This window comes from Chenopodium quinoa, unplaced genomic scaffold (assembly GCF_001683475.1).
Source record: "Chenopodium quinoa cultivar QQ74 unplaced genomic scaffold, ASM168347v1, whole genome shotgun sequence".
In the NCBI taxonomy this organism is placed as follows: domain Eukaryota; kingdom Viridiplantae; phylum Streptophyta; class Magnoliopsida; order Caryophyllales; family Amaranthaceae; genus Chenopodium; species Chenopodium quinoa.
Genome location: NW_018745024.1, coordinates 9,684,284 through 9,756,372, shown reverse-complemented (window position 1 = coordinate 9,756,372; position 72,089 = coordinate 9,684,284). Strand labels below are relative to the sequence as shown.

The 72,089-nt window shown below is 37.1% G+C and overlaps 4 protein-coding genes across 4 annotated transcripts; 2 read left to right on the top strand and 2 right to left on the bottom strand.

Annotated features, from left to right (window-relative positions):
- The first annotated feature begins 15,996 nt into the window (after positions 1-15,996).
- LOC110708921 lies at positions 15,997-21,131 on the top strand. Its single transcript, XM_021887147.1, has 5 exons — positions 15,997-16,092; positions 19,975-20,133; positions 20,333-20,386; positions 20,489-20,588; positions 20,854-21,131. Exons 1-5 carry the CDS (start codon positions 15,997-15,999, stop codon positions 21,129-21,131), a joined length of 687 nt encoding a protein of 228 aa, XP_021742839.1.
- A 13,597-nt stretch (positions 21,132-34,728) lies between these two features.
- LOC110708920 lies at positions 34,729-36,159 on the bottom strand. The gene has a single exon (XM_021887146.1). It carries the CDS (start codon positions 36,157-36,159, stop codon positions 34,729-34,731), a length of 1,431 nt encoding a protein of 476 aa, XP_021742838.1.
- Positions 36,160-56,506: 20,347 nt separating this feature from the next.
- On the top strand, positions 56,507-57,022 carry LOC110708919. Its single transcript, XM_021887145.1, has one exon. It carries the CDS (start codon positions 56,507-56,509, stop codon positions 57,020-57,022), a length of 516 nt encoding a protein of 171 aa, XP_021742837.1.
- A 1,025-nt stretch (positions 57,023-58,047) lies between these two features.
- Positions 58,048-59,618, bottom strand: LOC110708573 (E3 ubiquitin-protein ligase ATL15-like). Its single transcript, XM_021886741.1, has one exon. The coding sequence runs from the start codon at positions 59,290-59,292 to the stop codon at positions 58,576-58,578; it is 717 nt and encodes a 238-aa protein (XP_021742433.1). The 5' UTR covers positions 59,293-59,618; the 3' UTR covers positions 58,048-58,575.
- Between the last annotated feature and the right edge of the window lie 12,471 nt (positions 59,619-72,089).

Sequence of the window (72,089 nt, the reverse complement as noted above, 5' to 3'; positions counted from 1 at the left end):
ATATTATCCTAAATATAATATCTATCACACCCCCGCAGTCGTAGCGGGAGGAGGTCGTACGCTAAGACTGGATCGAAATTCCAGAAATAATTCTCGCGGTAGGCCTTTAGTGAAAATGTCTGCGAACTGATACCTAGTAGGAACATGGAGAACCTGAACCTGTCCCAATGCAACCTTTTCTCGAACAAAATGAATATCCATCTCCACATGTTTGGTGCGTTGGATATGTACTGGGTTTCTAGAAAGGTAGATAGCACTGACATTATCACAATAAACGATAGTAGCCTGCCGTAGAGGACAATGTAGCTCTAGTAAAAGGTTACGGAGCCAACACGCCTCAGAGACAACATTTGCGACGCCTCGATATTCTGCTTCTGCACTCGACTTAGATAATGTATGTTGATGCTTAGATGACCAAGATACGAGGTTGTCCCCAAGAAAACAACAGTAGCCCGATGTGGAACGTCGGGTGTCTGGACAACCTCCCCAGTCAGCGTCAGTGTAAGTAATCAGTCGATGTGAAACAGTAGGATATAAATGTAAACCGTGATCAATGGTACCCTGAACATAACGCTTAATGCGTTTCAATGCCTCATAATGAGGTTCCCGAGGATCATGCATAAATAGACACACCTGCTGCACCCACTACAGCAAATCACCACTTGTGCCACGTATTATGCCACGGGAATTCCAAATTCGTGGCATAATTTCATCTAGTAACGGGAAAAATGAACTACGATACAAACCTAAATAAGAAGAATTATTTTTTGCCACGGGTACTTATTTTCCCGTGGCAAATATCACACTTGTGCCACGAATAGCGCTTTTTCCGTGGCGAACTTTACTTTTGTGCAACGAGTAGCTCTTTTCCCGTGACAAACTTTACAATTTTGTCACGATTAGTTTTTTTCCGTGGTAAATTTAGACAACTATCCTAAGTAATAATTTTCTCGTTTTTTTAGAACAAATTTTCTCGTTATCTCATGAAAATATTTTCCGCTCAAATTCTAATTTTTTGTTTTGAAACAAAATGTTAATTAATTCTAAATAGGTAATAGCTACTCGTATTGTTTAGGTAATTAATTTAAAATAGGTATTATTTTGGTAATTTATGTTGATATTAGGTCAATTTAAGTGAATTTAATTTTAAATAGGCATATTTGAGGTCAATTTAAGTGAATTTATGACTATTTAAAAAAAAAGTGAATTTATGAACATTTTGAACTTAAAAAAAAATATGAAAACAAATTTATAAAAATTGAAAGTTAAATAACGTAACCGTGAAACCCGTGAACCCCCAATTTCTTATTAAACTCGTAAAACCTCCAAATTCTCAATCAAGTAGGCATCTCAATCAACCAAAACTCAAAACCCCCAATTGTCACCCAAAATTCGTATAATTCCGCCCTAAAATCTCCATCATCTTCCATTATCATGGAGAAATCAGAGAAGAGGAGAGAAAGACTAAGAGCAATGCGATTAGATGCAACAATTGATGTTGTTTTCGCCGACGGAGACAGGGCTGGGTGAGGCTAAGTTTTCGCCGACGGAGGCAGAGGTGGGGGGTTAGGGCTGGATGGGTTGGGTTCGCAACGGCGTGGGTGGGTCCGGGGCTCGGGATTCCGACGCTTCCGCAGCAAATGCTTCTCCGCCGCTGCGATTTGATTATCACACTGATCCTACGGCCGCTTACTCCACTAATAAACGGCGGTCTTTCACCCTTATACCTCAAGTTTCACCTTTTCCTCAGGGTACAATTTTTATCATTTTTATTATTTTTTTATTAATTTTTCAAAGTGGGTTTACTTGGGTTTTGATGAAATTGGGCATTAGGGATGTAGAAAAGGTCACAAATTGTATTAAATTTAGTATTATTTCTGGGTTTTATATTAAATTGGTGTATATTTGTTTGCAAGTTTGCTATTTTTTTTAGTGTTACTGAAATTTATATGTTGTTGATGAAATTTGGAATTTGGGTGGGCATGAATTATGAGCTTACTAGTTATTATTATTGGGTTGTTATATTTTTGTATTGATGTTTTTTACTTGCAAAAAAAAAGGTTTAAATTTCTATTGCTAAATCACAGTAATGGTTTAAGTTATTTGGTTTATCATCTGTTGCAGCTCGCTTTTATTCGATTGTTTTTTACATTCTTGTTGACTTAGGGTCCTCCTGTAATAGTTATGCATTGTGAATATGCAATTCAAAGGTTGGACTTTGTTGAATTTGTCCACTGTCGTATACTCATAGGCCTGAATTGCTTTGAGGTTGACTTGTTTTTCTAGAATATGTGATGGTTTGCATACACTTTCTTTGAATGTTTCCTCCTAAGTTGCAAATCTTGCAATCAAAGTGATTGTTTTCTGCTTTTTTTGTTTAAGACAGTAAAAAATTATTGGTATGTAGGGGGTAATAACGTTTATCAGGTAAGCTTATCATGGGGTAATTTGTTGTATAAGAAAGGATGTTCTTTCTGGAAAGGAATGGACAGTGATATCCTTATGGAAAGGTTGTATGATTTTAAATCTTTACAGGTTGACTGAAAAAAGAAAGGCATTGTTCTAACTCAGTTTGTTTCATTTCATACTGCTTGTTATGATGTATAAAAACTTAATTATTGTGCTACCATCTGAATAACTGTCATTGCAGTATTGCATGCATCCCCTGTATATAAAAATAATTCTAAGGACCTGGAATGAGATTAAGAAATCTGTGAAAGTTGAAGGACAACTTGCTTTATAAATTTTTTTTTTCTTGTGCTTCAGTCTTGTGATGTTGTTTGGCTTTATGATTATGCCCCATTGTCTTATAGATTGTCTTCTGAGCTTTGTTGTTGCTGGGTATATTTTGCTGATACATTTATTTATATTGGTTTGTATATATTATTGTTAATTTTGACGAACATTTGCTACAAAATATGGGAGAGTTTTTGTCCTATGATTAGTAAATTTAAGTTTCACTTGGAGTCTTGGACTGTAATCTAATTCTTTTTCATTTTCTTTTTTCCCCTACTAGCTGCTATTGCCTTTCCACCTCCCTTGCCTACTGCTCTACTATTTTTCTTCCCCTTACTAGCTGCTGCTGCCTTTGTCCTTTCGCTACTTGCTACCCTGCAGTCTTCTCCTCTTGCTGCTTCTTGAGTCAAACTTATAATAGTGATTTTATTTATTCTCACTTTATAACAGAATCAATCATTGCGAATGCATAACATTGTCACTGCTAATCCAACCAAGCTAGCCACTGCAGTTATTGTTGCTGATGTAGTCGATGCTGATGCTGCATCTTTTACTGTCGGCCTTTCACTATAAAGGCGGCTATCTTTGTTATAAATCCCTTGCATAGTCGTTGGTTGCTTTAAGAGCTACAGTTGATATTTCAAATGGGCTAACACTTTTTTTTGTTTGATGTTATAGGACTTCAATGACGAGTCAGAAGGGCTCAGTGTCATCCTGCAGCACATTATAATTCATTAAAATGCTCACATATGTGAGATCCCCTAGACTGGTTGGACACTCCACACAGCAGCAACGAATTGATGCGTTCTTGCCTTATCAATATCAGCACAACAGATTATGTTAAGTTAAAGAGTTCACGAACATAGTTGTAGATTGTAATAATCTAATTTTTAGTGTGTTACAAACACAAATTACATATTTTTGTAACTTTTGTGTATATGTATGTGTTATTGTGTTTCTGCACTAAGTTAAATTAATACAAATTCAATTGTTTTTTAAAAAATTATTTTAAGCCTTATTGGCCACAATAATATATATGGCAACAAAGTTCACTACCCACAGTAAAATTTGAGAAAAGAATCTTATTAGCTACAATAATATTTGTCAAAACAAAGTTTTTTAGCCACGGTAGAATGTGTGGCAAATAATTTGTTAGCCGCATTAGTGTTTGTGGCTAGAGAATTTCTTTGCCACGGGAATACTCGTGGCATAAATATCAAAATTTGCCACGACATCCATTTTCCCGTAGCAAATTACTAGCCACGGCCTCTTGTGCTACGGGGGTAAATTTTAAAATTCCCGTGGCTAAATTGCATAGCCACGGAAATTTTAAACTTGTGCCACGATTTTACCCGTGGCACAAAGGCCAATTTGTTGTAGTGACCACATAGGAAATATCTGGCCTGGTGAAAGTGAGGTACTGAAGAGCACCTGCTAAACTGCGATACAAAGTAGGATCCCGAAAAGGTGGCCCTGCATCTGCACTAAGTTTGGATTTAGTGTCAACTGGAGTGGCGGCAGGTTTACAAGAGGCCATCCCTGCACACTATAAAATCTCCTGTGCATACGTTTCCTGAGAAAGTAGCATATAAGAAGGTTTTCGGGTTACTGCAATACCCAAAAAAATAGCTAAGAGGCCCCAAGTCAGACATGGGAAACTCAGTTTGCAACTGAGAGATGATCCATGTACGCAACCTGTCAGGTGAGGTAGCTAAAATAATATCATCAACATATAGAAGCAAATATGCCATATCATCTCCCTGCCGAAACGTAAAAAGAGAGTTGTCACTCTTGGCAATGACAAACCCCAATGTGATGAGAAAATTCGCAAAGCGTTGGTACCAAGCTCTGGGAGCTTGTTTCAAACCATAGAGAGCCTTGCGGAGCCGACAAACATGAGAGGGAGCCCTCCGATCAACAAAACCCGGAGGTTGATGTATATATACAGTTTCCTGCAAGTCACCATGTAAAAAGGCATTTTTGACATCTAGTTGATGAATCGACCACTTTTTAGCCATAGCTAGGCTAAGAATAGTACGAATAGTGGCCGGTTTTACTATCAGACTAAAAGTCTCATCACAATCCACACCAACTTCCTGCGACCTGCCATCACAAACAAGACGAGCTTTATGCCTTTCAAGGTCACCATTAGACTTGTATTTGTGTTTAAATAACCACATACAATTAACAATGTTCACCCCCGTAGACCTAGGTACCAAATCCCAAGTCCCTGTTTTAATAAGAGCATTATATTCATCTTGCATCGCCGCGTTCAAGTTAGGGTCACTAAGAGCATTTTTATATGTCTTTGGGAGCGGTGATTTATGTGAAGTGATGGTCATATTAGCAGAGTGATATTTGGGGTTTGGTTTGAAAATTCCTCGTTGACTACGAGTGATAGGCGGGGAGGGTGGAGGTGGCCTTGTGGGTCGAATGGGGTCAAGGCTACGCATAGGAGGGGGTGTATACGTGTGTCTAATAGGTGATAAAGGTGGAAGTGATGGGGGGGAAGTTGGAGCATTGTGTGAGGTTGAAGGCCCAAGCCCAGAAGAAAGAGTGAAGGAAGGAGGTGAAGTGGGCAGGCTGCTCCGCGGGTGGGCCGCGGGTGAAGGGGTTGGGCCGCAGCCTGCCTGCGGTCCTTCCTGATCCATAAGAAAAGGAGAAATAAGGTGGGGAGCTGAGTGGGCCGTGATAGGGTGAGTTTGGGTGGGGCGCAGATGGGCCTGTTGGAGTGGGCTGATGAGATTTAGCTTGAGCATGATGCTGCCAAAGAGGATTAAGAAGTGGAATAGGATCCGTATGATCAAGGAAAGAGTAATCAGACTCCTGAAAATTGCTCAAGTTACTAGACGGGAAAGTGGACTCACCAAAAATGACATGACGGGAAATAATTAGTTTGTTTGTAGCGAGGTCTAGACACTTGTATCCTCTATGGTTTGTGGGATAGCCTAGAAAGACACATGGTGTGGATCTAGGGGCTAATTTATGAGGGGCCGTAGCTGACAAGTTAGGAAAACATAGGCAACCAAAGACCCGGATATGGTCATATGATGGTATTTTACGAAACAAAGCATGGGACGGAGTGTCATTGGCTATAGCTTTGGTTGGTAAAATGTTGAGAAGGTAAGTTGCCGTTTCTAAAGAGTCTACCCAATAGGAAGGTGGGATAGATGCATGAAAAAGTAGAGTACGAGAAATATTATTTAATGTGCGAATCATGCGTTCGGCCTTCCCATTTTGAGAAGATGAGTGTGGACATGAGAAGCGAAAAACTATTCCATTCGTGACACAAAACAATTTGAAGGGATCGTTATCAAATTCTCTACCCGTGATCACTCTGAAAAGATTTTATGGGTCGTTCAAATTGAGTCATGACATATGCCCTAGAATTCAAGAAGGATTGAAAAGTTTGTGATTTAAATTTTAAGGGAATAGTCCACATAAAATGGGTAAAATCATCTATTAGTACCAAATAATATTTGTGACCATTATTACTACGAATGGGTGATGTCCACAAATCAGCATGAATAATCTCAAAAGCAGTAGAAGTAGTACTATTAGATGAATGAAACGACAACCGAACATGTTTTCCTAATTGACATGAAACACAAAAGATAGAGTCATGCTCTTTATTACAGGAAATTAAATTTCTAGACTTAAGCAAACTTAAAACAGATTTTCCCGCATGTCCAAGGCGATCATGCCAAGTAGGTGATGAGGTAGCAGTAAGAGTCGTGGCAAAACAAGTAGATGGATTTGTAGGTGTAGTGATAGGATATAAGTCCCCCGAACTATTGCATCTCGTTATTACTTTCCCCGTACGAAGGTCCTTCACAGAAAAACCAAAAGGATCAAATTCAATTGACACAGAATTATCAGAAGTAAATTTACGAACGGAGATAAGATTTTTAACAATTTGAGGAGCTAATAAAACATCACGAAGGACGAGGGGGGGTTTTGGGTAAGGCAAGGTGGTATGACCATATCCTAAAACTGGAATGCGATGACCATTACCAACTAAAATATGATTATTTGTGCTCAAATTAAATAAGGGCATGAGAGTACCTGAATTGTTGGTCATATGAGATGTCGCACCCGAGTCCACGTACCAAGAGTTGTCTTGCGGAAGGCTCATAGTAGCGAAAGAATTTCCCAACTCGGTAGGATTCATGGGTGGCCCATAAGCCGGAGCTAGGTAACCCGAGTATTGAGCTTGATAAGCTTGTTGCGGATACTGGGCTGGATATGCGGGCCTAGGGGGTGCAGGACTACCCCTTTGTTGATATTGGGCCGATTGTTGAGGAAAGGGGTATGGAGCAGCTGGAGCCCAATAGTGTTGTTGTTGTTGGGGTTGGGCCCAATTTGGGGCAGGGGCTCATTGAGGTGCTTGAGTGGAATTAGATTGTTGCTGCGAAGATTGTGAGTGCTGGTTGGAGTCTCGGCCACGACCCCGACCTTTTCCCCCTTTACCGGAACCACCCCGACCTCGTCCACGACCGGTGCTCCTGCCGAAAGTCCCACCGCCTTGACGCTGTTGTGTTTGCGAGTGTTGCTGAAGTTGCTGGGCGGTGTTTGACACGGTGGCTGGCACGGTTTGTTGAGCTACAAAAGCCGCACCGCTGCTGCCTTGGTCATTGGACCGTCTAGACTCCTTAAGAAGAAGACGGAATCGAGCGGACTCGAAGGATGGAAGTGGATCAGTTTGCTGGATTATGGTGGCGACGGTGTCGTAATCCGTGTTAACAAGCCCAGAAACGAGACGAATTACAAGCTTTTGCTCTGACACCGGCTGATCGACCGCGGCCAATTGGTCTTTCAAGTTCTTTAATTGCTGGCAATAAGAAGAGACGTCCGAGAAATTCGACAAGTGAAGGGCATTAAACTGATTTTCGAGGTACACGGCTCTTGTGTTCTTGTTGTCTTGAAATAAGTCCTTCAACTTGTTCCATATTTGCTGGGCAGAATCTCCTCTACAGAGTACGGTTTCTAAGAGATTGACGGAGATGGTGCCATAAATCCATTGCTTGACAATGGAGTCAAGACGTATCCACAACGAAGAAGAAATATCAGTTGGACGTGCGATGGTCGAATCAATGTGATCAAGGACGTTAAAAGTATGACAATGGACTTCAAACAATTCCACCCAATTGGAGTATTGAACTTTTTCCCGATCAAGAATTAGAGGAATGGCGTTCTTGATGTTATTGACGGAGAGGGCTGGATGAAATTCTGTAGAAGGTGGAGGAGGTGGTGGTGGTGGTGGAGTGTCGGTGTCCTTAGTCATGGCTGGAGGTAATTCTTGCGCACTTAATTAAATATATGACAAGTAGTAAAGCACTACTGCAGTAATTGGTACAATTACAAAGAAAGTACGCACTGTTGATGTAAATCAATTACTATTGGAGCAATTGCTAATAAATGGTGAGCAAGAATTAAAATCTGTAAAAGAAAGTTTGGTGGAAAAAAAAAAAATTGCAAAAGCTAGATCAAAACCTGAAGCTGTGATACCATTGGTCAAATATATAGAGTTTACAATGCTAGGCCTAATCACGTTAGGAATCCTAGATACGATAAACATACAAAATATACATTAAATATATCCTTATCTGCGACAAATATTATCCTAAATATAATATCTATCAAGGAAGAAGGACGGATTTCATTGATGATTTTAGAGAGAGAAAATTCTTACAATGTAGAGAGAGAGAGAGAGAGAAATCTAGAATGAATTGAATTAAAGAAAATACAACTTGCATAACTATTAATACCAGCTCTCATTATTACAGGAGAATGATGAGCTGTTAATTATGTAACAACCTCTAACCAACTATCTGATGTGGCACAAATTGTAATAACAACTTGAGCTGAGGTGTATTACTTAACACCCCCCCCCCCTCAAACTAGGCAGGGCTTAGTCATGTCGTCATGCCAAGTTTGGAGAGCAAATCATTGAACTGAGCAGAGGGAAGAATCTTGTTGAGCACATTTGCCAACTGAGAAGAAGTAGGGAGATAAGTAAGCTGAATCATGCCTTCCATGACCTTCTCTCTAGTGAAATGACAGTCAATATCAATGTGTTTGGTGCGTTCATGGAACACAGGGTTTTTGGCAATATGTATTGCTGATTGACTGTCACAATGAAGAACAACAAGGAGTAGATTTGTCACACCAAGCTCAGCCAACATCCTAACCATCCAAATAAGCTCAGTAAAAGCACTGGCCATTGCCCTATATTTAGACTCAAATGAGGATTTAGAAACAATTGGCTGCTTCTTAGACTTCCAACTGATAGGAGATATTATAAACCGCAGAACATAACCTGTAACATATCTTCTTGAATTAATATTACTTTATAATTGAACTAAAAATGTCTAGTGTCAAGAATGACTCACGTTCATCTCCAACTGTAGTCAAGCTCATAAATTGAATTGATAGCTCTCATTATAATAAGAACAAAATATAAATTATCGATTTGAGTTTGATTTACAAATGGAACAACACCAACATGACCCAATTTGATTATGACCTAACCTGAATATGACCTAAACATATTCGACCCGAACAGACCTAACACAAAAGACATGACCCGACACCTAATCAGAGTCATATCCGAAACCCAAATTGATCTGACCCGACATGTACCCAACCTGAATGTTAGCTTACCCATAATGACCTGACCCGAACCCTACCTGAATGACTCGTTTGCTAGGTCATAAACCTATACTAAAAGTGATTTCAGGATAACACATGTCATTCCCTTGTAAATAAATTCTTTTCCAAATTATTTTTATTGACTGGAATTATTTTTACTGATTCCATGTTATATTTCTTCTTTGAAGTTACTGATTTTTTTACTGAATTGAAATTATTTTCACTTAATATTATTTTTGTAAGATGGAGTGAACAACAAATATAATTATTGATACTATATATGTGGTTATATTATAATATGAATTAATTTTTGAATTAAGTTAGAGATATTCCATATGATTTTCATATAATATATATCAAATGAATACTTATTCAGAGCTTTTTTGGTGCAGCAGGCCACACCGTGTGGCCTGCTGCCAAGTCAGTAAAAATAACGGATTACGCGCGCTTAACGGGAATACTGTTCACTCGTATAACGGAGTTACTGGTTTTGTCAGGGTTACTTGTATTTTTTTTCAGGGGTTACTTGTATGGATTACTTATACAGAGGTTACTCGTATTATTCAAGGGTTACTTGTATTTTTTTTAGGGGTTACTTGTATAGATTATTTATTCAGGGGTTACTTGTATTTTTTTTTTTTCAGGGGTTACTTGTAATTTTTTTTTCCAAGGGTTACTTGTATGGATTACTTATTCAGGGGTTACTTGTTTTTTTTTTTCAAGAGTTACTTGTATTTTTTTTTTCAGGGGTTACCTGTATTATTTTTTTTCAAGGGTTACTTGTATGGATTAATTCAAGGGTTACTTGTATGAGTTACTTATTCAAGGGTTACTTGTATGAGTTACTTATTCAGGGGTTACTTATATGAGTTACTTCAAATTACTTGTATGAATTATTTATTCAAGGGTTACTTGTCACTTATTCAAGGGTTGCTTGTAAGCCCCATACCAAACCAGTAACACCCTACAAGTAACCCTTGAGCAAAACTAGTAACACCCTACAAGTAACCCTTGAGGAAAACTAGTAACACCCTACAAGTAACCCTTGAGAAAAACTAGTAACACCTAACAAGTACCCCATAATCAAACCAGAAACACCCTACAAGTAACCCTTGACCAAAACCAATAACACCCTACAAGTAACCCCTGACCAAAACCAGTAACACCCTACTTCCTGACCAAATCAGTAACACCCCCACTAAATCAGTAACACCTTACATGTAACCCATGACCAAACCAGTAACACCCTACAAGTTCCCCAGACCAAACTAGTAACACCTTACAATTTTTGACGTAGAATATTCGATCTAAGATTCCACGAACAAAACGAGCTTACATTTCTTTGGTTCTCATCGATTTCACTACTTCAAATGTTGTTTATGATCTTAAGGATAATTAATCACATTTTTTCACAGCAATTTGACACCCAATTTCTACAATTTTGGGCTTTAATTGCAGCAATTTGGCAAAAAGGAGAGAGAAAATGGGTGGAGTAGTGATATAATTGTTGGTGATGTGTAGTTTGGTTTGTAGATGAAGCTAAGAAAAGAGGAGAGAAAAAATGGGTGGAGTAGAGATATGGTTGTTGGTGATGTAGGGTTTGACTTGGAAAAGAAGATAAGAAAAAAGGAGAGAGAAGAGTTGTAGTATTTTAAAATATAATAAAAATTGTGGCTGGCCACACCGTGTGGCCGTGTGGCCAGCCACATACAAAAATTTGTGTTACTTTTATTTATAATACTTTCATGTATATTTGACAATTCATATAATATCAAATGTATACTTATTATTTATAATATCTTTCAAGTATATTTGCATATTTGTCGCATATTTCACACACACATATTGAGAAATATTGCACATTGATCTTATTTGTATAGGATAAATAGTACAATTGGTCTTTTAAAAATTAAAGTGAGTTGATCTTTTAATATATAAAACTAAGTTAACTATTAATCTAATTAGTTATAATAGGGATGAATTGATTTTGTAAGTATATATTTTATACAATAATCTAATAATGTTGTGTTTACTTAGTTTTTTATATGATTATATGAATATATTATTTTGCCTTGCAGGAATATATTTTTTTAGTTGTATGAATATATATTATGTTAGATTATTTTTTTAGTTGTATGAATATATATTATATTAGATTATTTTGTAAAGTTATTTTATAAATATAACGAATATATATATTATATACTATATTGCTTTGCAAGAATATATATTTTTAGTTATATTTTTTATGAATTTATGAATTATTAACCCCCCAAATTTTCTCTCGATCTCTTGCTTCTCTTCCCGCTAACTCTCAAATCTCTCTCTTCACTCCTTCAGTGAGCGGTGGCGAATTGACTGCGGTAACAAATTAAAATGCTTTTTTGATTGATAATTAAGGTGTATGAAACCAATAATTGATTGGTTACGAATTGAATTTGATAGATGATTGATAATTGGAACAGGTATCTTTATTTCATGGGGAAAGTAAAAAATAACAGTTCAAAAACACTACTTCCCCCAGACCACCACGGCACCACCTGTGTCGCACGCTGCGACTCACCTCAACAAGTAGTTATCTTTGTAAGTTATTTTTTGTCATTTCGAATTTTACTATGTTAAATGCCAATTCAAATTATCGAAAAGTAATGCAAAAATTATTGTCTTTTGTCTTTGTGTAATTGGTTTCCACGATTGAATTTTATAAGGGAAGGGGGTGTTTGGTATTGGAGTAGTTAAGATTGGAAAACAAATTATCAGCTTGAGGGATATTAGAATCATTGTCTTCATTAGAATCACTAGTCTCTAAGTCCGAATCAGTACGTGGAATCTGAATCATCAAAGTCAGAGCCATAACGACTTTGCAGCTTCCCTTTTAGTTTTTTTTTATCGTTGTTGTCTGTTTCTTCACATAGTTGTAATAGCTTGTGATGACACCCATAACTTATTATTATTATTATTATTATTATTATTATTAGTTTTTTGGGTTTCCTCTATGAAGAAAGATGAGTGGTAAAAATGAATTTTAGGTAAAAGAATGTCCACTCTAGTGTGGCAGTTAGGGATGGTGCGTCGCCTGAGGTTAGGGGTGAAAAGAAACTGGACATGGATAGTGTTCAAAGAAATTATTGTAAAAAATCAAATAAATTTTAGCTAATTCTTCTATATAAAATCATAATAAATTATCACTGGCTTGTGAAATGGTGTTGCATCTAAAATAGGTGCACAAGGGTGCAGCTTATACCTATTGAGTTTTCACTTGTGTATTGGTCTTATTAAAAAGGCCTTAGGACCTGTCCTCATTGACTGAACTCGGCTGTAGACACTCATTTGTGTCTCCCCAAAACCAAACCCAGTGATGAGTACCTTTCACATCGAATCATAATCGAATGAAGCGAAAGTGTGGAAAGTCTAGTGTTGCGGATAGTTTTAATTTCTTTTCTCTTATCTCTGTTTTTAAAAACTTATTTTAAGAAAATAGTCAATCTAGTTTGGTTGGTCAATGATATGGGTCCAATAGTAGTGTAGTTGGATGGGGCTTGACAAGATCTTTCCAACGATATATTATAAGCCCAATTCCGATGAATATTGAGGAAGTTATCGCAAATTTACTAAACTGGGCCCGGTTTGAGTTTTATATGCAGCCCAATGATCTAGGGGAGGGCCTAATATGATTTATCATTCCTAATGCAATTAGGAATGGTTTTAGTCTTCTAGATTCTTCTAGAAGGTTCTTTTCATTCCTAATTCAATTAGCATTGATAAATTGACTTTTGTTGACTTTTCAGAGTTTTAATTAAAATCAAAGAGCATTTTTGAGGAAAAGATACGATTTTTTCCTCCTGTATGGAAAAATTTATCTGATTTGAGAAAGCGCGTCAAAAACAGTGTTAGCCCCAAACGCCAGGCATTGGCGCTTGGCGCTAAGGCTGACGCCAATAAGCTGGCGTTGGCGCCAGCTCTGTTTCACGTGCGCCAATACTCTATTTTGTTAATTTTATCTTTTTGGCTGATTTTCTCTAAAAATAACGTCGTAAAAACTCCGTTTTCATTCACCTACAACCAGTTTTCAATTCTCTTTCATTCTCTTTAATCATTCGCTAATTCTCATCAAGATTTCCTTATTCATTCTCTAATCCATCTCATTCTCTCCTCTTTTTCTAACCTTGCTTTTTACATACAAAATTCTGCATTCATTAGATCTAGAAACACCTAGCCATATTTGAAGTTGTCTTCGCCCTAGACGTGAAAGGTTTGATATTTCTGAGGGTTTGGTCCCAAATCTCTCTTTCAATTATTTAATTTAATTGTTTTGATTATTATTTTCCTTGAAGTTACTAATGTGTGTATTTTGTTATTAGAAAGAGGTACGAGGCATCAAAGTAAGTACTTTAATTGATTAATTGATGTTATGATATTCCTAGTATCATGTCTAGGGTAATTTTAATATTAAATATGATTGTTATGATGCTTCCTATGTTCTTCCTAATATTTATGATTGTTAGTATCATGTTAGGGTTAAAGATTTGATTTTTATTGCTTAGTGACATGTTAGTGTTTGTTTATTAATCTTGTTAGTATCATGCCTAGGATCTTGCTATTTTTATTATGCTTTAACATGGTTATGATTACAATTGTTATAATTTATGATGATTATGAATATTATTATTTTGATGATGGTTATAATTATTATTATGATGATTATTGTTTTGATTATTATTATAATTATTTTAATTATTATTTTGATTTTTATTATGTTGCTTGATGTATTATTTATTTTTATTGCTTGATCACTCCTTTTATGCATGTTTAAAGGGAATTTGTACTTGTAATCATGCTTAATAAGATAATTAATAATCTTGTTAGGGTTAATTTGATTATAATTTCAAGTGATCGCCAATACTAGGTTTATTTGTGCATTATATTTAACCAACATAGATAAACAGGTTTAGGGTAAACCTATTTATTGTATGTTAATCAGAAAGCGCACATGAATACGATCAGAATAAAGTAGAGGTCTATTATTAGGGCAGGTTCAATCTCTTTTAGGTTGGATTTGTATCTTCATCCCCGAACCCTTATTTGGTTCTAGACCTTATGGAGTTGACAATTTCTTGGATCGTTAAGGGGTGTAACCTTCACCTCGTGAACGGTTTACAAGTTCCTAAAACTTGTTGGCGACTCTTTTGCTCTATCTTCTTCCCTTTTGGACGCCACCGTACTTTAGTGTATGATCACAGTGGGGTTCAAGCTAGGAATTAACGCTTGAAATTATTCCCTACATCGGCTGAACTAAATTGAACTGAACTGAACATTTTATAAGAGAAGGAAATTAGGAGCTGAATTGAACTGAATTTCAACGTATGAGAATAGACCCATAGTTTGTTATTGGGCTCATTAGTCATTACAAGTATTTTTGTATTATAAGTTTATAATCCATAAATGTTTTATTAAAAAAAAGTGTAATTAGAACATTGATTGCATAATTTACAATATCTTCCAAACTTTGGTAAGACTTGATATTGTTCCTAATTATTAATTAGGTAAATAAATATATATTTCTACTTCAAACCATATATACATTAAGGCCCCTTTCACTTCACCTTATTTATGCTGAACTGAAATTAATTTACCGAAACAAAATTATATTTGCTGAACTTAAATTATTTTTACTTAACTTAAATTAATTTTACTAAACATAAATTATTTTTACTGATTTTCTATTATAATTCTTCTTTAAGAAAACTGAATTTTAGTGAATTGAACTTATTTCTAATGAACTGAAATTAATTTTACTAAACTGAAATTATTTTTACTTAATATTATTTTATTAAGGTGAAGTGAACAAGGCTTTAGTGTGATTAAAACATTGATTGCAAAATTTACAATATCTTCCTAACTTTGGTAAGACTTGATATTATTCCTAATTACAGTATTAACTAGGTTATTTAATATATCTTTCTAGTCCAAACTTGGAGTTCCATACTAATAATATCCCATTATTGAATTAATTGAGAAGATTATATTCCCTATTAGAGCCATACCCTCTATTATTGTTTTATTTTTGTTTGTCTTAGGGTCTGTTCACATTTACTGAATTGAGCTGAATTGAACAGAACTGATTGAAGCTGAATTGAACTAAACTGAGATAAAATGAATATTTAATGAGAAAAAGAAATTAGAAGCTGAACTGAACTAAAATGAACTGATTGGAGCTGAAATGAAATGAACTGAACTGAAATTAAATAAATGTAAACACACCGTTAGCTTGTTGATTTAAAACGACTACGTTTTGATTTGAAAGAAAAATCTTACAAGCCCTTCGGACACATGTTAGAATTTCCATGACCCAGATCGCCAAGTGTCCTACTACTCACTTTCATCCTAAGTTGTCATTGGAGGATGATTATAACCGTTGGGATATTTGAACAACTATTTTTTAAGCTGAATAAATGACCAATAATGTTTTAATAATTCTAATTAAGGAAATAATTTCTACGTTATAAATAATCTTAATTACTAAGAAGGATTCCAATAATTCTTATAAATTTCAAGCAAAGCTCATAAGGGTCGGTGACAAACCTCATGACTCGCGAAACCATCGTAACAATGAAAATGGTTATGATTTGTTTAGTTGTTTCTTCAATGCTTTTGGGAAGTGTTCTTGGAAGAACACCATCTCAACAACCTGCTCTAACTCTAAAGGTATTTGATTTTTACGAGTCCAAATATTTTTCTTTATTCATTTTCATTACGTAAATTAGTGAAAATAATGTGTCCCTTTTTTTTTTTTGTGAGGAAAGTGAAAATAATGTGTTTGATTTACTTTTAAGTTTTTTTTTATTTATTTTACTTTTTTCCCCCTAAAAATGAGTTTATTACAGTACCTTGACATATTTCTTAATTGATTAGGCTTCAAATGGACAACTTTACGACTGCATAGATTTCTATAAGCAACCATCCGTCGTTCGTCATTTGACAATAAAAAGTCATGTCTCCAAGGTATAAACTCTTTTTTTCCATATATCTTTCCATTTGTCATTCATGCACGCCATTGATGAATTAGTCTTAATTTATACTCCCTCGGTTTTTTTTTACTTGACACCGTTTGACTTTTACACTATTCATACACCACACTTTGACTCGTTTTTGTAAATTATAGATACGATAAAATATAGTCATGTCTATTAAAAAAAAATATAGTCATGTGGAATCTTGTTTGAATCGTCCCAATGTATATTTCATTAATATCCACTTTTTATAATTTTACAATGTTAATAATTAGAGATATTATATTAAAAACATGTGTTGGCAAGTGTGATAATAAAAATATGTAAAATATTAATTTAGAGTGCTTTTTAAATATTAATTTTTTATAATTTGTACATCAGATTGAAGATATTAATCAAATAAATACGTGTAAAATGTGAATTGTTGCATTGAAATAAAAACCGAGGGAGTATATATGGATTCATCCCAAAAAAAATTATAGGTAAAAATTAACATACTACGATGATGAATTTTTTGCAAATTTACAAACTTTCATATGTGACTGGCCATACTGTTATTTGAAAGAATAGTCGGGGTTACTCAGCCGGTCAGGGGTTACTTGGTCAAGGTTACTCGATTGGTCAGGAGTTTTACTCGGTTGGTTAAGAGTTACTCGGTCAGGGTTTACTTGATTAGGGGTTGCTCGTGTGTTAGCTGGCCACACACAAAAGTTGTAGTGCACAATTTTATACAAAGTATTGGTCCCATAAGAATAATTTTTCAAACATTTTAATCTGAACCAAACCAAAGACTGGTAAATTAGATTTCTGTTCCCGAAAACCAAATAGATCCTCTTCAATATGATCTAATTTTCTGGATCCAAACTTATTATTTTAATACGTGTAATTACTATTAAGCCTAATATGATCATACTTTTTCTTATGTGTTTGAGGTGTGTATACATGCAGGTAGCATCAACCTTAGTATCAACTACATTTGAAAATAAATCTAAGGGTATAGGACTCAAGAATGGTGGTTGTCCATCCGGCACTGTTCCCATTTTAAGAGCAAATGTTCAAAATCCCAGTTAGAACATTGTGTGAGTACTTAATCCCTATTAATTTTTGTGACATTTAGCACAAAATGTCTTATTTAACTCTATTCAATTTCTAAAGGCATATCTGAGTAAGGCCCTGTTCTAACTGAGCTGAACTGAGCTGAATTGAATTGAACTGAAATATATATTTTATAAGAGAAGGAAATTAGGAGCTAAACTGAACTGAACTGAACTGAATTTCAACGTATGAGAATGGGCCCTAAATATCCCTTTTATTTATTTACAATTACTATTCGTTTATATACTTTCTCTATTTTTTAATATATACTTGCAATTAGAGCTGGGTCTGGGTCTGCCCGACCCGCGGGCGACAAGAGCACGGTACCGTAGCGGCTTGACACGACATGAGTCCGCTAGCGGCATGGCACGACACAAGGAACGAGGGGTGGGCCGTGGGCGTGCCGTGAACAAAACCGCGGCACGAACTTTTGGCCCACCGACATGGCCCGCCAGCACGACCTATAATAATAAAAAAAATTATAAAATATAATAACAATAAATATAAAATTAATATAAACATAAAAATAATAAAAAGAACCATAATAATATATAAAGAACTATAAAAATTAAAATAATAAAGATATTAAAATTAATTAATTAATTATAAAAAAATGGTTTGGGCCCAACACGACCCGGCCTGCCAAGCACGTGGGATGTGCCGTGGGCTGAGGTGGTCCATTTGGTGGCCTGGCATGACCTTCCTCCTAGCACGATGAGACACGACCCGTGGCGGCCCGGCACGATACGATGCTCAGCTGTACTTGCAACACAATATAATTGAAAAGTTATTTTGAGATAAAGGTATACTATTTCCCTTATGTAAAATACATGGCCCACTAAATATCGTGAAAATGCGTGTCTGACAACTATTTAAAGTACATAATTAAAGAAAATTATTCGAAAGGTGAAAAAAGAGTTGATACACATACAATATTGTCCTTTCATACAACACCATTAGTAATAATTTAACACATCATCAAAATATGAGAGAAAATTAAAAGTCAAATATAAATTGAATTTAATGGAATTCGGGCCTATTATTATAGCCAATAAAAACATGAAAAATTAAAGTTGCATGTTGTTGTGTCGCCTTTACCATGTGGAAAAGACCTTTCTTGAGTTTCTTCCTTATTGTAGTTGGTGTTGCAATTTACAATAATTTTAGTCTACTTGATGGGCCAATTGACCATATTGGTATATAAGTTAACACCCTTATGACATATTGGTGTATAAGTTATTTTCGGCGACATTTTGGTATAAAAATTAACATGTGGCGACATATTGGTATATAAATTAATAAATTGTGACATTTACCCCTATTTTTTCTTCGGATGAAAGAGCATGTTGTATACTTCATAAATTTGTTTTAATTACTTTTGCAATCTTATTTTTTATCATAATATACTTATTCAGCACCAAATAATAATTTTTCCCTCTTCCCTTCCAATACAATAACTTTGATAAATCAATCAAATGATAAAACCCCAAACAACTAATAAACAATAAACAAAATCTCAATATTAGTTATTTAATTTCAAAACCAATTACTAGTAGACGCTAACTTTCATTATTACTTCATTTGTTTAATTATACCCACAACTTTGTAAATCAACAATATAATAAGAAAATATATATATATATATATATATATATATATATATATATATATATATATATATATATGAGTGTTTTTTTTAAAAAAAAAAAAAAAAAAAAAAGAATCTACCCTTGTGATGCTTCAATGACCAACGCCCTCAATACATTCAAGCTTATATCCCTTTGCTCAAGCTTTCCTATTCGTTTTCCCCTAGCTTCTTTCTCATCACTTTTGGGCTTTCAACTTTTTTTTTTTTTTTGGATTTTTACTTTAGAATTTTTTTAAATTAATATAAAAAGTAGAGAAAAGTACAAAAAAAAAACAAAATGTCAAATAAAAGTTATTAGCACTAAAATTAAGCGCGCGCGTGTATCATACGCATATCCTCCGACGAGAAAATAGGGGTAAATGTCGCAATTTGTTGACTTATATACCAATATGTCGCCAGATGTTAATTTTTATACCAATATGTCGCCGACAATAACTTTTATACCAATCTGTCATAAGGGTGTTAACTTTTATACCAATATGGTCAATTGGCCCAACTTGATGCATGTTGTTCCGTATTGGTGTCCAATGCATGAATTTTTCCTTTGAAATTTAATGATAAAAATTCTGCCTTTTAGAACATGATTATTATTTACTCCACTTGTTTTAAATCTTGAACTCAAGTTTTTTGCCAATTATATTATTGTAATTTTTTTTTTTTTTTTATTATTATTATTATTATTATTATTATTATTATTATTATTATTATTATTATTATTATTATTATTATTATTATTATTATTATTTATGAGTAATAATTTATTTATTATTGCTTAGTTATTTTGGCATTATATTATATGATTAGAAATTTTTACTGTATTGTTTGTTGATGCAGGTTGCTGTTGTTCAAACAAACATTGATGATTCAAATAGGAAATTCTTCAAATCAAATGCTGCCATGACCGTGTATAAGCCTCGAGTACAGAATGGTCAATGGTCTTCAACTCGAATTAAATTATTGAATGGTGTAGATAGTATCGAAGCAGGGTGGATGGTTTGTATATAATATCCTTGTCCTCCCTTTTTTTTTTTAAGGCGAAATATTACTTATCTAAATCAATCAATTAATCAAGCACTACCAAAGTGATTTGATCTATCTAAATAATATAATGTGAAATATAACGTGTCATTACTTTTTCTTCAATGTTTTCATTGTCATTTTATTTGTGGGTGTTTTTATTGTCACTTGTTAGGTTGATCCACATATGTTTACCGACGATGATGCCCATCTATATGCAAGATTTATAGTAAGTACCAGTATATATGTACATTGACTTATTAATTTTTTATCATTGTAATTACCTAAGTTTATTAATAAATTATAAAACAAATATTATGTTTGTTTATAGGCTGGACAACGAGTATGTGTCAATCATCAATGTGATGGTTTTGTTCAAGTGTCAAAAGATGTACCTTTAGGAATTGTCCCTGAAAAATATTCCGAAATCGGTGGGATCAATATACTTGGAATATAACTATTGAAAAGGTATATTTCTAAATGTTTAATCTCAATGTTTAATACAAAGTTTATTTCTGTGAATGAACATTGGATTGTATCGTTTAAGTTTGTTTAGCTAATCTATTCTCCTGTGTATATATTCCTTTTGTACATAGAATTATGAAGACGGAAATTGGTGGCTTATTCTATATGATGGAGTCGATAATTCAAATCCAGTTGGATATTGACCCAAAAGTCTATTTACAAGTCTAACAGATGTTGCAAACCAAGTTGAATGGGGAGGAGAGATCGACGATCCTGGGCCAACTAGCCCAGCTCCTGAAATGGGTTGCGGTAGGATGGCAGCTTATGATACAAGATATTCAACATTTTTCCGTAAAGTGACAGTTGATACTGATAGTTCTAAAAATGTTGAACCTCAAGGCACAACAAAAATCTTAAATTGTCCATCCTTATACCATGTTTTGGACGAAGGTTATCAGGGTGATTATTGGGGTCGTCTCATGTATTATGGAGATTACAACTTACGATAGAATATAATGTTCTCAATCCTCAATAAAATAATGTTATCAATTCAGTAATTGAATCGCCACAAGTAGGCGTAAATCCTAAACCATTGTTGACAATCCAAGTAATGTCGGACTTAATTCAAATCGTCAAAATTCCGCTCTCTTTACCATGATACAAAAGGACTTTTGTTTTTGTATCTGTTTTGTCTAAAACCACCCATTAAATGCACCATTTTGTCTAAAATCACCCACAAAAAAAAAATTGTTACTTAAGGCCACCTAAATTAAAAATTTTGTTATCAAATGCCACCTATCTCCAGAAATTGGACTTTGACTAAATTTTCCGGCATTGACCCTAGCACGTGCCTTGCACGTGACTTCCCCTTCCCCTTCTTCATATTTTTTCTCCTGATCATTATTCCTCTATTCTCTCCCCATATATTAATACCTATCCTCTCATCTTCATCATTCCATGGCTTTCTTCATCTTGTACTCCTTTTTCCCTTGTTTGTCTTTAATTTATTAATCAATTTCATGTTCTTTGTTTCCTTTTTGCCTCGAATTAAAGGAACCCAATTCGATCTTTAAATATGCAACAAGAGAATTTATAATATGCCATCATCACCGCCATCGACGACCATATGGAAACAGCAACGACAACGGAAACTACATGGTAGTGGTCGGCTGGTCGTTGGTCATGGCTGCCATGGATAGTTCGTTGCCGATCGCTTGTAAATCTAGTGTTTGCGTTTGATTCAATTTTGGGAGAAAAAATAACAAGGGATACAATAATTGAGGTAATTGAATTCCATTAAAGTGTATGCCGAGCTTGAAGTTCTGCATTGAAGCCACCACTATTTCTAGGTGGGGCTAATTTTCGGGTAGGGCTGCGACATGGGTAATGGAAAAAGGGGTTGATTTGGTGTGAGTGAGAGGTTTTATCAAGGTGGGGGTTGTTTACAATTAGGTGAGGGCCGGGGTTGTTTTGAGAGTGGAGGGGTTGATTAGGTTAGGTGAGGTGCAATTTTGGTGTAGGTGTGGATTGTTTTAGGTGCTGGTGGTGGCAAAGGTGTAGGTCGTGTTGGTGGTTCTCTGAATTCTCCATTGAAACGTACTTCTGAGTTCTTCATTATTGTAGCGTAGCGAGGGAAAAAAGGGTGGATTGCTGAACACCGTCATCCAAAATAATCGCCACCGCCAACATTTGGTGTGAGTGGACAACCATGCCCTTACTACTTCACCAGCCCTTACCCTCCTCGGCGACCCACCGCCCTTTCTGACCAGCAACAACCACCACTACCCTGACGGACGACCCACCGCATCCCACTCAATGACAACCCACCACCTTCACTCGCCGGCGAGAAGATGGTGGTTTTGTTTTATTTCCGGCAATCGCGATAACCGGAGCCCAAAAACGTTTACCCTTGGTAACCGGTTTTGAACTTCGGTTACTGTGCCTGAATGGTAAACGGTTACCAAGGTAATCGATGCCCAAAATCGGTTACCATGGCTGGTAATCGGTTTTTGGCTCCAGTTACCGCGATTGTCAAAAATAAAAAACCACCACATTCCCATCGGCGAGGGAAGGTGGTGGATCGTTATTGAGGGGGATGTGGTGGGTCGCCAGTCATGGTGGTGGTGGTCGTCGTCGCTGGTCAGGGTGGTGGTGTCAAGGTGTTAGTGATTGGTAGCAATAAGGAAGATAGTGGTGAAATACTAAGGGCATGGTTGTCCATTCACACTACATGTTTGCGATTTTGATAATTTTTGTTGGCGGTATTTAACAACCCCAAAAAGGAGGGCCGTAGGGACCATTGAACATCGCATAGATGTCAAGTGCTAGGTCAACGCCGGAAAGTTTGGTCAAGACCTCTTTATTTTCTGCCGTTGGATGGTATCTTATAACAAAACAAAATTTTTAATTTGGTAGTCCTAGGCAACAATTTTTATTGTGGTGATTTTAGATAAAATGGTGGATTTAAAGGGTGATTATAGACAAAATTTTCTATAATTTAAAAAATATTTATTTGTACAACATTCTTTTTTTGAATTGATTATTTGTACACACTTCACCATAATGCTTAGAACTCTTACTCTTCAACTTTTGTTAGCTTAGGGTATGTCTTGTTAATCTGATTTTCACTTATTTTAGGTATAATAAGTTTAGATAAGGAAAAGTAAGTTTTGATAGGAGTTGATTAAGTTCAAATTACAATTAATATAAGTCTTAATAAGGTCTAATAAGTTCAGATAAGTAAAAATCCGGTGAATTGAACATATATACCCTTACCTCTTTTTTTATTTTTATTTTTATTTTATTATTTTTTTTTTTACTTTCAATTTTCTTGATATTGGCCTTTCTTATATAGAACGTCTTGCCTAATTTGAACTTGGGCTATTTGCCTAATTTCAAAGCTATATTTGAAATTGGAGGGCCATTATTAGGGTTAGCTTTGTCCGGTTTCCAATCACCAAGTCTGCATTCTCGATCAATTAAGTGTGCTAGTTGTTTCATACATATCACATAGATACACGAAGAAAGAGGACCGCCTTGCCTAATTCCTCTCAAGATAGGGTGAAATATTCCATAGGCTCCCCGTTCCATAAAATACTGAGCTATGTTGAGCAAATGCACATCATAACAATATTAAAGCGAATATGTTATGGATTATCATTGATTGGTTGTTGCATACTATATTGATTACATTCTGCCATTTTTTTATAGTGTAATTTTTGTGGAAAATTATTTTATAGATTGGTAATCTTTTGGATTAAAATTTTGCACATACTTTTTTTTTTTTTTTTTTTTGAATTTGACAATTACCACCCATAATTGTTACTGTTATAGCAATTACCACTTATAGTTTTTTTTTTTTGAATTTTACCACCTAATATTTTTTTTAAAACATCAAAACTTCCTACCTACTTGACTCTCAACTCAAATTAATTGTGACGTCATGTGGGGCCTATTAACTACATACCTTTTCCCTCCTTTTCTTTCTCACTCGATTTATCTCATCCCAATGTATTGTACTCCTCACAAAACTGGGGAAAAACTTCAAATCGTGAAAAAATTAACATGAATATGTAATTTAATTTGATGTTTTTCACCAATTTTGAGAGGAGTACAATATAGGAGAATGAGAAATTGAGAAAGAAAGAAAGAAAGAAAGAAAGTGAGGAAAAAAGTAATTAATGAGCCCCACATGATGTCACATTTGAGTTGAGAAATGAGAGTCAAGTATGTGGGAACTTTTGATATTTGAAAAATAGTAGGTGGTAAAATTTTTTAAAAAAATAATATAAAAATGTAGATGGTAATTGCTAAAACAACAATAATTGTAGGTGGTAATTGACTAATTGTCATAAAACCCTTATTTTTTTTAGGAAAGAAATTTGCCCATACTTGACTAGTGGTGGATTGCTGAAAATAAAAATTGAAAAATGTCTGTAGCACCACATTCTAGAGCCCATTATCAATTGAACAGAGGATCGATCATGGAGATCAATTGATGGAGGGATGGTTAGTCCCTCCATCTTCCCCACGAGTGGCGTGGGTTCGATTCCTCATCCAACCTCTTGTGATAGGAGGTGGGCCCCCCGTATCTTACCTGTAAAAAAAAATTATCAATTGAACAAAACACGGAGGAAGTACTTCTTACCTACAAACCTACTACAACTACCTATTCTATAACTTCCACTATACAATTTCAATAACTTCTAGAATTTGTTATAACTTCCACTATTATATTTACAAGGAAAAATTAGAAATAATAATCTCAACTTTCATCAATTTAGTAGAATAATCTCAATTTTGGGGGGTCTTCTTTTTCTTTAATCCCATATACTGGTTACCGGTTGAATGGGTTGATTTTTTTTTTTGTTAAAGTGACACGTGTCACAAAATAATTGGTTAATTTTTTTTAAAAAAAAACACTAAAAAAAAAAACCACCAATCAAAGCCCCAACCACCCAGCCAGCCACCTCCCTCGCTGGACCACCAACCTTCCCCCACCATTAGAGTCGTCGCTCCAAGTCAAACCACCATCACCCTCCCCGAACTCCCATGCCACCAGCCAAACCCCAAAAAAACTACCAGCCCCACTTTCGAAAACCCCAAAAACCACCGGCGAAAATCCTTCAAAACCACTTTACGCACTCCCGAAAAAATTGCTTGCAATTTCGGTGGCTGTGACATCGTGGATGCGGTTTCGTGGCTGCGATTTTGTGGCTGCGGTTTCGTTGCTGCGATTTCGTGGCTGCGATGGTTGCGTAGGCAGGAAAACGGCGACTGGGCTAGGATGTGGTGGTGGAGACGCGGCGGGCTGGGATGTGGTGGTGGAGGTTATGGTGGATCGGTGGGGTGGCGGTTGGGCTTCGGTGGTGGACGTTAGGGTGGATCGGTGGAGGAAGGAAGCTGGGTAGCTTTCTATTTTTATTTTATTTTTTTGTTTTTTTATAATTTTTTTTAAATTTTTGGACCAATCAGAACTTGACACGTGTCAAGTGACCTGATATAATAGGTTATTGTCTTTTGTTGATCGGTTTGGGGTTGAAGAAAAAAAGAACCCCCAAAATTCGGATTATTCTAGAATAATCCAAAGTTGGGATCATTCAACCAAAATGGATGAAAGTTGGGATTATTATTTCTAATTTTTCCTATTTACAATATCAACACTAATGATCTAATATAGTACTTTAATATTAATTAAAATAATAAATTATTGGTAATAATAATTATAAATTAATTATTAATTATTTACAATAAGTTTACAATAATTAGTTATAATTCAAATTAATTACTGGTTATTAATTAACAATAATTGAATATAAGTTATAAATTGATAATTATCAATAGTAATATACTATAAATTACTAATATTCTCCATTTTAATACTAATTATTAAAAACTAATTATTGAATAATAATATAATTAATTATTAAATATTAAATACTAATTATTAATTATAAATTGTTAAATACTAATTATTAATTATTAAATACTAATTATTAATAGTTAATTATTAAATACTAATTGTTAAATACTAATTATTAATTATTAATTGTTAAATACTAATTATTAAATATTAAATATTAATTATTAATTATTAATTATTAATTATTAATTATTAATTATTAATTATTAATTATTAATTATTAATTATTAATTATTAATTATTAATTATTAATTATTAATTATTAATTATTAATTATTAATTATTAATTATTAATTATTAATTATTAATTATTAATTATTAATTATTAATTATTAATTATTAATTATTAATTATTAATTATTAATTATTAATTATTAATTATTAATTATTAATTATTAATTATTAATTATTAATTATTAATTATTAATTATTAATTATTAATTATTAATTATTAATTATTAATTATTAATTATTAATTATTAATTATTAATTATTAATTATTAATTATTAATTATTAATTATTAATTATTAATTATTAATTATTAATTATTAATTATTAATTATTAATTATTAATTATTAATTATTAATTATTAATTATTAATTATTAATTATTAATTATTAATTATTAATTATTAATTATTAATTATTAATTATTAATTATTAATTATTAATTATTAATTATTAATTATTAATTATTAATTATTAATTATTAATTATTAATTATTAATTATTAATTATTAATTATTAATTATTAATTATTAATTATTAATTATTAATTATTAATTATTAATTATTAATTATTAATTATTAATTATTAATTATTTATTATTAATTATTAATTATTGATTATTGATTATTAATTATTGATTATTGATTATTGATTATTGATTATTGATTATTGATTATTGATTATTGATTATTGATTATTGATTATTGATTATTGATTATTGATTATTGATTATTGATTATTGATTATTAATTATTAATTATTAATTATTGATTATTGATTATTAATTTTTAATTATTAATTATTAATTATGTCAACAAGCCAAAAGCCATTAGCCAAAAGCTGCTCCAACTAGCTTTTGGCTTTTGGCTTAAAAGCCAGCTTTTCAGCCAGTTAAAAAAGTCATTAACCAAATATGTTTTTTGGGTGTTTGACCAATTTGAAGAAGCCAAAAGCCAGCTGAAAAGCTGGTTTCCAAACACACCTTTACCTCAAAAAGTAAATTTTAAATAAAAAATGGGTATGCTCTAGTGATATTACTCTAAATTTTGAGTTGCAATTACATGGAACAAAAGTCTGACAGAAAGGAAGAACAATGCTTATACAATTACCAAAGTGCCATTATTAATACGGAAGTATTGCTGACCGTCAGATTTAATTGATCGTACGGTTTAAGATGTTTCTCACGCCTTTCACCTTAATTGTACTTCTCACCTGACCAGCTGAGCCTATACTCTGGCGTTATTACAAATTTACAATATTATAGTGTAATAACAGATTTAATCCTAAGCTGTTTTCGAATTTCTCGGGGAAAAACCGTTGTTCTCGTAACAAAAATCGATGAGTAGTACTCCGTATGAAATTGAAGAATATATCGGGGATAACCTTATCTTGATGTCATTATTAGAGTTGCTAGCTGCTAAGGATTGTTCATACAAATGAATTTTAAAGTTTGTGAAAGAGAAAAAAGGTTTATTTTCGACCTTCTCGTAATGTTCGATATGTTCGTTAAGAACAGAGAAAAACTTGCTTAGTACGAAGTATTATTGTTTGATAGAGTATGTATACTATAAATACAAGATTAAGCTAGCCTTGGACGACCCTGGGCAAAACGTAAGAATGAGGTATTAATTACAGAAATATTCATCTCCTTAAGCATAATTTGACTTTTGCTAAGTTGGTGAATTGCATTATTTCTATAATTTGTGGTTTAATTTAAGGATAAAATCTTTGAGCTCACCATATTTTTTTCCCCTTCTCATATTTTTAAAGTTTTTGATTTATTTCACATCATACAACCTATTTAGATTACACATAAGACTAATACTTATAAATTTTGAATCCTTTGCTATTTATTTGATATCACTCTTTATATATGTATTTGTTACTGTTTTTTATTAACGTAATTAAGACATACCTACTATTCTTTTATTTTATTTTAACACTGTTATTTATTTTTTAATGCCCACATTGTTTTATTGATTTTTTCCATCTCATTTTTTTTTTTTTGGATTATCTAGAATGGAGAAAAATCATATAACATATGTTTGACATATTTTATATCGGTTAAGATCCGCTAAAGTCGTTTATTTATTAACACTCTTGACACAGCAGTTTAGTATTTTTATAAATGGCCTTTTATTTTAGGGGCGACTATGATAAATAACATATAACTCATATGTCACATCATAATTAGAAGGAAGGTGTAATACTCGTATATCCTATTTTTATTGGCGCATCCGATCCAATTAAGACAATATGTTATAATTTTAGCCTATATAGGGATTGAACCTACATTTATGTGCAAGGCACATTGCTTTCCATTTGAGCTAATATGCTTTTACAATAAAATAAATCATTCATAATAAAATAAAATTCATTCAACTTTTACATGAACAATTCAATTTATACTGCACATCTACATTGAATCTCCACACGGGTACTCAGATAAACCTTAAGCTTGCTAAGGTAACAAACCATATTAGGGAGATTTTGTCAAGAATGATGTAGAAAAAATTATGTAGTATAGGCAAGGTAAAATTAAATTCCAAATTAAAGCTATTGATATGAATTCTACCTTACTTGTATAATAATTATTTTTCTAGAAAAGGAGATGTAAAATCACCACAATAGTGTTACGAAACTAATCTGGCCAGTAAATTTAAAAAAATGTTTATGATTTGTAAGTCGCAACAATCGCAATCTATGAGCTTTTGATAAATAACTTTTCACAATGATATCATAATACAATTTCAATTATATAATTCTCTTAACATCAATTTCTATATTGTTTGGATCAACAACTTTAATTGTTCAATCTCAATTTTTCATTAATCCAAACATAACTTAATGAGCTTTGTTTCTATTATAATACATTAGTAATATATAAAATCAAACCATGTAATGGATTGATTCATATTTGGAAACACAAATTAGGGTTTCTGTCTTTCTGATCAATGATGGGAGATGTTAATACCGAGGAAATCTATCAATTACCTCAATTGATCGAACATTCAAGCTAAGGTTTTCGAAGGATTGTTCCTTCAAATTACCATTAGCTTCAAGCGTCAAACTTGATACCAGTAAAAATTTATGGAGAAAAAAAGAATGAGAGAGAAAGAGATGGGAGGAGAGCGTACAATCAGGGTTAAAAATCATTAAAGAGTTATTTTACTTTTTTTATTTACATATATATATACTTTTACAGTACATAACAATACATGACTTTTACGGTACATATTAATATACGTCATGTACTGTAGACTCTCACTAAATTATTACTCATCGAGAATAACTTTTGGATTTCTATTCAAATAACAACGATAAATGGTTATAATAACGATAATGAGTATTATTAAACAATATATTGCCCCTAAAAATATAAGGATTTCCTCCTTTTCTTTTATATGGTGACCTTTAACCGGAGAAATTGTTAGAGTTTTCGTCATTGTTAACTAGAAAAAAAATCGAGTTAATAAGTCAAATTAATAAGTCAAAATTTGTAATAGAGACACAAATAGAATCTCTTTGCAAAACTTTTATAACATACGTCGTAATTCTTAATATTACATGTGACAAACAAAAAATGAGGGAGTGTGGACAACACTTACAAAGTTAAAAGCGGCAAAAGAGAAAGAAAGAATTCCGAAACACAAACTTCAATTCGTACTAATAGCTAGCCTGGCCTTAGACTAATATGCCGTCTACAAAACACTATTTGAAACGATGATGCTTGATCAAGACTTAGTTGGTTACTCTGTTTTTCTTTGCTAGCTTTGTTTCTGTTTGTGTTTTCTTTTGTTCTGTTTCGTTTATTTGTGTACTGTCCCCACTCTTTCACCAAAAAAAAAAAAAAACATACTACGCGTCTACGCCCAATACCCATATATAAAGACTCCAATATGAAATAACACCAATTAATACACCATGTGAAAATTATTTTTTATTAGTGTATTACAAGTGTCAACTTTTATTTCGCCTATGTGTCGATGCAGGTTGTTATTCAAACAAACATTGCATTATTGCATGGATGGTGTGTATGTTTCCCCTATCCCTTTTTTTTTAGCCAAGATTATTATTATTTAACTAAATTAAGGAGTACTAAACTTGTACACTTGTTCTATCTTATAAAAGTTGTACACTTTCTTTTTTGGTGAAAAAGTACACTTCTTTAATACGAAATACTTTGTTTCATAACTGCTTTTCCTTGGGTGTTAATTTAAAGGTGGCCAGCGAGCCGTGCCTGGTCGTGCCTAGGGTGGCTCGTGCTGGGACGTGCCTAGTTTCTGGCGGGGCGTGCCATGTCGTGCCACCTTTTGGCACACCCTAGCCCACGACATGGTACAACACGACACGACCCACGTGCCGACATGTCGTGTCGGTCCGGGCAATGGGCCGCCCCGTGTTTTTAGATTTTTTTTTAAAATAATTTTAAAATAATTGATATATATTTCTTTTGAACAACTTTGAAAATGAATATATTTAAATAAGTTTATTATTTTATGTTTATGTTTTTGTGTTACTTATTAGTATATTACTCCGTATTATTTAGCAAACAACAATGCATATAATTAAAAATTTAAGTGCGATAACACAAAAATTGATGAATAACTTATTTTATTATATACCGGTACGATAAGTCGATAATACAATAATTTATAGTGATAATTAAAAATCGTACATTAATTAATGAGTACCTTAATTTTATTATACGGAATACGGGATTCGATAATACAAAAATTGTACAATAGTATGTAATCTACGGAGTAATTATTCTTCTTCGTCTTGGTCTTGGTCTTCTTCTTGTTCAAGTTCATCAGCCAATTGAATTGATTGAGTATTAGTAGAACACGACGTTCATTCGTCGTTGTCATTTTCATCATAAGTGCGATATTGACACCGAGTTTTGGCATCCAACCAATCGTTGAAACAAACGCACATTTCAAGCTGAGTTAGATCTTAATAATAATAATAATAATAATAATAATAATAATAATAATAATAATAATAATAATAATAATAATAATAATAATAATAATAATAATAATAATAATAATAATTGAAAGAATTAGAGAATTCAAGAATTATATGAGATTTTTTTTTAGTAGTAAAGTTTATTAGAGAGTGTCAGGCGTGCCGCGGGTGTCGTAATGCTAGGCCGTGCCACGGGCCGACTGACCTTGCCACACGTCGTGCTTGTGCCGTGTCTATTTTAAAAAATTTAGTTCACGACATGGCCCACGGCCCACACCTGGCCACCGTGACGTAATTATATATCCCTATACTCTAGTGTATGTAGCTCTTCCTACACTCCCTCTAAAACGATGCGTTTAGCCTCCTATTAACCTAGTATCTAATAAACCCATCAAAATGACACGCTTCAATTCATAAAACCATCGAGATCGCTCGTCGACAATGAGATTTCTAGCAAGTAATGATCTAATAACTGAACACTCCCCAAATTACCTCCATGGTTCTGCATTCCAAAACCTTCAACGCTAAAGTCGTCGTCGGCGACGATGGCGGAGATGAATAATCGATTAATCGTGTATGTGACTTAAAAGTGTGTGATTTGTTCTTCTACTAGTCATTTCCATGGAAAATTCAATCAAAAAAAAAATTTCATTGATTGAATTTCCCATCAATTTTAGTCCCTCTTAAATTTTTTAGTCTCTAATTCTACTTTCTCTTTTTGACAATTATCATAAGCATAGTTGCTTTCTTTTTCTTTCCCAAATCATGAAAGAAAGTTTATTAAAGAAGTTTTATTTTTATTTTTATATTTATTAATGTTCATTTTCATATTGATAAATGATCACTTTATTTAATATATATTTATTGCGATATTGATATATACATAGTGTGTGTTCATTTTCGTATTTATAAATTAAATGTTCATTTTCTTATTGATAAATGTTTATTTTTGTTTTGATAAGTTTATTATTTCAATTTTGATAGACATTCATTCACGTTTTGTAAATAATGTGTATTGATTGTTACAAATCATACCCTTTTTTATCTATAATATGGAGTAGTAAGTAATTAAGTATATGTAGTACTTACAACTTAGCTTGCTTAGCTTATATCGTTTGTATGTCACACCTAACATAAAAGTATGTTTTATGCAAGAAGTATGATACTAAAAACATTGAGTAGAGAGCTTTATATGTTTAGCCACATATATTTTTTATTGCTCATTAATTTTATGCCATGTTCATTATCATTCCAATAATATATGCTCATTTATATATGAGTACATGCTCATTTACATATTATGTTGATCATGTCAGTTTCTATACTCTTTTAGCCAGGTTCATTTTTATGTATATATTGTTTTTTTTAATATTTTTTCATGTGTTATTTTTCCCCATATATATATATATATATATATATATATATATATATATATATATATATATATAATGATATTCTTATCAAAATCTTTTGCTCATTCTCATGTAATATAAAATTATTCGCTGTTGCTAAAAATTAATTGTTCCACAATACAATGAACTTGAATAATTGTCTTCTTTAAAATTAACAATTATACCAGTAGATCACATATTAGATTAGATAGTTTAGACCACATCCTATTGATAAAAATAATGTTGAACAATACAATATGCAACACTAGTCCAACCAAATTACTTGACTATATGAGAAAGTCTTGCCCCTAATCATACGAATCACATACTTTGAAAAATCTAATCATCATATCTTCACACTTCAACCGATTACTGTATACGTAGCAAATTCTAGTCAAATTCTCCCTCTGTCATTTCTATTTTCTATTATTTGGAAAAACAAATCCTCCGCCACACCAATCAACATCCACCACGTGTCCATTTGATATTTTTTGTTCCTCCAAATTTTTCCAAAACTGAATTTTCTAACTCACTCTACACGATGTCATTAGCCCCCTCGATGACCTCGGCCCCTGACCTGCTCCCCGACCGGCCAACGCAGCCTGATTTCATCAGGCGTTGACTCATCGGGTCGGGGAGCAAGGTCATCCCGACAAAACGGGCATGTATTGTGATCCGCTAACCAACGGTTCACACATTCATAGTGGAACACATGCTTACATTTTGGTAGCATACGTAATTTTTCATCCTTCCCAAACTGGCTCAAGCACACCGAGCACTCTAAAGAGCCCTTATTGAGCCCAAGGTCGGACTTCTCCGAGTACATAAACACGGGAAAAGACTCGAGGACAGATGGATTGAGTCCGCCGCCTTGAGCCTGTTGGGTTGTTGTTTCACTAGCCGACCACCATTGGTAGCGGTTCAAACAACTACGAACTAATACACAGTAGACAACAATTAACATCACAACAAACGACCCCACTAAAAACCCCTTGTTCCAATTTGGTTCCGAGGAGTGGAAAACATGGATGGATTGTGCTCTTACGAGTAAACGAGGTTGTGACAAATAAAAAAGGATTAATGTGATGAAGAAGCCGGATGAATGTTTGCAAAGCAAGAGCATGTTGAAGTAATTAGTAAGTTTCAAGGAGATTGTACTATTATGCCCATATATAACAAGGTACGCGTATATATATAAATTAAAAGCATGCTTAAGGAAGTAATAATACTCATACTAGTATAGACTACTGTTTCAATCGATTCTAGAATAAGGATCAAGTACAAAGTCAATGTCAATGGTTAGTTGATTACGTTTATAATGAATCTATTCAAATAATAGTGGTAATATTTGTCTATATAATTGGAATAAAAGTGAAGAAATATATGTTATTCTTCGAGAACGTCTAATATACTTCATATGATGACAATCATTGCAATGAAATTTCTAATAAAACTCCAAAGTTTAGTAGTTTGATGTTAGTCACGTTACAAGTTAGTCCATGGCGATGAATTTTCAATGGGATGGAAGGCTTTGACCGTTTAAGTATTCAACAAAGACTTTTGAGTTTTGACTATTCTTCAAGGCTTACTTTAGAGAGGGTACCACCCAATATTTTATCAATTGGGAAATTACGTGTTTCTCATAGTTAGAAACGAAAGTTGTTTCTCATAGTGAGAAACGAAATTTGTTTCTCATGGAGCATTTTGGTGAATAAATCAACAACGTTTTCATTATTGTGGGCTCTGCAGTTGAATAAAGCTGTTGGTTTATTTACGAAAATGCTATATGAGTAACAAAATTTGTTTTTCGTCGTGAGAAACTGGGGCATCCTCCAATCAATTTTGTAATCTTGGCTTGATTCTATTAGAATTTTATGAGCCACAAAATTGATCTTACATCCCGCTAATATTATTATCCATAGATTCAACACATAATTGTGAGGAAACATTCTTGTATTCTTCCGGGAAAAAAACGCACCTTCTCGTACATAATATTTCATGTTCATGTACAGAACATATGAATGAAGAAGGTGCATTAATGTTCCTTTTTTTTTTTTTTTTTGAAAACAAGGATGCTTTACTACATTAGAAGTTAAGAGTTATTACAGACCATAGAATTGTTAACTGGGACATCACCAGCGACAATAGAGTTAGAAATTACAGATCCAGTAGTTTGATCTAAAACAAAAGCAGCCATACAACCCTCAGTAGGGGAATGCAAAATACATAGTTGATCCATGGCTTCCAGATTCCTTCTCGCGTCCTTTGCAATCAAGTCTGCTACAGCATTTGTAGTCCTTTCCTCAAAGCACAATTCCAGAGGCTGGAGCTCCCTGAGCAGGTCCCTGCAATTTACAAGACATGTCGGGTTATTTGCAAGACTCATATCTGACATAATCTCCTCAACTGCCCGTTTTGAGTCAGTGCTGAGAATCACGTTTTGCCAGTTGTGGAGTTTGATCCATTTTAGGCTCAGGAAAATAGCTTGCATCTCCGCATCATAGGCTGAGTTAATAAAACTCTTCCAAGAGAAACCTTCAATCCATTCCCCCTTAAAGTTTCGACACACAGCAGCACAAGCAGCAGGGGAGTAAGGCATAGTAAAAGAAGCATCGCAGTTGATTTTGAGGTAGGTCGGGGGTGGAGGGATCCAGGCAGGTAGTGGGGGCTTTAGACTTTGTAAATTGGAGTTTTGTGTGAAAAAACACTCAGAAGCAGCCCAAATGCACTGGTTAATTGATTGAGAAAGGGGGATGTTCTTTTTTTTAAATAGCCAAGCGTTTCTTCTTAGCCAAATGTGCCAGAGAGCAGCGGGGAAGATAGCATTCCAAGGGATAGCGAAGGAGTGAGGAGAAGATAGTTGCAGATTTGAGGCTAGCCAGAATCTCCAAGAATGATCTTGGGAATAGGCAGCATGGGGTTTAATGGAGTCCCAGAACTCAACCGCTCTTGGGCAGGTAATGAAGATATGGGTGCAGGACTCTACACATTGAGGGCAAAAAGGGCAGAAAGGTTGAAAATGACTAAGTCTGAGGTGAAGGTTTTGGTTATTTGGGATTCTTTCCCAAGCTAAAAGCCATAAGAAAAAACGCACTTTAGGGTAGGTGGTGGCTTTCCAAATGAGATCCCATTTGAAGGGAAATGGAGGGGCAGAAAGTTCCAAACTGTGAAGGACTGACCTAGCTTTTGAAGAGTCAAATCTACCTTTAAAGGACCAGTCTGAAAAAGATGTATCAGGATTTGAGGAGAGGGAGATGCTGCTTATGAGCACAAACAAGGACTCGGGGATAGGAAAGGAAATTTGAAACTCTAGCTGGAGTCTTGAGTTAAGGTGAAGGTGGGAGAGTGATAGCTCAGAAGCAGACAATGGGATTGGTCCAACTACCCAGTCTCTAAGAGATTTGTGGAGGAGCCATCTGTCATGCCAAACATTTATAGAAGTACCATTACCAACATCCCACATAATGCTTTTCTCAAAAAAAAGGCCAGCTTTGTCCAATTCCCTTCCAAATGAAAGAGCCATTTTTGAAGGGAGTTGGATTGTTCCTGTTCCCTATATATTTCTCTCTTAACAACTTAGCAGCCCACCCTCTTTCATTATAGAGGGACCAGCATAGCTTCGCAAGAGCTATGAGGTTAATATGCTCATGGGTAGAAAACCCAAGGCCACCCTCATCTTTAGGAGAGCACTCTTTCTTCCAAGCAATCCAATTAATTTTCTTGGAAGATCCCTCACCATTCCAAAAAAAGTTTGAGCAGATAGAATCTAGCTTATTTGATATGGATTTTGGGAAAGAAAAGGTTTGCATATAATATCTTGGAATTGCTTGAAGAGAGGAATTTATAAGAACTGCCCTTCCTGCCTTTGTAAGAGACCTTGCTTTCCATGAGGCAAGTTTACTGCCAATTTTATCAATAAGAAATTGAAGGTTTTTTTTGAAGGTTTTTTTGAGGAAAGGGGGAAACCAAGGTATTTACCTAAATCGGCAGTGGCAGTAACATTTAATTCTTGTTCAAACTCGTCTCTCATTCTTTGGGGGGTGTTGCTAGAAAAGAAAATAGAGCTTTTTTCCTCATTCATCTTCTGACCTGATAGCTTAAAGAACTAAGAAAGGGTTTTTGTTAGAGAGAGCAATGTCTTTTCATCCGTTTGGCCAAATACCAGCACATCATCTGCGAATAGCAAATGAGAGATACTGGTTTTACCACCACGGAATCTAAAAGGGGACCAATCTTTAGACTGACATTCAACATGGATCATCCTAGACAAGTACTCCATACAAATTATGAATAAGTAAGGGGAGATCGGGTCTCCTTGTCTCAGTCCTCTAGAGGGAGTGAAAGAATCAGACGGTTTTCCATTAATAAGGATTGAAGATGAGACCGAAGAGACACAACTCATGATCAAGTCGACCGAATCATGAGAGAAATTAAAATAGAGAAGGCAGTGACGAATGAATGACCACTCGAGTCTATCGTATGCCTTTTCTAAATCCAATTTTAGAGCAAACACACCCTTTCTTCCCCTTTTCTTTTTGGTCATGGAGTGAACAATTTCAGATGCTATGATGAAATTTGTGTCAGTCCCCCTCCTCGGAAGGAAACTATTTTGGTTTGGAGAAATGAAGCTATTTAGCAAAGGACGGATTCTAGCAACCAAAATCTTAGAGATGAATTTGTAGCAGGAATTTACAAGACTTATGGGGCGGAAGCTATTAATTTTTGTGGGATTTTCTATTTTTGGGATTAAACAAATCACCGTTTTATTTAGCGATTGGGGAACAACTTTGTTACTAAAAACAGAGGAGATGAGGTGATGACAATCATGCTTTATTGATTCCCAAAAATGTTGGAAGAATAAAGCATGAACACTACTAAAATTCGGCTAAATTGCGACCGTATTTCTACGACCATCTAAATTTACGACCGTTTTTTATGCGGTCGCAATATTACGACTGCTTTGACAACGGTCGCAAATTTGCGACCGTTTTCAGCCTTTTAGACGATCGCTAGGATGTTTGAACAATTAAAAATAATTCTAAATTAAATTAAATCGTTTGCGACCGTCAAAGACGGTCGTAAATGTCATAATCTGCGACCGTCAAAGAGACGGTCGTAAATGTCATAATCTGCGAACGTCAAAGAGACGGTCGTAAATGTCAGAATTTGCGACCGCCTCTAAAACGGTCGCAGATTTTTAATTTTGCGACCGTTTTAGCGGTCGTAATTGTTTTTTATTTTTTAAATAGGGTATAAAAGAGATGGAAACTCACCCTAACCCTAATATTTTCACAGCCGCTACTCCTTCATTTTCGTATCTCCTCTCTTTCCTTCTCACGTTCCTCCTCTCTCTAATTCAATTTTCTTTCTTTTTCTCTAAATTTCCTCCCGTACTCTTTCCTCTTCTCCTTCTCGTTCTCTTTCCTCACATTCCTCCATCTCTGTTTCTTTGTTTCTTCTTAATTTATCTTTTTCTTAGGATTTCTGTCAACTAATGAATTGTGGTGTTGTATTTTTGTCAAAGTTTGGTATTAATGGTCAAATTCGACCATAAAAATTCCAGATTTGGAGTTTTTATGGTCGAATTTGACCATATAAACCTAAAGAGGAAGAAGTTTTGTGAAAGGTATGTATTTCTTCTCTGAATTTTTATTATATTTTTGTTTATTCTCAATTTTTGTTGTTTTATTTTGTTCTCTAATTTCCATGATTGTTCAATTTTTTTCCAAATGTTGTTTGTGTTTTTGTTTGAGTTTTGGTTCGATTTTTGTGTGTTTTTTTTGAGTTTTGGTTCGAATTTTTGTTGATTTTGTTCAAATAGTGGTTCAATTTTTGTCAAAATTGTGTAATTGTTCGAATTTTTGTTCAAATTTTGCTTAGTGTTTGTGGGTTTGATTTGTGTTCGTATTTTTTCCTGATTTTTTTTTAAATTTTGTGCATTTTATTTGTGGGTTAAATTGTTTTAATTAATTTATGTTGTTTTTTTTCGCTTTTTTGTTTGATTTTTGTAAATTTGTTCGAAATTATATGGGTTGTTTTTGTTGGTTTAATTGGATGTTTTTGTTAGTTCAATTTCTGGGTTGATTTTTTTGATAAATTTATGTTTTTTTGGGTTAAGGGTGGGTGGGTGGTGGTGGGTATTGATGGATGAAGGCGGGCGAAGGTGGTGGTGGGTAGAGGGCGGCGGATAGTGGTTGTTTAGGGTGGGCAGTGGTGGTGGCTTGGGTAGTTGGGATTTAGTTTCAGTGGATCTGGGTCAAGGGTGAGTGGGTGGTGGGTCTGTTTTCCTTTTTTTTTTTAACTTTTAGCGACCGCTTATGACGGTCGTTAATTTCAAGATTTGCGACCGTTTCATAAAGCGGTCGCAATTATTATTATTTGCGACCGTTTTCTTAACGGTCGTTGAAAATAGTAAAAACGGTCGCAAAAAATCTGCGACCGTCAAACGGTCGTATTTTTGTTTATTTGTGACCAAGAGAATAACGATCGCCATGTTACGACCGTTGACGGTTGCAATTATGTTTTGCGACCGTTTTTGCTATTTTCTGCGACCGTTTGAGGCGGTCGCAATTTGGCTGAATTTTAGTAGTGGAAAACCATCTTCTCCAAGAGCCTTTAGAGCCCCAACAGAGAACACAGCAAGCTTAAGCTCATGTAAAGAGGGGGGAACAGCAGGACAGAGATTCGGAGGAGATGGGAGTGGGAGGGAGGAGAAGAGGTAAAGAGGTTAGAGAAATGTGAGATAATATGACTTTGAAGGAGAAGGGGGTCAGAAATCCAAGTCCCAACCTCATTTTTTAAGGAGGTTATTTTATTTATTTTCTTTCTGATAGACGAGGAAATGTGAAAAAACTTTGTATTCCGATCACCATTGATGATCCAATCAGTTCTAGCACGAGCAGCCCAGTATAGCTCTTCCTGTTCGAGAAGGATGTTCTGCTCTTTACAAAGAGAGGCTTCCAAGTCAAATAGGAAAGAGTTTAATGGGTTCCGCTCCAGTGCTTTTTGGGCACCATTAATTCTGGATTGGATTTTTGATAGTTTGTGTTGGATACAGCCAATATGGGAGTAGGCCCAATCCTTGATCTCACCCGCTAAACAAAGGAGTTTATCAGGTAGTAAATCTTGGATGGTAGCCCAAGAACTAGCAACAAACGGGTCGAGATCCGGGTCGGTCAGCCACAACGGTTCGAATTTAAACATAACCCGACCCGGAGTATTGACCCATTTTTCTAAGGAAAGGAAGACCGGATTATGGTCAGATGAAAGTCTTGGTAGATTCTGGACTACGGCCTCAGGGAAAATATGGATCCAATCACTAGTAGCCCAGAATCTATCAAGTCTTTCAAAAATTGGCTTTTTTTTTTCTTTTGTTAAACCAAGTGTATTTGTGGCCAACAAAACCTAGATCAATCAGGTTACAATTGTCCATAGCCTCTTTATAAGCTCTCATATGGTTTATAGGATGAGGATTACCCCCCCCCCCCCCACTTTTCATGGGCAAAACAAATTTCATTAAAATCGCCACATACGACCCACGGCATATGGACTGAGTGACTGATATTTTCTAAATTTTTCCACATATCTAAACGAGCATTAAAATTTGTACTTGCGTAAAGCATAGTAAAGAAAAAAGAAGGTTTATTTTTCACCTGAACAACATCGTGAATGGATCGCGCATCTTTGCTCACGACGTGAATGGTGTTTACCCCACTATTCCAGAGAAACAGAATTCCCCCCGATAGACCGACCGGGTTGACCACCTCAAATGAGTTGAAGGGAAGGTTACTGATGATTTCTTCCACTCCCGACTTCTGCACTTTTGTTTCCGTTAGGACAACGATCTCACGGTTATGATCCCTAAGCAGCTGGCGGATGTTTCTTTTGAAACCATCTCTAGCAATACCTCTCGCATTCCAGAGGAGGATTGACATTCCTGGATTCATGAAGGGAAGGGCAGCCATCTCCGTCTTGGACTCGTACGAGGCGTTGTTGTTTAGAGTGACATACTGGCCCAGGTACTTGATGAATTTTTCCAGGTTGTTCACTTTGGTTTTTATGCCTGACATTTGCAGATTGGAGTTCCTCTTGACTCCCCAAGCAGCATGGAGTTGAATCTGAGTTGCTTGTCAGCTGATTAGGCACAGCAACTTGACATTGTTTGCTCCCTCCGCGGATTGAACCAGAAGCCATTCGCTTGTAATCAATAGGGCTTTTCTTTCGAGCGGAAGAACGGGTTCCGGGTCTGATATTAGTTGAAGCTCCCAAGGCATTATCAGGCCGTCGTAGTTCTCCTGCATTTTTGCAATCCACCATTGTAGGAGAATTCAAAGAGGTTCGTTCATGAGACGAATAGTTGCTAGAGACGGCACATGGGCCGGAACAAGGATCCGGGGGTCTATTGGGTGTTCCATCTGGAGGTTTGTGAACATGGGAGCTACTTGAGACGGCTCCAGCAAGATTTGGCGGAGCAGACCTGGAGTCAGGGCATTCCAGGAGCCCAGCAGACCTTGGGCATAGAATGATTGCAGATTTATCATTCGAGAAGGTTCCGTGAACTGGGGTTTCAAGAGGGTAATGATGTTTCTGGCATCCGAGAGGATTATTTTCACCGGTTTGGCGGTGGAATCTGACGGCGAACCGGGGTTGGGGCTGGTTTCGCTGATTTTTTTCCTCGAATGTCCATGGTAATTTTGAATGGATTGTTTGTTTGGCTGAATGAGGAAGTGTGTAGAAGAAGGGTCTTTTTGTTTGTTTAAATAAGGGTTAACTGGGTTTTGAAGAAGCAAAGTGCCGGATATTGGGAAGGGAAGAGGGGAAAATAAAGGAGAGACGACATTTGATCTGACCATTCGAATTCAGGCGGCTCATGTCAGGCAGCAGACTTTGGAAAGAGAAATAAATATTTTGGAAGGATTTTGCAACAGAGGTAATAAGGGGGGGTCAGAAGAAGAGGAAGAATTTTGGGAAATAGGGCCTACCACATCCATGTCATCATTTTCCAATTGGAGGAGTTAGAAGGTATTTGTCGTTATGTTCCTCGATTGGAGGGAGCCCGAATTTAAATTCTTTCCAATTCACGCGGGGAAGAACTCTCAGATAACGAGGAATGTTTTTTCCCCTTTTTCACAACCTGCCATTTTGCAGAATTTCCTGGCACCGGTAGCACCGGAGAATTAGGCTGAGGCTGGACTGATTCCTAGTAATTTGCCGGAGCTAAAGGTTTTGGATTGATCGAGGAGGAGGGAACTGGGGTTTTGGTAGAGGGCTTGTTTTGGTGATCAGAATACAAGAGGGGTTGTTTTAGTTTACCCAACCAAATTGAACTCTTTCTTGGGCTGTCATCATTTATGAGCACGAGGATCTTTGGGGATTTCATGAGAGAAATGCCTTTTTTATTGTCGCGCCTAATGAAGGTGCCAATTTTATTGCCAATTTTTGTAAGCATGGCGATCGATTGAAATTCCGCTGGAAGTTCATGAAGTTCAACCCAGACGAGGGATTGGCGAGACGGAGCCTCCGATGGCTTAAATCCTGGTTTCCATTTTAAAGTGGAGATATAGGCACCATTTAGAAACCAAGGTCCAGAGGATAAAACTCTGTGTACTTCCTGGGGGATTGAAATTTTGAAATGAAGAATCCTTTCCCAATTGGAAAGGTAGTCACGGGAGATTCTACTTTCCATACCTTCTGAATATTTTCCGCAAAGAATTTAGATGAAAACGATTTCCCACACGGCTTGGAAATGACGGCTAGGGACCAAGATTTGCAGAGACCTGAGTACTCTGTTTCATCGATAGGTATAAACAGCTCATTTGAGCTGTCAAACTCGACTGGGGCTGGGTTGCTGCGAACAGGGGGAGGGGATCCGATGAAATAAGGACTTGTTTGAAAGAAGGAGGGGGGTTTTGGCCGATGGAGGTTGCAGTAGGAGTGACAGAGGCTGAAACAGAGGGTGAAGAAACAGAGGGAGTTAACAATGAAGAAGAAAGGGGTAGAAAGGAGGGGGAAGGGGAGACGGAGGAGGAGATAGAGGGGAAGGAGGGAGAGGGTGAGAGGGCGGAGGACTTGACCGGGGAACGAATAGAGGAGGATGAGGGGGGGTGGTTGTCGGGGGGTTCTGTTTTGAAGGAAAAGGGGACTCTCTCTCACTAGGATTCTCTCTCATCTCTCAATCGGCTTTCATCCTATATTTTTTTAATGTTCCTTTGATTATACATTATGTTTGGTATAGTGTTTACACACCTGAACAATGGTGCAGATTATGGTGCATTAAACTACAATTACTAGCTCTAATAACAGTTCATTACCCATAAGTCATAACAACTCAGGTTTTCATTGTTATATAATCGAGGGTTGTAAAGGAGTTAGGCTTTAGGGTTGTAAAGGACTGAATGTATTTTTAAGAGTTAATGTAATATTTTGGAACTAAATTTTTTTAAATTTCACCTATGAACCTAAACTTTTTTATTTTACCCTTTGGGAACTAAGAAAGAATTTTAGCTGAAAAAATTAACTATGGTTAAGTGGTGGGGTCCATTAATTATTTTAGGTTCTAATTTAATTATGAAAAATGCTATACATAGCCCTTAGTGCTACATATAAGTATTAACTTTACACATGAAAATCGTAAAAAGTTAAGAAATCATAAAAGTATAAACACTAATTACACTAATTTGCGCGTGTTTTTGTCATAAATTCCTAACTTTATACAATTTCCTAACTTTAATTATTTACAAAAGAGAATTTCTTTTTTTTTTTAAAAAAAATATTGTGTTAGGTGTTTTAGTTTTTAACCCCAAAAAAATTACTGGGAAAAATAAGGTGTATTTTCGATTCTACTCATCATCATCAACCTCGGCTTCCCTGTTTGTTCTCCCTTTCAAATAAAATTGAAGCTTTGAAGGCGATTTAAGTGTAGATTATTAGCGGCTTTTAAAGCATCTTAGCACAAGTAAGTTATTTATGATTTATTTTTTTGAAACCAAGTTCTCTATGAATCTTGTACAACTACTTTAATTCAATTTTTTTTCTCATAATTTATTGCTAGGTTAAGGGCTTATTTTCAATACGTAGTAAAATTTTATGGGCATTCATGAATTATGATGCTGAAACTACTACTTCGTGTTGTTATAGTGTTGAATTTATTAGTTTGTTCTTGTGTTTTAGAATTTTAAACATCAATTTGAGGTCAATAATTCATAATTATTGTGTTCATGTGATTGTATAACGGACCATCGACTTTTTCTAATTTCTTAAAATGCAATGTAAGAAAACCATTTGAAAATTATCAACATCAAATTAATGCCTTAAGAATAAATATTTGGAAAAAAAAAACAATTTGAAATTCTTTAACTACATCTACAAATTCACCAATTCATACCCATGATTGTAGGCTGAAAAACTTTATTGTTGGAGAGCAAGAAAAAAACTTAAAGTAAATTGGACTATTGGATGGAGATAATATAATCGAAGAAGGCTTGCTTCAATTTTTGGATGTTAGTTGGATATTGTTGTTTTTGGATGATGATTGTTGTTGTTTTGTTTTGGATTTATGTATTGTTGTTTGCTATTTTTTTTTGAAAAAAGAGTTTTAAAGTTGATATTCACGATCTAATTTGTTTTGGAAATACTAAACTTTAGGTTGGTTAGTAAGATGGGTTAAATTGTTTGAGAATTAACCATAGGTCCCAAATAGTGAAAGAAAAAAAATTGAGGTCCCAAAAAGTGAAAAGTAAAAAAGCTTAGTCCCTAATTGTTAACTTAACTCTATTTTTTAATGAGCAATCGAGCAGGAGGGTGAGGGGGGTGACGCGCGGACGCGAGAGGCCATAGGTGGGAGTAATCACTATTTTTTTTTAATTGAATAAGTTAATTTAGAAGAATAATATACTACATAAAATAAAAAAATAATAAAAAATTTATCATACATAATAAATCCTCTGTCTTTGATTATTGGCTAAGACATCATTGGTCGTTCACAACTATTATAACACAGCTACTACTCCTAGTCAATTTATTTTGGACAATTTCTTTCCGTACAATTTCCATTGTCCTTAGCCCGGACCTTTCTTCATCCTCTCCTATCCAGCAATCGATTTCCGCCAAGTGTCCAGTCGAATTCCATCTCCAAATCTTACCAGTAAACTGAACATCCTCAATCTCTCGCTTCACTTCAGCTGTATCACTAATAACCTTAGCTCCCGACCCACTGCCAGACTCATAAACACCATTCGTATGCACCCGGGCCGACTCGTAAGGCATGGAAACAAGGTCGGCCCGGCAAATAGGGCATGTAGTGTGAGCCGCTAACCAGCGGTCCACACATTGAAGGTGGAACAAATGATCACATTTAGGCAGCAAACGTAGCATTTCCTCCTCCTCGTACGGGCTTAGGCACACGGCGCACTCTACTGGTCCCTTGTTGGATCCTCGTCGTGCTACATTAGAGTACGCAAAGACAGGAAAAACCCTAAGGATCGCCGGGTCAATCCCAGCCCGGGCCCGATGGACTGACCCGGGGTCCCGTGAGCTGCAGTAGCGGTTGAAGCATGCGTAAACAATGTAGTAAAGAATTGCGAAGATGATGAATGAGACTACAGCCGCTAGTCCCGTGTAAAGGGGGCTCCATACTGAGTTTGAGTCTGAGTCTGAGTCTGAGTCTGGATTGCCATGATTGATGTATTGTGCTCTTGCAAGTAAAATTGTAGGGTGAAGAGAAGAATAGAATAATGTGATGAATAAAATGTGTGTGTAGTAACAAGGTTTGCTATAGAATAAAATCATGTTAGAAATAAGAAGAGATTAGGAAAGAAATAGAGGAAGCATAGAGAAAATGGAAAAATGAGCAAATATATCATGATATGTTAAATGATGAAAATTAGCTATTAATTTGTTCAAATTTGTGCCAACATATTAATTAGTGAAGAGGAATTGAATGATTACGAGAAAGACTTACTTTATAGTATTTTGAAGCTAAGTCGTGAAGGCAACATTAACTTTATGAGCTTAAAATTTGTGCAACTAATAAAGGGAATGCAAGAGGAGTAGAAAGTGGCATGCCATTAGTAAGATTATATAGAAGAATTTATTATACTTAAATAAGATTTGCCACTACCAACAAGCTAAGGGATGCGATTGATGTTATCAAAAATATAATAAAATCAAGTGATTAAGGATGTGATCGTTGACGGTTGTTAGCTTGCATAATTAATTAGCAACTAGTACATATATTTAGGTTTGACATTGCAACTATTCCTTGGATATACTCTTGTTTAGATTGATTATGTTGACCGAGTATGCTCTTATCGATCAATTTCAAACAAGTGATAACTGTACGGAATACTACCTAGACAACATAGCTTATCGATCTGTACGTAACGCTCAGTTAGAAATGTTCAAAAAGAATCTAACAAGAGCATTGAGACTTTTTATGAAACATAGCATATTCAAAATCCTCATTTTGGTAAGGAAAAGGGTCTTATCGGGCCAAAACCTCCCACAATTCCTCCTGCTTGGACTAGCAGGCTAGAAATAAACTTTGGGAACGGAGGAGAAGGGTTAGAGAATCTTCATCCCAAAGTGTCTCTAGTGGGGTTTGATCCCAAACACACAGATCAAGCTATGCTTAGTTCATGATACTTACATGTGTATGAGAAATATATGCAACTTTATCCGAGGATTTTTAGGACTCACGTTGTTATTTCACATGATATCAACAAAACATTTTTGCATTCATTAGTATTACTAAACAAGGTGGTTGGTGTCATGATGATACCATCTAAAGTATAATGAAATACCAACGCGTGTTATGACATTTTTTTTCCAAGTGCGGTATAAGTGAATGGACGAATATGCCTTATTAGAGTCATATATGACTCTAATTCCTAGAGTCCTAGAAATCCTCCAACTTATCCTACGTCCACAATTTTATCATACAACTACTACTCCTAGTCAAACTACGTCTCAAACAGTCTTCACGTATTGCCCCCGGTAACCTTATCTTGAACCTCTCTCCGTCCTCGTCCCCATCCCGTTCGATTTCCGTCAAGTGTCCGGTTGAGTTACACCTCCAAATATTGCTAATATACTGACCCTCATGAATTTCTTCTATTTTCTCAAAGGTATCGATTTCAACCTCCGCTCTTAACATGCTTCCCGACCCATCAACACGACCCGATTCTACTCGAATCATCATCTCATCATGTATGGAGACGAGGTTAGCCCGACAAAGTGGACATGTCGTGTGAGCCGCCAACCAGTCATCCACACAACGAAGGTGGAACACATGGTTACACTTGAACAACAAACGCAACGTGTCTTCCTCTTCGAATGGGCTTAAGCACACCGCACACTCTAGAATTCCCTTATAATTAGACCCAAAACTTGTAACATTAGAGTAGGTAAAAACAGGACAAGCCTCAAGGATGGCCTTGTCGAGTCCACCTTGAGGCCGTTGTGGTGGCTCAGGCTCCGGCGGCAGCCAGCAAAATTGAATAAAGCATGCGTATGCAGTGTAGTAGAATATGATGAAGAATAAGGTTAAGAACGTAGCCACTATTCCCGTGTAAAGTGGGTTCCATATCGAGTCTGAGTCCAAATCCGAGTCTGAATCATCAACATTGATGTATTGTGCACTTACAAGTAAAATAGAAGGATAAAATGAAGAGATAATTAGGAATGATGTGATGAGAAAAATGAATAATTGGTAAAAATATTTGCAAATGAAAAAAAGCATGGTGTATTAGTGTGAAAATAAGAAGAAATGGGGATAGAAATAGAGTAAGCATAGAAAAATGAAGATATAAATATAGCCGGAAGAAATATACTACCTCAATTTTATATTATTTGCAACAAAAGAATATTTTATGTCTCACAATTAGTATCACGTAATATTAAATGAACTTAGTTTACTTGATAGCTGAAATCTTGAGTAGAAAGTGGCATGCTATGAGTTAGGTTTTACTTTTGAGGTACTCTTGAATTCATGCTTGATTTCAAGCTTACGTAATTATCTAGCACTTGTATATCTTAGTTGTGGAAGCTTATAAATATATAATTCTTTAGGATTGTAAATATAATACGAGTAGTACATTTTTTAACTACGTTTTTAGTCATGATTAACGCTTACATAATGTTTAAACCGTACCTAGGTAGCTATTCGTTTCATATAACATAACGATTGATCATTTGACAGACGATTGATATCAGATTTGCAAATTAAGCATGATCCACTCCTAATACGTTCTAGAATATATTAATTATTGCACAATAAGTAAAGTGTAGAAGCGTGTTATAATTGACTTAAGTCTGAGTACGGTTTAACAAGGCGCCGTGATTCACACCTATTAAATTGCCCAGTATATACAGTGTTAATTGTTGTTCAATTTCTGATTTTGCGCGCTACTTCCGTGCAAGAGTGTTCAAAAACCCATCGAAATAAAAATTAAAGTGGACTAGATTGAAGAAAATCTGACTCGAAAAATATGATTTTTTTTTTTTTTTTTTAGTCTTTGCCTCTGCGGTCCGATTCGGAGAAAAAAAAAAAGTCTTGGACTAGGATGGTTCGTCCTTCTACTCCGTAGTGAACTAATAAAATTCCTAAATTGATTTATTTAATTTCTTCAATATGTTATGAACTTGAAAAAATTGAACTTCTTTGGTTTTTTTTTTAATTACATGATTATTTTATCACCTCTGTTAATACACAATTTTAACTATTAATATCTTTAATTAATGATAAGAAAAACTTATTATAAATAATTAATATTACAATAATATAATATACATTAAGACGATTCAAATAAGATTATGTGACTATTTTTTTTATCATACCTATAAATCATACAATTTAATGCAAAATATTTAAATAGTGTTTTAAGTCAAAATATATCAATTAAAAAAAACAAAGAGTATATATCAGAAAAAATGGCTCAAACCAGTTAGTTTTTGAAAAATAAACAGTCTAAAATAGGCCCAAATTGATCCAGCCCAGGTTTTGGACCAAACCTGTTTTGTTCCTACCGTACTTTGTTTGGTATTCGAATTCTTGAATATAAAATTTCCAATTTCCAATCCGATTAAGCTGTGGAAGTTGTGGAATGATTAAGACATTAGAATTTGTGGAAAATAAAGTCTTCCTTAATTATCCCCTCAAAAAAGTTGTAGACACCCATTTGTGTCTCCCCAAAACCAAACCCAGTGATGAATACCTTTCACGTCGAACCATAATCGAATGAGGTGAAAGTGTGAAAAGTCTAGTGTTGCGGTTAGTTTTTGTTAAAATTCTTTCTTTCTGTTTTCGAAAACCCACTCTATTTTATGAAAACGTCCATTCCAGTTTTGTTTGGTCCATGATAAGGGTCCAATAATGGTGTAGTTGGATGGGGCTTGCAAAGACCTTTCCAACGATATATTATAAGCCCAATTCCGATGGATAATGAGGAAGTTATGGCCAAAATACTAAACTGGGCCCAAACCGGATTTTACCTACGACCCAATGATCATGAGGAGAGTCCAAAGGTTTAATCCTATTCCTAAACTAATTAGGATTTATTAGAATCTTCTATAAGTTTCTAAAATATCTTAATTATCCTTTTTTGAAAAGATAAGATTAAGGAATTTGATTTAAATATAAACTTTCCTTTTTTATAAAACTTTCCTTTTTTAAAGTCCTAATTCTATTCGGATTTAAACATGTTCAAAGACAGTCAGATATTATTTTCGTGCCTCATATTTTTATCCACATTTTATATGGTTGGATAGATCTTGAAATTATCTTTCTAATGATATATTATAATAATAAATCCGAGCTATAACGGAAAAGATATGAATAAGATATCAAACTCTATCCAAAACTGACACCGTCTCACTATTTCGTTCATATCTTTTATTCTACAACATATTTTAATCTGATTCCAATTGGGTTAGAAAGTAGACTTCAAGATCTTTCCAACGACATCTTATTCATCTTATATTCCGATTCCTGGATCAAAATGATAAAAACAAAATCCGCAAAAACTGCTGTCTACGAGTTTTATTTCGATTCGAATTTGGATTCTTTTCTTAATTCTTCGACCCTCTTTTTTCCTATAAATAGAGGTAATATCTCCCCTTTTTCAATAACCAACTCTCATCAAGATTTTCTTGATTATTCTTTCTCTCTCTCTTTTCTAAACTAGCCTTTTCTCGAATAAATAATTCCGCATTCATTAGATCTAGAAACACCTAGCCATATTCGAAGTTGCCTTCGCCCTAGACGTGAAAGGTTTTAATTTATGAGGGTTTGGTCCCAAATCTCTATTTAAATTATTTAATTTAATTGTTTTGATTATTATTTTCCTTGAAGTTACTAACGTGTGTATTTTGTTATTAGAAAGAGGTACGAGGCATCAAAGTAAGTACTTTATTGATTTAATTGATATTATGATGTAGAAATCATGTTTATATTGTTATTATGATATTCCTAGTATCATGTCTAGGATATTTTTAATATTAAATATGATTGTTATGATGCTTCCTATGTTCTTCCTAATATTAATTCATGTTAGTATCATGTTAGGGCTAAAGATTTGATTTTTATTGCTTAGTGACATGCTAGGATTTGTTATTAATCTTGTTAGTATCATGCCTAGGATCTCGCTATGCTTTAACATGATTATGATGATTATTTGTTATACTTTGTTATTATTATTATTAATGATGTTGATTATTTATTATGTTGCTTGATATGCATATTATTTTATCGTTATTGCTTGATCACCTTTATTGCATGTTTAAAGGGAATTGGTACTTGCAATCACGCTTAATAAGATAATTAATAATCTTGTTAGGTTAACTTTGATTATAATTCAAGTGATCGCCAATAATAGTTTGTTTGTGCATTAAATTCAACCAACATAGATTAAACAGGTTTAGGATTAATCCTATTGATTGTATGTTAGTCAAAAAGCGTACATGAATACGAGCAGAATAAAGTAAAGGCCTATTGTTAGGGCAGGTTCAATCTCTTTTAGGTTGGATTTGTACCATCATCCCCGAACCCTATTTTGGTTCATGACCTTATGGAGTTGACGATCTCTTGGATCGTTAAGGGGTGTAACCTTCATCCTATGAACGGTTTACAAGTTCCTTAAAAACTTGTTGGCGACTCTTTTGCTCTATCTTCTTCCCTTTTGGACGCTACCGTACTTTAGTGTATGATCACGGTGGGGTTCAAGCTAGTGGGATTAAGGCTTGAAATTATTCCCTACAAAATTCTTCCTTAATTATATAGAGATTTGATACCTCAAACTAGTAAGGATTGTTTGGTACGCGACTTATATGTTGCACTAAAGCAAATCCTTGCGGATTAAGGCCTAGAGAAGGAAATATCTATCAGTGGGCCCATGTTTACCTAGAGCATTACATGAGGCATAAAGTAAGAGAATATCTACTTCTAACATACTTGTAGTGAAAATTAATCTCGCAACCTTTATGATATTGTGACTTTGTGAGGTATAATCCTTACCTCTATACCAAATAAGGGCCTAAGTGGTATTACTTTTTGTGAGGGAAAAGACCAAATACATCTTGGTAAATGGTAGCACATAAGCTAGACCTGGTCATGGGCCGATTCGAGTCTTGGAAAAATAGTTAGCTCATTTTGGACCCAAGTTTTAGCCAAAACATTCGTACCAAAACATGATACTTCATGCTAATTTTGAGTCGGGTCAATTATAACTAAAATCAAGATTTTAGGGTGTTAAAAGACTCAAGGGTCAAGCTAGCCCAAGTCCGAAATTAAGAGTAAAATAAATACTCAAACTCGTTCAAAATTTGAATAGGTTACTTTTGATCAGCTCTAATTATAGCATACTTTCTATTGTGGATCTTTTACCAAAATGGTTAATTTTAGAAAAGTATTTACAAAAATGCTAATCATAAATTTCAATTCCAAAACTAGCTAAAATATTGACTTGAAAGGAAATTATTTATTTCTTATTTATGAAAAATTGAATAATCAACGGGGTTTAGAAATACTTGTAATCTCCCTCGAAAGATAGGGTTGCGCTTCCTCGCAAGAAAGGAACGACCTCCGTTGTCTCGAACGTGCTGATCTCCGGCGTTATGGCGGAGGAACTGATTGAAAAATGCTCCTCTTTACGATTGGAAGAGGAGGAAGGTAGTTTAATTGACTTAGGGAACGTTGAAAGTACAGAGTCGGAAGAAAACCTTGCTCTGCTCTTGGTGGGACGATTATGCACTGCTAGACCATACAATATTGAGGCGTTTAAACGAACGATGTTGAAGGTTTGGGCGCCTAAGGAGAGGATGATTGTTAGGGTTTTAAGCCCTAATCTTTATGGTTTCCAGTTTTTCCATTGGCAGGATAAAGAAAAGGTTCTCAAGGGATGACCTTGGTGCTGGGACAATCATTTAATTGTTCTTAATGAAGTAAGTGGCGATGAACAGCCGGACCAGGTTGATTTGAAATTCTCACCGTTCTGGATTAGGGTTAGCAAATTGCCTTTTAATTGCAGAACAAATAATTATCTTAAAACCTTTATTGCTGGACTTGGAGAAGTGATGGAAATAGAGGATGATCTCTTGGGATTGAATCGCTTTAGAAGAGTTCGTGTATTGATTGATACATCAAAACCCTTGCGCAGATACCAATGGGTGAAGGACAGAGGAGGCAACAAAGTTAAGGTGGAATACAAGTATGAGCGGTTGTCGTATTTCTGTTTTGCTTGTGGAGTCATAGGACACTCCGAAAAGGACTGCTTGGCAGTGACAGAAGAAGAGAAGGAGAGTCGGTTAGGGTGGGGTTTGTATCTTCGAGCCTCTCCTAGAAAAGGGTATGCGAAGGAGCTTGAAGAGGTTTCACAGGCGTTGAAAGGCAGAAGGAAACTATTTATTACAAGAGAAGGGGATATGTGTGATAAGGGGCAACAGGAACATGAGAATGCTTTAGTTGTTTCATCCATCAATAAGGTTAGTGGAGAAAAAGAAGCTCCGGTGATGACAGGAAGTAATTGACTTGTGACCATAGGAGATAGAGAAGGATAAAGACCTTGCTTTGCCTCCTTTTTCCTTCAGTTCTACAAAAGAAGCTGCTACTGCTCCAATTGGGAAGAAGTCGTGGAAGAGGATAGAGAAAGGAGAGAAAAAGCAGGGGAGTGGAGGGATAGATTTAAACCAAAAAAGAAGGGTGGAGGAGTTGCTGGCAGGAGGCGTGGGAGTAGATGAGATAGAGGAGAAGAGATCAAAGGTGTTTTTGAACACTTACGAGGATGATATTATGGCGGAGGTTGGCGAGGACCAACCCCGCCAGGTCCAATGAGTCTCCTATGTTGGAACTGCCAAGGGATGGGAAACCCTTGGTCAGTTCGAAGGCTCCGGAAATGGAGCAATCTTCATGGCCCGGACATGGTTTTTCTTTCAGAAACCATGATTAATAAAGCTGAAATAGAAGGAATAAAAGATAGGATTGGTTTTTCCAATGCCTTTGGCGTGTCTAGTGTAGGTAAGTATGGAGGTATGTGTTTGTATTGGAATGCGGATAAGGTGGATTTTTCTATTGTGTTGTTCTCGCAAAATCATATATGTGGTGACGTGGAGAGGCAAGGGAAAAAATGGAGGTTTGTAGGTATTTATGGGTGGCCGGAGATTGCTAATAAATGTCGAACTTGGAGCCTCATTCAACATTTATGTGGTGAAGCTCAAATTCCAATTATTTTTGGGGGTGATTTTAATGAGATTCTTACTTATGAGGAGAAGGAAGGGGGGTCGGTTAGGGAGAGGAGGGAGATGGCTGGCTTTCGAGAGATGTTGGATGTGTGTGAGTTGAGGGACTTGGGGTTTAGAGGCCAATGGTGGACTTGGGAGAGGGGTGTGACTATAGCTACCCGGGTTCGAGAAAGACTTGATCGATATCTTGCCACTTCTTCCTGGACTCGCTTTTATCCGTGTGCATATGTTGAGCATCTTCTAAAAAAGCAGTCAGATCACACCCCTATTTTGCTGAGGTTGGAGAAACAAAGCAAGCGAAAAAAGAAGAAGAGGAATTTTAGATTTGAAACTGCTTGGATGTTGGATGCAAACTGTGAAGCTACCATAAGATGCGCATGGGAGGAAGAAGTGGGTTCCGATATTATGATGAAATTGATGACAGTTGGGAAGAAATTAATGTCTTGGAGTCGAGAAAAGTTCGATGATATTGGCACGAAAATTGAGGAGAAAGAGCAGGCGACACTTAGAGCATCCCATCAATTGCCGATTTCTCAAAGCAACTGTGAGTCTTGCGTGAGATTGGAGAAAGAACTTCAGGAATTAAATGAGAAGCAAGAAGCTCATTGGTTCTTGAGGTCGAGAGTTGCTGAGATTCGAGATGGGGATCAAAACACGAAGTACTTCCACCACAAAGCCTCTCAAAGGAAGGCAAAAAATGCTATTCATGGATTATTTGATTCGAATAGTACATAGCAGACCGAAGAGTCGCAGGTGGAGAAAGTCATCACTGAGTATTACAAAGATATGTTTGAAACCAATGGGTCTTCTGCCGAGGCTCTCCAAGAAGTGCTTCAGTATTTGCCGATTTCTATCACTCCGGAACAAAATTTGGATTTGTCAAAACCGTATACAAAGGCTGAAATTCTCGATGCTCTAAAACAAATGCACCCTTGCAAGGCCCCGGGCCCAGATGGTATGCATGCTATCTTTTATCAAAAAATTTGGCATATAGTTGGTGATGATGTGACTACTTTTGTTAGCAATGTTCTAAATGGTCGTACTAGTCTTGAGCATGTTAATAGAACTAATATTGCTTTAATCCCTAAAATAAAGTCTCCAACTTCTTGTTCGGAATTTCGTCCCATAAGCCTGTGTAATGTACTGTATAAGCTTGTTTTGAAGGTGATTGTGATGAGGTTGAAATTAATTTTGTCGGGGGTTGTATCAGAAAATCAGAGTGCTTTTGTTCCGGGCAGACTAATCACTGACAATGCGCTTATTTCTATGGAATTATTCCATACCTGAAAAAGAGGAGTAAGGCTAGAAAGGGAACGATTGCTTTGAAGCTTGATATGAGTAAAGCTTATGACAAGGTTGAATGGGGATTTTTGAAGAAACTGTTGCTCACTATGGGTTTTGATGGGAGATGGGTGAACTTGATCATGAACTGTGTGTCTTCGGTGAAATACTCTTTTATTGTTAATGGAAGAGTATGTGGTGATGTGACTCCTACTAGGGGTCTAAGGCAGGGGGATCCTCTATCCCCTTATCTCTTTATTTTAGTTGTCGATGCCTTATCTCTGATGTTGAAGAATAAAGTGATAAATGGAGAGTTACATGGAGCTAGAGCCAGTCGCAGGGGTCCTGTAATTTCTCATCTTCTTTTTGCAGACGACAGTCTACTTTTTGCTAGAGCCAACCGACAGGAATGCGAAAAAATTGTTGATATTCTCAACAAATATGAAGCAGCATCCGGACAGAAAATTAATTATGAAAAGTCGGAGGTGTCTTTTAGTAAAGGTGTTAAACAAGAGCAGAGAGAAGATTTGATGAATATTTTGAGCATGCGGCAGGTTGATAGGCATGAGAAGTATCTTGGCATTCCAACTTCTCCAGGGAGATCGAAAAGGGTGGTGTTTGAGGCATTGCTTGATAGAATCTGGAAGAAGTTACAAGGATGAAAAGAAAAACTCCTTTCTAGAGCCGGAAAAGAGGTGCTCCTAAAATCTGTAATACAAGCTATCCCTACTTACCTTATGGGAGTTTATAAGTTCCCTTTCTCGGTGATTAAGAAAATTAATAGTGCTATGGCACAATTTTTTTGGGGTAGTTCGGATACTCGTCGAAAGACACATTGGAGGAGTTGGAGTACTCTCTGTACTCTTAAGGGCTTAGGAGGTATGGGATTTAGAGATTTAAGTGTGTTTAATGATGCCCTTTTGGGTCGTCAAACGTGGAGATTGGTGCACAACGAGAATTCACTCCTAAGCAAAGTCATGAAGGGGAAGTACTACCCAAACTGCTCTTTTCTCGAAGCCTCACTTGGGCATGCGGGTAGCTACTCGTGGCAAAGTGTGTGGAGCGAAAAATCGTTGGTGAAAGAAGGTGTTATTTGGAGAATAGGGACAGGCACTCAAGTGAGTATATGGAAGGACCCGTGGGTGGCGGATGAATGTGGCAGATTTATCACTACTGCCGAGTGTGGTGATGTTACTCAAGTGTGCGACCTGATAAATTTCGAGAGTATGGATTGGAATGTAGAGCTAATTTCTCGTATCTTTAACGCGAGAGATCAAAAGTGCATTCTAGCACTTCCATTGAGCTGGAGAGAACCCAAGGACGCTTTGACATGGGCTTTCTCTAAAGATGGTTTATACTCGACTAAGAATGCATACATGTTGGGTAAGGGCTGCAATTTTGATGATTTTCATCAAGTGTGGGTTTTTATTTGGAGCCTAGAAGTATCACCTAAGGTGCGGCAATTTCTATGGAGGTTTTGTACGGGTACTCTGCCCACAAAAGGCCTCCTTATGGCGCGACACATGATTGAGGAAGCCTGCTGCCCGTGGTGTGGAGAGGTGGAGACGGGCTTCCATGCTATTTTTGAGTGTGTGCGAGTTGAGGAGCTTTGGGAAGATTGTGGCTGCTCCTCCCTCTGTGCAAGAGCTGTAGGGGATCCTTGTGAATTATTGCTCAGTTGGAAGAACGCAAGTGCAAAGCTACAACAGAGGGCTGCTTATTTGGCTTGGTGTGTGTGAGGTGACAGAAATAAGAAGGTTTTCGAAGGCACATGGACACCAAATGGGGTACTTGCGGCCAGAGTTGGCAGATTGGTAGAGGAGTTTGGGCAATATAGTAAGAAAATTTACACCTCAAATATGCCCAAAGCAAAGAGAAGCAGCAAGATCTGGAAACCACCCCCTGCTGGAGCAATTAAGATCAATGCGGACGCATCCCTTGCTATTGAGGGCTGGGTGGGGATGGGTGTGGTCGCAAGAGATTGTGAGGGGAAGGTCCTTATGGCAGCGACCAGAAGGGTCCGTGCTTGGTGGTCGCCAGAGATAGCTGAAGCGAAGGCCGTGTGTATGGCAGCCAGGCTTGCGGAAGCTTACGGATTCAATGATATTATAGTGGAGACCGATTGCCAGGGGCTTGTAAATCGCCTTTCGAAAGCTGATGTCTTTCTCTCTGATTTGGATAATGTGTTAGAAGATTTTCTTTCTTTAAGCCTTAGTTTTAATTCAATAGCTTGGAGTCATGTTAGAAGAGATGGCAATTTTGTTGCTCATCACTTAGCCAAGCTCTTGCCTAGCGGTGTAGAACAAGTATGGGAGAATCATTGTCCTCCGGAGATTTCACCTTATGTACTCTCGGACATTTTGTCCTTTAATTGATTAATACACCGTTACTTTCTCTCAAAAAAAAATTATTTCTTATTTTTCTTTGAACCAATTTGGTTCACTTTATGGGTTTTTTATTTTATTTAATATTATTATCTTGGTTTTTTAGTTTTTTGGGAAATTCTAATGCCATAGTTTAAAATATCCCATTAATTTGAAAAATAACATTGAACGTAATATATTTGTAACAATTCTCAGGAGACTCTACTTTATTCAGTGATGCAAACATCAGCATTTTTTTTAAAAGTTACACAAAATAAAAATATATTTTAAAAAAAAAAAAATTCACTCAAAAAATTGATCTAAAAAAAATCAACTAAGAACATATTCATTGTCAGTCAAAATATATCACATAAATATATGTAAGTTTGATTTATTACACACATTAAACTCAAAAATATTCAAATTAGTCGACAGTAACATAGAGTAGATACAATTAAGAGGCATGTAAAGATGAACAATACCTTAAAAACCGTTATTGTCGTATAAATTTGCGATTTGTTGATAGAACAATACTACAATTTCAAATTTTTGTGATAGAATCTAGGCGTTTTTTTTTTTTTTTTTGTGTGATCAAAATTACTCTGTATATTTGTATATGACTTAAATTTTTCAACTTAAAAAAAATCCTAAATTAAAATTAAAATTAAACAAAATAAAAAAAATAATAATAAAATGAACCAAACCGGTTCAAAGGAAAATAAGAAATAGCTAATTTCCTTCTTAATCAATTATCTAGTTAGTTTTAAAAATAAAATTTATAATTAGTCGTTTTGATAAATACTTTTATCACATTAGCCATTTTGATAAAAGATCCTCCTATTGTTTAGCAATAAAGAAATAAATTACCAACAATGTTTCAAACACCAAATTACAACGTACAGTTCACATTTATAAGACCAAATCAAAAACCAATCGAAATTAATCATTAACACTCCGCTACCATTGACAAGAATCATTCCGCTAGCTTTAATTTGCTACGTACTTAATTATACAAGTTACAGATCGAATAATTTAAAGTAATAGCGAAAAGTCAAGTCAACTCAAGTACATAATTAACGACGTTTAACTCCATAAATAAAGGGTAAATATTCAGTTTGAACAAGAGTCAATAATAAAAACTAATTTTTCTCCAGTAATGTTACCATATGTACATATTTTAACCTCCACTCTTGCACAACCTTACTACAAAATATCACTAACTATGACCCTTCTAAAAAAAATACTCGGGATCATTATTATCCATGCTTTATACATTCAACGTTCAATAATTAAGGCTAATTACATGATACTATAATGTAAGCAAATCTTTAACTTTATACAAAGTTGTAGCATAAAATACTAAATTTGGTGTAGGTGGTTAGAATCCTACCTTGTGATGAATTTGAGGTCACAAATTCAAATCTTGTCATTCTCGTAGAAAATTAGCCCACAGAAGTTTGATTGGATCAAACAATTTTTAAAGTCAAGTCTTATCATTCTAAAACAAATACATGTATTTACAAAGTACACATGCAATGATACCAAAAATCGAAAACTGATACATACTACCCTAGATAAAAATTATATTGATTGAAATAATCATAATAATCAATTGAAGAAGTTATACCATTTGAAGTTGATCCATGATTAGCTATAATGTCAAGATCATCACGACAAGAAGGGCAAGTTTTATGAGAAGTCAACCACTTATCAATACAAGAAAGATGAAATATGTGATCACATTCAGGCAAACATCTTACCAACTCTCCATCTCTAAACTTATATTGACAAATCACACAAAGGGGTGATCCCTTGCCCATCTTCGGCGGCCGCCTCACCGAGTAGGCGAACGTCGGGAACGTCCTAAGCAAGTTGTATCCGATCCCAACTCCACCTCCTTCAACCACCTCATCATCAATCTCATCAATAGATTCCATGTATGACATGCGAGAGGGGCCAGCACCAGAGTGGGCCCCTCTCGCATGAAAATGATCCTCATTATGTTTAGGAGAGGATAACCCCATATTGTTCGAGACTATCATGAGAAATAGAGCAAATAAGGCACCGGATAGAAAAGCCATGGCCATCTTGGTGGTGGCGGACGTGCATGGACCGCCATCGCCGCCATCACCGGCCGTGGTGGACAATGAAGACTTAGTCGAATCCGTTGATTTGGGGTGGAAAAGGTTGAGATTTTGGGCGTTAAGCAAGAGTAGGAGACAAAGGATGAATAGGAATATTAATGCGTGATGTGTATGATTACAACAATTTTTGTTGCACATTGCTTAAGCGAATTAATTAGATTTATTGTCTTTTGGATGTTATATAATGAATAGACCAAAGTTTCTATTTACGTTCTAGATAAGATGTAATATAAATATATAATGTATGTTAATATAATTAGCTGTTAAGTATTTGCAAATTTCGATTAATATAATGAACTTATGCCATTACGCGTTAGTTTTGCTTGTTGAACGAGTTTACATGACGTATTAGGGTAACATAAGCAGAATGTTTCAAATTAAAATATAACACTTATGAAAATAAAAAAAATAATACAAAATTGTAATAATAAAAAAGAGAATAGTTTGACGGCTATAATAATTTATGTAGTTGGTTGGAAATTTCTTGTTATATGAAACAAAGTGGTAGTTGCAAGTAACAGATAATTGACTTATAAGGGTTATATACGATGCAACATTATATACCACGTATAATTCATGATGATCTTAGTTTTATTGGAATATATGCAACATTTTAGTTTTATTGGAATACAAGAAAACTTGCATGATGAATTCAAGATGTTTAACACTATTAATAGATGAAAATTTTCCATTTTAGTGTCGTGCTATATAGGTAAAATCCATTTTGGTGGCTTAAATTTTGCACAAAAATTTACTTTGAAGAGACAAAACTAACTAATAATACTCTGAATAAAATTATTAGAAGTATTTTATTTAATGATTTTGTAAAACGATTTTCGTTATTTTTTTTTTTTGTTTTTATGGAGAAATTAATTGATTTCCAACTAAATAAAGTGTTAAAAATTAACAGAGTACTTAAATTCACTATTCTAATTGGAAAAGTCAAGATTCAAGCGATTGAAAACAACATTTACATACCAAGGGCCTGTTCATATTTACTTATTTTCAGTTCAGTTCAGTTCAACCCCAATCAGTTCAGTTCAGCTCCAATCAGTCCAGTTCAGTTCAGTTCAGCTCCAATCAGTTCAGTTCAGTTCAGTTCAGCTCTTAATTTCCCTCTCTCATAAAATATTCATTTCAGCTTAGTTTAGTTCAGTTCAGTTCAGTTCAGCTCCAATCAGTTCAGTTCAGTTCAGCTCCAATCAGTTTAGTTCAGTTCAGTAAATATGAACAGGCCCCAAATCTCACTTAGCTTGCACCTTCTATATTCCACTTTTAATTGACTTCATTCCATCTAGAGTCACTAGTGAATTAATTAAATTTATTTTCTCAAATTGAAATCATTAATTTCCAACCTAAGCTAAACCCTAGCTAGTAAATTATGGTTGAGGGCTTTAAAATTATTTCTCAAGGGAAATTGGAGAAGAAAAAAAAAATACTTATTAGCCGGGATTGGGGAGAATGAGACGTACACAACAAGATAGATAAGAGGTATTTACCGACAGTATAAAGCCAATAATAGTAATCTTAGCAAAACCTTAGTAAAATATATTTCCTCCGTTTCTTTTTAGTTGACACGTTCCTTTAGTCACGTTTATCAATGCACTTATTCAATAATTAATATTTTTAATTATCAATAAGCAAAAATTATGAAAAGTTGATATTTTGAAAATATATAACGTGACGAACCTAATAAGATCCCACATGTCTATATTTTTCATTACATATGAAGCACAAAACATGGTCAAAGGGTGGTGTATGAATAGTGCTAAAGTCCAAACGTGTCAACTAAAAAAACGGAGGTAATATACCACAATTGAATTGTTGTTAAAAGGCCAATTGAATGGTCAGACGGTTTAGCCGTCACTAAATTGGTTAAGCCTTGTATATATATAGGAAGTAATACATATTATAGATTTATAGAGGAAGCTAAGCCATCCAATTTCAGATATTTTATTAACTTGAAAGTAATTTGCTTGTGGACAATCTGGAAGTAATTTGTGGATCCCAAACTTTCTTGTATATAGGAAAAATTGAAGATAGGAAGAAATTGGGGAATAAGGAAGAAGATTAAGAAGATAAGAAATCATATAGTGAGAAGAAGGTAGAAGATATGTATACCAAGTACGTACTTCAATTCGTATTTGGTAACACAAACTACTAACGCCATGTCTCCAATCCACCAATCAAGCTAAGCTAATTGGTCTAGTGGTAAGATTGTGTTAGGAATATAGGAAAATATATTATTGTGATATATTTTCCATATAGATATTATGATATTATATTTAGGATAATAATATATCTTAGTGATATTCTAAGATAGATTTATGGAAGTTTATATGATAGAGTTTATATTGTGTAGGTTATCTTTTGTATGCTATAATTATTACCAAAGATCATCAATACAATTCAAGCTATTCTCTCATAAATAATTTGTCATGGTATCAAGAGCGAGTTAAATCTTGGAACCGTTCACACAAATTCTTCTCCTGCCGGTTGTTTCGGGGTTTTCTGATGTCGTGCGGGAGAGTTACAATTCCGAGACTGGAACCGGACGCCTGTACCTGCAAAACAAACGGACGCTTCGGATGATTGGAGATTCGCCTCCGACGGTCAAGTTAGTACTTGATTAAGGAGTAATTAATGCGGAAATAAAAGTGATAGGGTCTCTCTAGGTGAGAGTGTTAAATGTGCGTAATCCCCCTTAATGAGGATTAAGGGAGGTATTTATAACCTTGGGAAACGTGCCAATCCTAGGTTTAGGTTAACCTAGGGCTGATTGGGCTTCCCTTGGAAGTTGGGCCTAGGTGGCCGGTTTTTCCATTAGGCATGGAGGATGCCACGTGTCATGAAATAATAGGTCCAGGGTGGACAAATAGGCGTGTGCCACGTGGCAAACCCTGACAGTTCCAACTGGTGGACACTTGGCAAGACCTGATTGGCCCACGTGGCGCATTCCGATTGGTGGGAGCAAAATCCCCTAATCATTTGCCCCTCACAGGTGGCACGTGACTGGTCACGTGTTACCTGTGACAGGTGTCGCATCGTGACAGGCGACGACCTGCTACAGGTGTCACTCGGCGAAAGGCCGAGAGATTCTTCCGCCCAAATTTTGAATTTTGGAAGTGACCCTTCGCCTTCTCACTTCGCCTATATAAGGGTGTGTGGACTTCAGTCATTTTCACACTTGAGAACTTTTTAGAGAGAACATTCGGACCCCTGAACTTGCTCTGACATTTCGGACCCTTTATGCCTACCACCTGCTCTGACAAGCCGACTACACAGGATTTCCAGAACTCCGTCAACTTCACTCGTTCAGGTAACCGTCGGTTCTCTTACTCTTAATTTTCTCTTTATTTTATTCTTTTTTGAAATGGCACCACGGAAGCACACGACACGGCCTAGGTTAGTGATCAGCCGGTCACCGGGGACGGCTGAATCTAGGACTAGGAGTGCCGCCTGCCCTTTTCCGGACCCATCTTTGCCCTTTATACAAAGTCCGACTGTCTCTGTGTCTATGCAGAACATGATGGCCAGAACAAAAAGAACTGCTAGGATTTCGAACTCAGACGGCTCCTCCCACAGGGTGCCGATTAGTGAAACATCTGACCAGGCGCCAGATGTGGAAGTGAACCAAAGCGGCTTGAAAGCCGACAATTCTAAGGGAGGAGTCAAAGTGACCCCTTCCAATTTTACAGTTGACAAGTCTACATTATCTCCTGCTCCTTTTGAAGGAGAGAAGGCAGGCCCCTCTGGGAGAAGGGAGGAGTCGTCCTCTTCGGACTCGTCAGAGGAAGAATCCGAGTCTAGCTCTTCTGGTCATGCTTCTCTGGACACAGAAGAGAAAAACAGCCGCCTACAAGAGGCGAGGCTTTCTCACGCAGTTGAGAAGGGGGACAATTGGGCGGAGCCATCCGCCTCTTACCGAGAGCAAAATACCCCCTACTACTGCACTGTCCCACGGGGCCGGATCACGGCCATGCAAGAGAGAGTGGGGAGCTTTCTTGCGAACCACACAATGGGCCCCGGCTTTTTAGTTTTCGTGCCGGATCCAGAAGACACAGTCGTCTGGTCGGCTGATACTAGTTATGATGGCGCCTGCTTTGGCTGCTACGAGGCGGCCATCAGGGCTGGGCTGCGCTTCCCACTACATCCGGTTGTTCAGCGGATCTTGGATGGGTATGAGTTGGGGTTATGACAGTTAGCCCCAAACTCCTGGGTCAACGTACTCGGCTTTGTGGCCGGGTGCGAACTGCACGGGGTGGAGCCAAACTTCGAGGCTTTCGCCCACATGAACTACCTCAGCCGGACCCCTAAGGCAGGCGGTACCGGCTGGTATCAATTGACGAGCCACAGAGGCTACCTCATGACAAGAGGTAAAGCAAACAAGTGGAAGGATTGGCGAAGCACCTTCCTTATCATTTAAAGTTCAGACACAGAGCTGAACAAGCGCTTCAACAGGTGGAACAGGAATCCGCCTCTTCTTGCAGGCGGCCGCAGCATGCTGCTTGTTCCCCCCAAAGCCAAGAAAGAGATCCTGGACAAAGGACTCTTTAAAGTAGAGTCGAGGGTCGACTCTACTACAGGGGTACGAGAGCAAGTACCCCTGCACTGCGTCCCGAGCTTCAAATGGCTCTATGACGAGTACTTTTTGGCCGCCAGTGGCCTCAGCAGTTGATGCTCAAGAGGTAGCCGGCCTGTCGAATACTCTGATTTTCCATGCATTACTTGTTATGAATTTTTATTAACTTTGCTATTTGTTCTTGCAGCGGACGCCATGAGCAAAATTACCGCCTCTAAGACTGCGGCGGCCATGTTGCGAGCCTCCATCATGCAACAATCCTCAACCGACTCCCCCAACAAGGGGGCGCCCTTGGTGAGCTCCGAACCTTTCACTCTCTTTTTGGAGTTGGGTTTATGCATATACTGACCGAGTGTTTTTTTTTTTTTTAGACGGACACTCCAAGAGCCTCTTCTTCCCAAAGCCGGACTCCAAGACCCGGAGGACGACTGTTGCGAGCTCTCCTGGTTCTACCAGGAAAAATGCGGCCGCTGAGAAACAGCCGTCCAATCCTTCTAAAACTCCAATCGGGCCGCCTAGAAGTATGAAGCTGTCTTCGTGAATTTAGACTTGCTCCCTTCTTTACTAGGTCTAACTCGTTTGTTTATGCTTGATGCAGCCGGCCCTCAGGAGCCAGACTTGGTCGAGGTGGCCAAGTCTATGATCAAAGTCGTCCCTCCGGCTGAGAGGGAGGCGGTCAGGGGTGTCAGCACCCTTGACCTAGACGGGATTGCAGGGGTCCTTGCTGAGGTATACTTAGCATATTTTTGGTTATTTAAATTCCAGGACGCTTGTTTTTTGTTTGGAAACTGACATCTGTTCCCTTTTACTTAGGCCCTGCTCCGAGTGAACGGCCTTCGCAAGCCGCTTGACAGGAAAAACAAAGAGGTAAAGGCTGCAAAAGCTATGGCCGCCTCTGACTGTGATAAGGCAATGTTTCAAATTGCCCAAAATGAGGTTTTGACAATTCATATTCTTTATTATCAGGCGCAGGCTACTTCTGCTATCCGGGCTCAGTTAGAGGCGGCCCAGAAGAAAAATAATGAGCTGGAGGCGACCATCAACAATCTCAAGGCCGAGCTGAGACCTCTTCGCCAAAAAATGTCCTCATACGACACCTTGGAGAAATCCTTGGCGCACGTTAAGGAACGCCTGGTGACCTAGGAGAAGAGTCTTACTCAGGAGCTCTCGGCAAAGGCCGAGCAAGAAAAGAAGGAGCTGGTCCGAGAGATGATGGAAGACTCTGCTCAGATCCAGCGCCTGACCTGGGGCCGCCTCTTCCCCAATGCCGACTTTTCCTCCTGGAAAAAAACGTACCGCCAGTGTTCTGATAAATATAATCAAGAGATCCTGGCGGCTGCTGAGGACGAGGCGTTGGAGGAGGAGGAGCCGGTAGTGGCGCTTGTGCCGCTTGGGGGGATGCATCAAAGAAGGATGCAGCTGAAGCCGAGTCTAGCAAAAAGAGTGCTGACTAGGCGGCAGCTGCTACTATTGAAGATCTGCCCCCTTCTTAAGCTTTATGTCTTCTTTTCACGGCCTGCGTGCCATTTGTTTCTATTTACCCGGCCAGGGGGCCGGGGTTCTGAATATTTTGTCGGTCTTAATGATCGGCTTCTTTTTGTATCTTTTACCCGGCCAAGGGGCCGGGGTATGAATATTTATGCCATGCCAAAATGTTTCGTTTCAAATTTGTTTCGATTTTGCTAAGTATCGAAACTTTGATATCCAATTGCATACTATACCGACTGTTTTGCATGGCCGATAGTTGCGGACAGGTACGAGGTAGTTAGTCACGCCACCTATGCCCCTGGACGACTGGTTGTCTGTTTCCAGGCTAAGCGATCAGTCGGCCACTTTAAAGACTGGATCTCCTTCAACCAAGTAGGAAGGTGGTTTCCTACCTGCCTTGTTTGTTTTTTTTTTGTTTTTTAAGCTAGAGACTCTAGTCGGTCCAGGCCGACTGTTCCCCGCCACATTTAATCTAGTGTGAACAGGCGCTGTATGAACACCTTTTTAGTTTCATACTAAATTTTTAAGGAGTGACCAAGTAAACATAATTGTTACCTAGTCGCCGAGTAACTGAGTAGTAGAGGTTTCAAGCGGTGGGTACCGGTTGTTCCCCTTTATTTGCCAATGTTTGTTGGCTATTAACTCATAAGATACCAACTGTTCTTATCCCAAGTAGTTCAGTCGGTTTGGTTGATACGGATGGTTACTGCGAACACTTGTTTGACCTGATTAGTCAGTTAAGTGCGAGGTATCCTTGTCCGGGAAACGGCTACGTGGTTGTCTTGGTTAGACAGTCGTATAGGTGTCGTGTAATGATTTTATAAAACAATGTTCCACCCAAAAGGGAGTTGCTCTCTGCGACGAATTTCATCTGGATGGATGCCGTCGGACGCCTGCTATAATGTTGGGACAGGTCGAATTAAACTTATATTTGGATCAGTTGGCTTGGCGCCTGGTCTGATCTTTTCAGCCATGAGCCTTTGATAGTTCTTGGTGAACTGTGTTATGGGAGAGTAGCCAGTTGTGTGGAACAAGCGGCGTGCCCCTCTTAAGTAAAAATGAAAATTAAACATGGAGAGTAGCCGACTGTTTGTCAGTAGGCATGCCCCTCTTAAGTAAAAATGAAAATTAAACATGGAGAGTAGCCAACTGTTTGTCAGTAGGCATGCCCCTCTTAGTACAAAATTGAATGAAACAACAATCTTTTATTAAGTAGCCATCGACTATTTACATCATTCAAAAGAAATATTTCTTAAGATTATCTACATTCCAGGTTCGAGGCAACGGTTGGCCGTCTGGTGTTTCCAGACGGTAGGTACCGTCCCTGACCTCTTCATAGATTCGGTAGGGTCCTTCCCAGTTGGGAGTTAATTTGCCAGACTCATTAGCCCTACCAACTGCTTCCATTTTTCTAAGTACAAAGTCCCCCACTTTGAGTGGACGCCTGTGTACTTTTTTGTTGTATGATCTAGTCATTCTCAGGCGGTAAATTTCATTGCGCAAGACAGCATTGCCCCTCCTTTCTGGGAGTGAGTCTAATGCCAGGCGCATGGCTTCCCAGTTTGCTTCTTCGTCATATAGCATTACTCGAAGAGTCGGCTCGTAGTGTTCAATTGGAAGAACAGCTTCCGCACCATAAGTTAGGAGGAATGGAGTTTCTCCAGTCGCCCCTTTTTCAGTCGTCCTAATGGCCCAGAGAACATGTGGTAATTCATCCGCCCATAGGCCGCCTGCTTGTTCAATCTTTTTCTTGAGACCGTTTGAGATGATTTTATTAAAGGCTTCTACCTGGCCGTTTGCTTGTGGACGGCCGACTGATGCAAAGTGGTGTGCAATTCCTTGGTCACCCAACCAACTTTTGAGAACAGGCGTCTCAAATTGGGGACCATTATCAAAAACCATAAACATGGGAACCCCAAACCGAGTGATGACATTTTTCCAGATGAATGAAATTACATCCTTCGTCTTGATTCCCTTTACAGCCTCCGCCTCCACCCATTTAGTGAAGTAGTCGACTGCAACAAGTATGTACCTCCTTCCGCCTGTAGCAGGCGTATAGGGACCCAGAATATCCATGCCCCACTTAGCAAACGGTAGTGGGCTATGAATGGTAGTAAGGTCTGTAGCCGGTCGGTGAATTAGTTTGCCAAACCTTTGGCACTTGTCACATTTTTTCACCATCTCCATTGCATCTGCTTCTAAAGTAGGCCAAAAGTAGCCTTGCCGCCTTGTCCGTTGAGAAAGCGACCTACCGCCTATATGGGAAGCGTAGTAACCAGAGTGAAGATCGTCTAGTATCTCTCGTCCCTTTTCTGGAGTAACACACTTTAAGTAGGGTTGAAGGTACCCTCTTTTGTGAAGTTCTCCCTTTATCATTTCAAAACTGGCTGCCCGTTTTTTCAGCGCTGCCGCCTGGTGATGATCATCAGGCAGGGTACCGTCTGTCAGATATGCCCTGATTGGATCCATCCAGGTTGAGCTTCTGTCTAGGATTCCAATAGGGTCTTCCTCGATGCTTCTCTTCTCCATTACTTCCCAAAAAACAGTTCGATGAGCATCACAAGAGGCGGATGATGCTAATTTTGAAAGTGCATTCGCCTGGTTGTTTTCTGATCTCGGCACTTGAGTCAGATGAAAATCTTCAAGGGATCCGACTGCCTGTCGTACCGCCTGTAAATACTTGATCATGGCCGGATGGGTTGCTTCGTATTCGCCATTATACTGACTCACTATCAATTGTGAATCGGAACAGGCGTCTATCTTTCGTGCCCCTGCCGCCTTGCACATGCGGATTCCGGCTAGTAAAGCTTCATATTCTACCTCATTGTTTGAGGCCTGAAAACTGAAGCGTAGAGCATACTCGTACCTGTCGCCCTCTGGCGACTGACATATGACGCCTGCTCCACAACCATTTGAAGTAGAGCTTCCATCCACATATACCTTCCAGACTTGGTCTAGATCTCGAGAATCAGGGGGACGAGTCATCTCAACAATAAAGTCAGCAAAGGCTTGCCCCTTCACTGCTTTTCTAGGCTCGAAGGTAACTTCGAGGCTCTATATTTCTATGGCCCATTTGATCATCCGGCCTGACGACTCCATGGTGGTCAGTGGCCGCTTGATAGGTTGATCTGTATACACGACGACTGCATGTGCCAAAAAGTAGGGCTTCAATTTTTTAACAGCCATGAAGAGTGCAAGACCAAATTTCTCCACTAAGGGATACCTCAACTCGGCATTTTTTAGTACATGACTGACAAAGTAGACCGGTAGCTGACAACCGTCTCTTTCAGCAAGAAGAACAGCGCTTAACGCATGATCAGAGACGGCCAGGTACATGTAGAGTACTTCTTTGGGCAAAGGGCTGACCAGCCTCGGCAAGGAATGCAAGTGAACTTTCAATTTCTAGAAGGCCGCCTCAGCATCCGGCCCCCATTCAAACCTTGCCTTCTTCTTAATGGCCTGGAAGAAGTATAAGCATTTGTCGCCTGATCGGCTTAGAAATATTCCCAAGGCCGCCAGACAACCTGTTAACTTCTGAACCTCTCGGACGGTACGAGGCGACTGCATGTCGATGACCGCCTGCACCTTCTCAGGGTTCGCCTCTATTCCTCTCTGATTGATAAGGAATCCGAGAAATTTCCCAGACTCAACTCCAAATACACATTTCTTGGGATTGAGCATGACATGGTGCCGCCTGAGTGTGGCGAAAGTTTCTCGGAGGTCCGACAGATGATCTATCTGAAGCTTAGACTTGACAATCATATCATCAATGTATGCCTCGACGTTTCTCCCAATCTGATCAAAGAACACAGTGTTTATCATTCGCTGGAAGGTGGTCGGGGCATTCTTAAGACCAAACGGCATGACCGTGTAACAGTATAACCCTTGATCAGTGACGAAGGCCGTCTTCTCCTGATCTTTCTTCCATAAAGGAATTTGATGGAAACTAGAGTAGGCGTCCATAAAGCTCATCAAAGCATGGTCGGCTGTTGAGTCGACCAAGTTATCAATTTTAGGCAAAGGGTAACTGTCTTTGGGGCACGCCTTGTTTAAGTTTGTGTAATCTACACACATTTGGCAGGTGCCATTCGGCTTTTTAACAAGCACCACATTTGCAACCCAGTCTGGGAAGTAACATTGCCGAATGAACCCTGCATCAAGTAATTTTTTAACTTCGGCGGTTGCCGCCTGACTTCTTTCTTCGCCATGGTTCCGTTTCTTCTGCCTTACCGGCTTCTTTTTTGGATCCACAGCCAGTTTATGTACCGCCAGGTCAGGACTAATGTCTGGCATTTCGTGGACTTCGAATGCAAAGATGTCCTTGTATTCTTTCAATAGTTTGTGAAAGTCGTCACCCAGGACTCTCAGAGCAGTCGTCCCAACTTTGACTATTCGGTCAGGACGCAAGTCGTCTAAGATCAGGTCCGTATGCTCACCAGCCGGCTGAGGGCGGAATTCATCCGACCGCTCCTCTGCCAATTATTGCTATTTTCTGCCTTTTCTTGCGGCCCCCGTCTGGGCTGCCTTTCTCTTCTTGCCGCCTGCTTCTTGAACATGCGCACTCTCCTTGACATTGTCAAGGTCAGTTTTTCTACCACTTGACCCAGCGGCCATAACAGTGGGTTTGATATCCGAGAGATAACACTCTCGGGCCATCCTCTGATCTCCCCTTAGGGACCCGACTGTTCCATTATCCCTCTTAAACTTGAGCAACATACGAGATGGGATTATAACAGCCTTGGAATTATTCAGGGTTGGTCGTCCCAGAATCATGTTGTAGGCCGAGAGTTCTTCTACTACCAGGAACCGGACTACCATGTGTCGTCCTTCCTCTTTTTCACCCAGGAGGATGGGTAAATCCACTCGTCCCACTGGGTGGACGACTCCTCCTCCAAACCCTACTAAAGGGTGGGATGCCGGATGTATGCAATCAGTCTGATATTTTAGTTTTGACAGACATTTGCTACTGATAAGATCTGAGGAGCTTCCAGTATCTATCAGGATTCGGCCAACTCTCTGTTTGGCCACTTTACATTCAATAACGATAGGGTCGTCATGCGACCCCCTTACCCCTCCTAGATCTTTTTCAGTGATGACAATCTCAGGAAATGAATATTTGGAGGGTCGTTCTTGGTGAACGGAATTTACGTCTAGCCGCCTGATATGGTCTTTGTTGCCCCTAATAGTGGGGTCGCCTTCTGAGAAGCCGCCTGCAATGGTGTAGACGACTACATCATCTGTATCAGAGCTATCGGCCTGTTGACTCTTTTTGGCCGACTGCTTTTTCGAGGAAGTGTTCCCCGCAGATTTCTTGATATAAGAGTCAAGATCGCCTTCAGCCAGGCGGTCCAGATACCGCATGAGACTGATGCATTCGTTGGTGTGATGACCAACATCTTCATGATAATCACATAATTTTTCTTGGTTCCGGTTGCTTGCAGAACCCTTCATGGGGACCGGCTTCTCAATTGAGATCCGTCCCTTGATTTCCTTTAGGATAGCTTGGCTATCCTTGCTAAACGCATACTTTGGGGAGTATGGTTTGAATTCTTTCCTCTTTTTCTGGGCCGGCTGTTTAGAGGAATCAGCCGCCCAGACCTCTTTTCTCTTCTTCTCATCTTTATTCGACGATTGTTTCTGTCGTCCTTCTTTTTTGTCGAACCTTTTCCCGTCCGACTGTTTTCCTGTACTACAAAGATCAGTCGCTTGTATATAGGCTTCCGCTTCAATCAAGGCCTCTTGAAGAGTCGCCACCCTCTTTCGGACCAAATCAAATTTGAATGTCGATCCGTCTTTGAGGCCTCTGAAAAAGTCAGTATAGGCTACCTCATCCGGTAACCCTTGAATCTGTATTCTCATCAGGTTAAACCGCCTGATGTAAGAACGAAGCCCCTCCTTCTCGCCCTGCTGAATCGTTCCTAAATCAAGGTTCGTCTTCTTCGCAGGTATGTTCATGGCAAAGTTGGAGGTGAATAAGTAAGCAAGCGTCCTGAAGTTATTCACACAACCAGTCGGCAGGTTGCCGAACAATTGTTGTGCGATTCCTTTGAGAGTCGCTGGAAAACACTTGCACCAAGTGGGATCATCCAACCCTTGAAGGTACATCAGGTTGGTGAATGCCATCAAATGGTCTTCTGGGTTAGTAGTGCCGTCATAGGCGCCTACTAGTACATTTTTCACTTTGGCCGGCTGAGCGGCTTCAGCAATTTCCTTGGAGAAGGCCGACGGCTGTTCCCCAAGTCTAAGCAACCGTAGCTGCCAGTCCATAGGTTGGACATTCTTTGCTGCATGCCCACTAAACAGAGGTGGCTGCAAAAAATATTGTTGTTGTCGCACAAATGGTAAGTTTGGTACCGCCTGGTCACTATGAAAGTCGGACTGGCGGGAGGTACCGCCTGACTAACTCTCATGATGCGACTGAGTATGCCTCATCGAGGTATTGCGGAGACTGTCTTGGAAGTTTAAAGTAGAGGCCGACTCTGACAATCGGTCATTCTTTTTCTGCTCTAGCAATAGCCGAGCATCTGTGTATGTTTTCTTCGACCCGTCCGCCTGAATATGACGAACAGGTTTCCTCTTTCCTGGAGTAGGAAAACGGTACTTTGTGAAATCAAGGACAGGCGGCTCCCACTTCCTAGAATTAGGATGAGGGGTCGCCTCACGCCCTTGAACAGGCTTCCTCCTCCCTGAAGAGGAAGGTTTCTTAGCCGACTGCTCCTTGGCCAGAGCAGGCGGCTTCTTGTTGAGCAACTCTTGAATCTCTCCCTTGAAGCCCCTCATGAAGGTCATGAGTTCGTTTCTTGTAATGGGTGCAGACCCATCAGCCGGCTGCTGCTGAACAGGCGGTGCGCCGGCTGGATCACTG

What these genes read in the sequence shown, in the direction of transcription:
- LOC110708573 (XM_021886741.1), bottom strand. Translation starts at nt 59,292, where the DNA reads ATGTGCAACAAAAATTGTTGTAATCATACACATCACGCATTAATATTC.
- LOC110708921 (XM_021887147.1), top strand. Translation starts at nt 15,997, where the DNA reads ATGAAAATGGTTATGATTTGTTTAGTTGTTTCTTCAATGCTTTTGGGA. An exon ending in AACCTGCTCTAACTCTAAAG is followed by an intron (nt 16,093 to 19,974) that starts GTATTTGATTTT and finishes TTGTTGATGCAG; the next exon opens with GTTGCTGTTGTTCAAACAAA. An exon ending in GTATCGAAGCAGGGTGGATG is followed by an intron (nt 20,134 to 20,332) that starts GTTTGTATATAA and finishes GTCACTTGTTAG; the next exon opens with GTTGATCCACATATGTTTAC.
- LOC110708920 (XM_021887146.1), bottom strand. Translation starts at nt 36,159, where the DNA reads ATGGCTCTTTCATTTGGAAGGGAATTGGACAAAGCTGGCCTTTTTTTT.
- LOC110708919 (XM_021887145.1), top strand. Translation starts at nt 56,507, where the DNA reads ATGCCCAAAGCAAAGAGAAGCAGCAAGATCTGGAAACCACCCCCTGCT.